Source organism: Eucalyptus grandis, chromosome 3, assembly GCF_016545825.1.
Source record: "Eucalyptus grandis isolate ANBG69807.140 chromosome 3, ASM1654582v1, whole genome shotgun sequence".
Classification (NCBI taxonomy): domain Eukaryota; kingdom Viridiplantae; phylum Streptophyta; class Magnoliopsida; order Myrtales; family Myrtaceae; genus Eucalyptus; species Eucalyptus grandis.
The window spans coordinates 56871491-56943579 of NC_052614.1; the positions used below are offsets into that span (position 1 = coordinate 56871491).

The 72089-nt window shown below is 37.9% G+C and overlaps 4 protein-coding genes and 2 pseudogenes across 4 annotated transcripts; 4 read left to right on the forward strand and 2 right to left on the reverse strand.

Moving 5' to 3' along the window:
* The first annotated feature begins 3913 nt into the window (after window positions 1-3913).
* Window positions 3914-4703, forward strand: LOC120291983 (wall-associated receptor kinase-like 8). The gene has a single exon (XM_039309820.1). The coding sequence runs from the start codon at window positions 4074-4076 to the stop codon at window positions 4701-4703; it is 630 nt and encodes a 209-aa protein (XP_039165754.1). The 5' UTR covers window positions 3914-4073.
* Window positions 4693-6497, forward strand: LOC120291330 (wall-associated receptor kinase-like 10). Its single transcript, XM_039308559.1, has 2 exons — window positions 4693-6306; window positions 6349-6497. The coding sequence occupies exons 1-2, from the start codon at window positions 5565-5567 to the stop codon at window positions 6390-6392; spliced, it is 786 nt and encodes a 261-aa protein (XP_039164493.1). The 5' UTR covers window positions 4693-5564; the 3' UTR covers window positions 6393-6497.
* A 46-nt stretch (window positions 6498-6543) lies between these two features.
* On the forward strand, window positions 6544-8795 carry LOC104440005 (wall-associated receptor kinase-like 22). Its single transcript, XM_039309821.1, has 3 exons — window positions 6544-6547; window positions 6636-6686; window positions 7328-8795. The coding sequence occupies exons 1-3, from the start codon at window positions 6544-6546 to the stop codon at window positions 8515-8517; spliced, it is 1245 nt and encodes a 414-aa protein (XP_039165755.1). The 3' UTR covers window positions 8518-8795.
* A 19609-nt stretch (window positions 8796-28404) lies between these two features.
* On the forward strand, window positions 28405-30371 carry LOC120291984 (annotated as a pseudogene).
* A 910-nt stretch (window positions 30372-31281) lies between these two features.
* On the reverse strand, window positions 31282-32082 carry LOC120291985 (kinesin-like protein KIN-14A). The gene is made up of 3 exons (XM_039309822.1): window positions 31838-32082; window positions 31460-31674; window positions 31282-31364 (listed from the first exon to the last, which is right to left on the reverse strand). Exons 1-3 carry the CDS (start codon window positions 32080-32082, stop codon window positions 31282-31284), a joined length of 543 nt encoding a protein of 180 aa, XP_039165756.1.
* A 657-nt stretch (window positions 32083-32739) lies between these two features.
* Window positions 32740-35855, reverse strand: LOC104424960 (annotated as a pseudogene).
* Between the last annotated feature and the right edge of the window lie 36234 nt (window positions 35856-72089).

Sequence of the window (72089 nt, forward strand, 5' to 3'; positions counted from 1 at the left end):
AAGGTCTCTCTTGTTCGCCCCTTGTTTATGTTGTATGAGGTGCTCTGTCACGCAATAGGTAACATATCATAATTCTACGTTGTGCCATCTGAGAGATCATATATTGGGCAGGCTTATTCTCTCGACTTTTTCTTCATGCTAGGATGCTTCTGCCTCTTAACCTGGTAGTGGTAGGAGGACCTGTTCATGTAAATGCTGGGCAGTATCATGAGATTTCGAGATGAAGACAAGCACGTGCTAAGCTTGAAAAGCAAACATCAAAGTTAGAAAAATGAATTGCCTTTTTTATGCGTGTTGATTTGGAAGCTCCTTCTGGACTTTGCCAATTATAAACATTAAATATAAAGCTTATTATTATTATTATTATTATTATTATTATTATTATTATTATTATTATTATTATTATTATTATTATTATTTGAAGCTATTCTGCTCGTGTTTGTTTCCTTAGCCACATGCTAGACTATCATTAAATGCTATTTTTAGGAAATTCTATTTTGTGGGAAATACTCTGACTGCATACTTCATCTTCGTTACAGCTTTTGCAGCTATAATAGCGTTTAATTCATTGGGGATAAACTTAATTGATATATTTTCTTAGCTCGTTCTCTGACATGGTGCCATTCCTCTCTCTTGTCTTGGTTTAGTTGGATCTACAGCCGTATCTTCATGAGTCGCGGCACCAGCATGCCATGAGAAGAGCCAGAGGAAGTGGAGGGCGGTTTCTTGATCCATGTAAAATCAATGCTTCAAATGATGCAACTAAAGAGAAGGGCACAAATTCTGCTCCTGCTCTATCTCCCAATCTGCCAGTTCATTAGGCTCTGTTTGGCACATGACTCCTCTGAAATCTGGAATTCATCTAGTAGTCACATGGCTGGAAGGTCGGTGGTGTCAATAGTTCAATGTGATTAAAGTTTTCAAGAAATCCGAACCGAACCAAATTATAGGGGTGGGCGGCTAAATCAAACCAAATCGCAATTTGAACTAAATACAACCCAAATGAAAACCTGATTCGATTTGGTTTAAATTTCTCTTTTTTTTTTCTTTTTTTTTAATGAGAAAAACTGTTGACAGGAATGCATTTTAGTCTATAAGCAAGCAATTACCATTAAAAATATTTTTCCCTAAAAAAATGAATATATGTAAAAGCTATGTATGTGCTTCTTCTTTTTTCTAGTTTCCTTTGAATTACTTTTCTTAGTGAGAAATTTTCATACATGATAGTAGTATATATACTAGACTGAATTTTGGTATGGAAATAGATAAGAGTTACATGTGAATCTTGCTCCACTAAATTTGACAGCCCGATTGACCTTTAGCAAATGTATTAGCCACTTGAAATACTTACTCATGTTGGTCCATGCTGCTTTTATATACCGTCCTTGGAATTCCATCATTTATGCATCACGTGATGTTTTTACTCATTTGTGGAATTTACAGTTCATCTTTATCATTTCATACACAGTGGACTAGTCCACTCTTAACTTTTCCAAAACCTAATGAATATGTGGCCCCTTCCTCCATTATTTGTGTACCTCCTCCACTTTTTTATGGGGCCATCAGCAGATAACTTACAAAATCCAAATGCATGAGGATGTGACTCAACTAATATCAAGATAAGGATCAAGACCAAATGAATCTTTATCTGACAAATCAATCAAATCAGTACTTTAAAAGTTCGATTATTTAATGATGGTGCTATGAAGGACTGACTCAACATTTACTCTTAATTCGTGCATAGACATGTACGAATCATGTGTCTGCATCAGTATAGCTGCACATCACTCGTCAACGAGAGAGCCAACCCCAAAAAACGCGTGAAGGACGAGGGGGATCCCCGGAAGTAAATGAATACAGAGGAAGGTTCGTAACTGCGTTGCATTGCTTGACCTTGACCTGCTCACGCTATCATCCACGGCCATTTAAATGTGTTATAAACTAAATTTTTATGTTGCATTTAAGAAATTTTCTTTTCGTCAATGTTTGCGATAGGAACGGTGCACAAATCGGTAGTAATTTTTATTATCTTTTTGATACAAAGTCTAGTTTCCTATGATATGCACGCAACTTGAGATTTTCTTTCGAAATATAGAAGACACATCGAAATAGGAGGTTCCTCCTTCATCTTCACTTCGATATTCTAGTATATTCTTTTTCATATTTTAATTAACTCAAGCCAATAAGTCATTGATACGTTACCGGTTAGTTAAAAGTAATTTACTTGACTATTTAGCTATAGTGATGAATGGTGACAATTGATTAAGTGACACTTTTCATCAATCAAATGCAATTTTGTATTTCATCAGCAGTCGCCGAGGGCTTCATGGCCATTGCCTAGTGGTCGGCGAGCCTCACTAGAGCCTCATTGGCCATTGTGGAGGAAAAAGCAAAAGAAGGAAGAAAACGAAAAGAAAAAGAAAAAGAAAAAGATTCAAAAAATTCAAAAAAAAATATATCATTAAAAATTGTCGATGTCAACGCCGGCCGCGTAAATTGTTTGGATGACCGAACTAAGACAATTACAAAATATTTGGAATTAAATTGGCAAAGACAAAATGTTTAAGATTCAATTGGTATAATTATAATAGGTTTAGAATTTTTTCAGTAATTTTCCCAAAAAATAGGCTCTCTTGTCTCTCTGTCCCCTCATCACTGAAAATAAAAATAAAATAATGCCAAGAGTTCAGAATAATTTATGCAGTATGATCCAAAGCATTAGCAAATTAATTAGAGTATTTTAAAGCAAAAATCATTTTAGTTTTCTTCAATCCAAGCGCATGGGACACAACGTCTTCCATTGTGGAAGCAAAAAAACATGCCACGTGATTCACGTTCATCTTCTACTTTTTTTCTGGAGGGCCAACAATATTCCCAAGTGCTGTTATGGATGGCTTGCGCAAATAAAGCATTGGGCTTGTTCCACGATGTACCTAACTCGAGAAAAATGAAAGTGATTTTTGCTTCAACAATGAGAGAGATACGACACTCCAACATCGCACCACGATTAAAGAAATTAGAAAGCAATCACTTTCGCTTTAATAAAAGTGAGCTTTGCTTTCACTATTCTAGATTGAAAAGATGCCAACACCCTTTTCATTAGTCGTAGGATAAATTAGTCCGATGATTTTGCCATTCAAAAAGAGATTTTTGTCGTGAAAAGCGGTTTTCCTTCTCAAAAAGGAGAGGGAAAAAAAAAGTTGGAACATGAGAGCTGGGTCATCGAAAGTTGTTTCATTTGAGACAACGATTTGATTTTTGTGTTCATCTATAGAGCAAAAATTATTAAACTAATACTTGCCCCAAAAAATTATTGAATGGATATAACTCTGAGTCCAGGCATTAAAAATTATCAAGTAGAATCTTTTTTTTTTTTCTTTGCTCAGTTTTAATGTGTTTAAAGGGATCTACAGCAAAAGATCTTGAAGAGTCACCCATCTCGATAATGTTCCCAGTGTTTCTCATGAAAAAAATGATGACTAAATTATCTAACAAACAATTGGAGAAGTCACAATTGGCTACTTTAATTAGTGTTCTCCTCCTATGAAGCTTTGACATTTCTGTTCTGAAGGAAAGGCGGACAAGAAGTCCAAAATCTTGTATATGGAATACAATCAAGTCCTAAATTCAATTAAGTCCCAAACCTTCTTCAAAAGTACAATTGAATCTTTTTGATGAACAATATCTAAAATTGTTTCATGTCACTCAAAAAGTGTTATAAATTGCACTTTTCAACATAATTTTAGGATGTAATTACATCTTTCAATAAAGGTAGAGGAATTAATTCAATCAATTGAAAAGTAAATTACTTAAATTGCATTGTTTGCTAAAGGTTTAGGACTTGATCAAAACAATTTAAAAGTTTAGGATTGAATTACATACATATAAGATTTCAGACATTTAAGAGTTGTAATGCAATTTTTTTTCCCTAAGGGAAACATCTCAGAGATATTAAGAAGTAACAGATGGAATAAAGTTATGCGTACGGTACATGAGAATTTTCCCTTTTTCCACTTCAACAAGAATATAAAGGGACTCCGCCCATACCTGCTTTCTCCAGTAATTTTTGGTCCATGCACTTACGAAACTTGAATATCATGTCGACCTCAGTGTTTCAAATTCTTCTGCTTCTGGTTTTCCTCAAGTTGCAAGCATCAGGTGCTGCACCTGGACTTGCGAAGCCTAACTGTCTTGAAACATGCGGGAACGTCCCCATTCCCTTCCCCTTCGGAATAGGAGCCGGGTGTTTCTTCGAGGAATGGTACCAGATCGTCTGCCAACAAAACAACATGGTTCCCATTCTGAAGAAGATTGGATTGCGAGTTCTCAACATTTCACTCCCTGATTTCGACGTGGATGGCATGATTAACGTTAGTCTTCCTGTAATTTACTCAAATGCAAGCTGCGGGGGTGACGGACGTGCTGCGGGGGTGAGCTTGGTAGGAAGTCAATTTGTCTTCTCCCAGACAAGGAATATCTTTACATTGGTCGGTTGCAACACCCTGGCCACAGTGAATATCACACAATCAGCTTTTGTCGGTTGCAGGTCGAGATGTGCTGGAACCAACACCAGCTTTAGCTGGAATAGTGCTTGTTCCGGGAGGGATGGCTGCTGCCAGACTATGCTCCCCCTTAACCTTCAAGGCTTTAGTGTGGATTTCAAAGAAAAAGGTGGACATCAGGGTGCAAGTATGCTTTCTTGAGGTCTGACTTTACAGGTTTATATGATTTGAAATTGAATAAGACGGTTCCAGTGGTGCTGGAATGGGGGATTGCGAACAATACTGACTATGGACGCAAGCTTATCCAGCAGTCGAAGATTCCTACTTATCCTTCCATATGTAGTACACAAAGTGTTGACAACGGTGAAATGCTATTTACACGGTGCTATTGCCTTTGGGGGCCTGGTGGTAACCCATATCTTATGGAAGGATGCAGAGGTAACACACTCCATGCTATCACGTTCCATTTTTATTTATTTTGTAGATAATACGGAATGTGCTATCACATTCCGTATTTAGGGGCATCATACAGTGAAGCGGTTTGTTCATTTCCAGATTTTTTTCTGAGAAGAACGCATTCATACTGTATAATGATTGCATACATGCATTTCTATCTTCTTTTTGTTAGTTTTTCTGCCCAAGATTACACAAAGTGAATGCACTTTCAAACAAAATCGATCAAATTATATTGATAGTAATTAACTGGAATTTCAGGGGAACAGGACAGTCCTTTAGTTACAAGCACAATAATTTAGCCATGGAATTAACAATTTATGTGGAAATGTGACCTAGCTTTGGTAATTTTACTCAAGTAGATTGGTTTCGCTATTAATATATTTGCTTCTGGTTTCACAACCATCAGGAGATGCACCTCAACTGCAAAGTAACTGTGCTGAAACATGCGGGAACGTCACCATTCCCTTCCCCTTCGGAATAAAAGCCGGGTGTTTCTTGGATGATTGGTACCAGATCGAATGCCAACAAAACAACAGGGTTCCCATTCTGAAGAAGATTGGATTCCGAGTTCTCAACATTTCACTCCCTGATGAAGACGTGAATGGCATGATCAACGTTAGTCTTCCTGTGATTTACTCAAATGCAAGCTGCGGGGGTGACGGACGTGGTGCAATGGCAAGCTTAAAAGGAAGTCCATTTGTCTTCTCCCAGACAAGGAACATCTTTACAGTAGTCGGTTGCAACACTCTACTGACAGCGAATGGTAAAGAATCAGCTGTTTTTGGATGCCGGTCGAAATGTGTCGGAGCCAACTTCACCAGTAGCAACTATGGTGCTTGTTCCGAGAGGGAAGGATGCTGCCAGAGTTCGCTCCCCTTGAAACTGCAGGGCTTTGGCGTGGATTTCGAAGAAGAAAGCGGAGATGAGGGGTGCAAGTACGCTTTCTTGGGGTCTCATTCAGGTGGTTATGATTTGAGATTGAGTGATACGGTTCCAGGGGTGTTGGAGTGGGGGATTGCAAACGATACCACGTACGCACTTGGCCTTCTCCAGCAAGGATACTATCACTCAAATGAATCTTTCACCTGTACAAGATTTAAAAGTTTGAGCATTGAAGGAGAAGGAATTATATATAGATATAGAAACTCCAGCATCGACAGTGGTGAAATACTATATGCGCAGTGCCGTTGCCGTAGGGGTATCATGGTAATGCCTATCTTTTTGGAGAATGCAAAGGTAACATATTTCATGCTATCACATTGGGAATTTAAGTGCACCATACAACGAAGTGGCTTGTTCATTCCCAGATATTCCTTTGAGAAGAATTCATACACGCTATTTAATGATTATATATATATATATATGTATATATATATATATATATATATATATATATATATTGGCCCAAGAATGTACAAAGTGATGCACTTCTAAACAAAATTGAACTTATTATATTGATAAAAATTTACTGGAAATAAAGGGGAACAGGACAGTCCTTTTGTTACAAGCACGATATTTTAGCCCTGGGATAAGCAATTTTATGAGAAAATGAGACCTATTAGCCTCCTTAATTTTACTCAGGAAGATGGGTTTTGCTGCTAATATATTTATGATATCATTTGTCATCAGATATTGCCGAATGTAAGTCAAGGTGTCGCGGGACTTGTGTGGACACAGGGATCTCCTTTCGCTGCGTCAGTGGTGGAAAGATCAAGTTCATTCTTATTGGTAAGCAGATCTTTCAACCTAGAATTTTAGACCGCTTCATGCTGGAGAATTGCTAGAAAAAGAACAGCATAGCATAAATTATGTTCAGAAAAGGTACATAAATAAGATTTACATTACCCTTCGTTCTAAAATGATTGTCCATTTGCTTGGTGATGATTATAGATAAGTTTTCATCAATAGTACCTATCAAAACAACCTCAAAACTTTCTTCGTGCACTAATACTTATATTTGATAGCTAAGACAGCACTTAGAACTTTTCTAATGTTGCCGCTTCACATCTATCAAAAGATAACCAAGGTTCCTACTTACTCTTGTCGTATTTGAATTGGAATTATTACAATCACAATCAAGATGAATGCTGGTAGGAATTTTTTCACTTTCATCAATGGTTTTCTAGTTTCCTAGTAAGGGAGGTCAGTTGTACAGTCCACTTTGTGTAAGAATATCACCTGATGGAACTTAGCAGGAGACAAATTAATTTAAGGTTGTTAAGAGAAATCCACATGAAAGGAGCTCGGGTTAATCACTCTTATATGATTTCCTCTTAATCAGATTCACTAACATATTTTATGATAAGACCTTATAGATAAAAGAAGGGTGCATTTTTTGGACTTTTGCCCCTTAATTTTTTGTAATGCAGGGGTTGGGGCAGGCCTTGGGGCACTACTTTTGTGTCTTGTTTTATGGGGGCTGTACAAATACATCAAGAAGAGAAAAGAAATCAAGCTTAAAGAGAATAATTTCAAACGTAATGGCGGTCTTTTGTTGGAAAGTGAGCTATCTTCTGAAGGCCATGTTGAGAAAAACAAATTGTTCAACTCCAAGGATCTAGAAAAGGCTACTAACAATTTCAATGAGGATAGGATACTTGGGCGAGGTGGACAGGGTACCATTTACAAGGGAATGTTAACAGATGGAAAAATAGTTGCTATTAAGAAATCAAAAGCAATAGACGAGGGCAAAGTCAAACAATTTATAAATGAAGTCTTCATTCTCTCACAGATCAACCATAGGAATATCGTTAAGTTATTGGGGTGTTGCTTGGAGACAGAAGTCCCACTTTTAGTATACGAGTTTATACCAAACGGGACTCTATACCAATATTTGCATGACCCAAAGGAAGAGTATCATGTATCATGGGACACACGCCTACGAATTGCAACTGAAATTGCAGGAGCCTTATTCTACTTGCATTCAGCAGCCTCAATTCCCATTTATCATCGAGACATCAAGTCCACTAATATCCTCTTGGATGAGAAATATCGGGCCAAAGTGGCAGATTTCGGTACTTCCAAGTCTGTTTCCCTCGATCAAACTCATGTAACTACGTTGGTGCAAGGGACTTTTGGCTACCTAGATCCTGAATATTTCCAATCAAGTCAATTTACAGACAAAAGCGATGTGTATAGCTTCGGAGTTGTTCTTGTTGAACTCTTAACAGGACAAAAGCCAATCTCGTCGCTAAGGGAACAAGAAGGCAGAAGCCTTGCGTCCTATTTCATAATTTCGATGGAAGAAAATCAGTTGTTCGACATTGTAGATGCTCAAGTTTTGAAAGAAGGTAAGAAGGAAGAGATTGCATCCGTTGCTAGCCTCGCAAAAAGATGCTTGAACTTGTATGGGAGGAACCGGCCTACAATGAAAGAAGTGGCAATGGAGTTAGAGGGGATGAGAAAGCTCCCAAATCCTTTGGGTATTCAGCAAAATCAAGAGGACCGGGAGGCAGTTGAATCTTATGCTGCTGCATGTAAGTCCAGCAAGTCAAACATCGACGCTGATGTCACTACATTTTCGGATGTGCAGCCATTCTTACCTAGTGAGACGTGGTGAAGATCTGTTTTGCCTCTCACACTTGTGAGTTATATTGCTGCGTTTGTCATGGAAATCAGTCTTCAAAGCAAAAAAAAAGAGAAGAAAGAAAGAAGGAAAGCTTGTTAATTTACTAATAGGAGGATTTTGGTTAGTTATGTATTGGTAATGAACTTATTCTCGATGTTTGGGATCAATAAACTGTTAAGTCATGCCAATCCCAAGTTTATTCTAGTTATGTAATTAGCATGATGCCGTGATTTCAGCTCATCTTGAGATCTTTGAATACTTGCTGTCAATTCGGTTGTTGCAAAACTTCATCAGTCATGCAGTGAACCAGCCTTTGAAATTCAATTAGATTTGTACTTGCTGAGAAGGAAAAACAAAAATGACGTTTCCCTTCAGGAAAAGAAGGTGAACTTGCATCCGCCTTCCCCGCCCAGCTCTTCCCTGAAGATCACACTGAATTGCTGATGGCATAGAGGGATTGTTGCCGGCTGCCGATGCTCTAGCTGCTTAGATACTCACCACGTGATGTATCAAACTCACCACTCGAACTACATATGACTAGTTGCAGAATTATCTCTCCCGATCCTAGCCAACCTTACTTGTCAATTTTCAATGGCAAAAACGAAACAGCAAAAAATCAATCGTGCATGGACCAACTCGTATATAAGAGATATTTACTCCTCATTTTAAGCATAGAAGATGTTGGGTGCTCTTTTTTCATATTTCCATTGATTTTGTCGCGATAGTAGTGTTTGATTAAATGCCCTTAAGGAACGTAAGTCATGTTGTTTGTAGAATAAAATTCATATGGATCATAAATTAGTTTTATGTCTTCATTATTGATGTTGACACCCGAATTTTGTAAATGTTTTAAATATCCATTTATTTTGCAAAAATATAAAAATTTAGAAAAAAAAAAAAAAAAAAGCAGAAATCATAAAAAGATGATGATGATGTTGATGATGATGATGATAAAGTAATAGTAATAAAAAATGCATGAGAGTGAGAAAAAATGATGAAAAGATAATGGAAAAGTCGAGTGGGCTGGTGTAGCATGGCCCGCTATTTTATTTCTTTTGGAGCCCACTCTCTTTTTTTCTTCCAGCCCACTCTTTTGGCCCATCCGAAATTAAATAAAAAGAAAGGCCCAGCCCATCATCCCTTTTCTCTCCTTTGTGCACGCGTGCCCACACACGAGGGAGGAGGGGGACCCAGCGGCAGTGGTGCCAGTCCAGTGACGCCAGCAGCGATGACGCCAGCAGAAGGAATATTCCAGCTGTCGTCACTCGTCAATGGAGTGGAAGAAGCAGCGAGAGGGGGCGTGCAAGGCAGAAAAATAGGAGAGAAGGGCTCAGTTCGTGGGGGGCTAGCCAGAGAAAAAAATTGGGATAAATATATTAGAATGGCCAAAAGTTATGTACAACATTTACTCTAATACCAAAAGTTTACGCCAATTCAATTAAATGTTAAATTGGAGGAAAAACGATTATTTTGATGCCAACCACGATGAATTCTGGCCAAATTGATTAAATGTCACTTATAATTAAAATTATAATATGACTTGACAAATTTTTTAAAAAATCCAATCCACGTGACATTTTCACGTGGCATGCTTGGTACTGAAGTAATCCTTTTTTTAACAAAGACTAATACTAAAGTAATCACTTTAAATAAAATTAGTTAGTAATTACTTTAAATAAAATTTATCAATCAAATGATCACTTTTAATAAAATTTGGTACTTAAATTATCATTATTTACAATTTTTGGATAACATCGTTTAGGGGTTATATGTTGACTAGGCATGTTAATGAGTCACATAAGACTGAAAAATTAGTAATATATAGTCATGTCGGATTTCTGATAATCCGGACCATAGTTGGCACTTAGATAATCATTTTTTCAAAAAAGTAGCACTTAAGTAATTCGAAAAAGAAAATTGACACCAAAATGAGCACCATACATAATTTTTAATGTTTTTAGTGTACTTACTCTAAGAAAAAGTAAACGCAAGGGAGCCATTCTTTTGGGGAAAAAGAAGAAAGCAAGAGAGAGGAAAGGTTAAGGAGAGGACATTTTTGGTTTTTCCCTAGAGTGACTAAAGTGAGGTCATTGGAGCTCATTTTAATGCCGATCAAAGGTCCATGCGGCGTTGTCCTTCATCATTTCAATTTTTTGTTTGGAAAATTTCAAAAATGGCCCAAAATGCCCTCATTTTCTCAAATAAGGATTTGAAGCAGATCTTATTTCAAATAAGAGCTTGAAATTCTATTACTTTTCTCAAATAAAGACTTGAAATGAATCTTTTTTTTTTTAAATAAAGGCTTCAAGTGGCTATGTTTATTTCAAATAATGACCTGATTTTTCGACAATCAACGATATTTTCCTCATTTACCATTTTCCCTTTTTTTCTTCCTTTTTTTTTTTTTTTTTTTTTTTTTTTTTTTTTTTGCTTGGTTCTTCTTCCTCTCTACCATCAACTAACCACTGGCGATGGCCATAGAGGGCTGGGCGAGGGTCATCCTTGCCCAATTCAACAAGGGGCCACCCATGCCAACCACAAGTAAGGGACAACCTCGCCTGGGTGAGGCAACCCTTGCCTTGGGGGAGGCTACCCTCACGGTCATCTACAAGGTTGACCCTCGCCGGCCACAAGTGAGGACTCCACAACCCTTGCTAGCGGTCGGGAAGGGTTTTCAAGCCTCACTAACCCCAAGTGAGGCCGATACTCACAAGATCTGGCGAGGGTGGCCGATGTGGGCTTGCAAGCCCTCACTCGTTGTCAATGAGTGCTTGTAGGCCCTCGACCCTTCCTTGCAGTTGACGAAGGTGGCTAAGCCCTCGCTAGCCCTTCCCAGCGACTAGCGAGGCTGATGTCAAAAATGAAAAAGAAAAAAGAAAAAAAATTGGCCAAAAATACTCTTAACCGATTGAAAATTTTAACTAGCTAGCGATCAGCAACATCAAGCCCTTATTTGAAACAACCATGGTTACTTAAGACTCTTATTTAAAACAACTAAAGACATTTCGGGTCCATATGTAAAATAATGTCAACTTCGGATCTTTATTTGAAAAAATGATAGCACTTTAGATCTTTTTGGAATTTTCCCTTTTTCTTCTACAATCGTGGAGTGGCTTTAGCCTGAACTCTCTGGCCATCGCCGATCGAGATCTTGACTCGTATGATATACCAATACCAAGTAAGATTCCCCTTTCCCGAACCCCAAAAAGAACCACCTGGGTTGATTCATTCTCTCGGCAAAATCTTGTTAAACCGAAGTGATTTCATGTTGAGCTATAATGCTTTGAACCCGGAATGCGAGTTTATTAATGAACACCAAATACTCGGATGTATTTCTTAAATGAAACACAGAATGTTTGAGAACCCCGAACTCGAATGGAGAATTTTAAGTGATTCGTGATAGACTGATATGGGATTAACATGAAAATGTGTTGATTCCAGCCTTTATGCATCATGTTCAGTCTGTAGGTTGCAATAAATTTCGCCCTACAATGCATGCTTCAAATCGCATATCAACCGTTTGATAAAATGCTTGACAGAATGCCGAATATTGATTCATCATTGAATCCCGAGATCTGTTCGTGTTCGTTTTCTGGGTTGGTTGAATCTGCTATGATATTCTTTTTTTCTCTTTGTCTGACTATGTGATTCTATGGGAACGATCGATCGCCGGCGAGCGAGCCGAGAGTCCCCCTTTGGCCGAAGCTCTCACTCCACATCGGCGAATCCCGCTGTCCAGGGCTATTCTAGTTAGGCCATTCTCTCCATATTCGTGTGTTTATGTTCGCTTGTTTTTCTGGTTTGCTGATTTTAGAACCCATGGTTCGCATAGTTTTTGTTTCGGTGAATTTGTTTTGGGTCGCCGGAGTAGACGGCCGGTGATGGGCCGACGACGGTGAGGGGTGGACGATAGGCCGGCGAGTGGTAGCCCGAGTGGACGACCATGGAGGGTAAGGGCTCGGCGGCGGCCTGAGGTTTGGTCGAGGTCCCCTGGTTCGGTGAAGAATGAATTTGCAGGCGGCCAAGGGGATGTTCTCGCTGAACATGGTCTGCGAAGAAGAATGAAGGTGCACGAGAAGAAGACAAAATAGGAAGAAGACAAAAGGAATAAAAATAGTTAAAAAAAGGAAAATCAATGAAAAATTAGTAAAATCTAAAAATAAAATTTAAAAAATCGTTTTATAATCCGATGCGGGTCGCATCCGGGCATACGGGTCGGATCAAGTAAATGCGGTCCGAACCCATTCCCAAATATAATAATAATAATAATTATTATTATTATTATTAAAAATTCTAAAAATTGTAGAAATCATTATAAATTTCAAAGAATTTGAAAATATTACAAATTTCCTGAAATTTTTATAAAATTAAAAACTCATAAAATCCCTAAAAATTTAATAAAGGTTTTTAAATTCGTAAAAAATGTATAAATCAGAAAATTCATTAAATAAACCAGAAAAATAATTAAAATAATTAAATAAATTTAATTAATTGAAAAAATAAACAATATAAAATTCAGATAAATCATAAAAATCATAAAAAAAAATTCAAAAAAAAATTCTAACCCAGAATCTTCATAAAATTTTAGAAAATTCAGAAGATCATAAAAAAATTTCAGAAAATTCAAAAAAATTAATTTAAAATATTTTAAAGTTCATAAAATTCAGGAAAATTCAGGAAATTTTCACCAAAAAAAAAATTAGAAAATTGGAAAACTGTTAAAAATTGAAAATCCAAAATTGGACGAGTCTTTAGGACTTTATAATAGGTTTATTTGTTTTGAATTGCTTCTCTTTTTAGAGACAATTTAGGACACTTATGTGTTTTCTTTGCAATTATACTTGGTTGCGCCTCTTTAATACCTTGTATGTATTTTCTTTGTTTTAGAATCGTTAGGATGAAACCTAGAATTCTCTGATAGATTGCTATGGTGTAAGTTAGCATTTAATCAAGTAAGATACTAGAATGGCGTTAATCTTAGAATTAGTGTAATCAAGTTCTCTGATTTAGAATCTTTGAATGCACAAATAGTCAAATATCCTCCTGTATTTTACTCAGTTGCTAGTTGATCAAAAAAGACTAGTGGTGGCTTCTAAGTCAAAATTTATATAGGATTGATTGATCAAAAAATGAATGTCCGATGTCGTACGAGATATAGACTATGATCGGTGAATCATTTGCAGTGTTAACAATCGATGGTCCACCCGTGACCATCATTTGTATGGACCATTCGATTAATCTCATAAGCAAGTATCTTAAACCTGATTTTACCCTCCTTGGGTCAGAAAGAGTCAAGTCGAGACAGCTTCAATTATAAATTGAGCATAAAATTGTGAAATTTAAATTATGGATTTTTTCGTAGTTCGAATTGTCCCAGACACTACTTTTTTCGACAACATATAATAGCTTCAGATACACTCCTTGGGTTGTCTAATTCTTGTATTTTCATCTCAAACTTCACAGTTATCAAATTCTTTGAGAAAGAACTTTTCTGTAAAGCTGATTTTATTTTTCACATGTGCATTAGATCTGTTCCCTGAAAAACATCAAAAACTGTGGTTTTTCAAAATTTTATCTACTTTTCTATTAAATTGATTATAGATTCTATGTTTATCTGATAATCACCTTCAAAACTTCAAGTGAGAAAGAGGGATCATGACCAATATTGGCTTCTCTTTTTCTGATAGTTTTTCTTTTTTAACTCTGGGCATATGTTTTTTTCTTTTTGAATACTTTATTTTTTCAAAAGATTGGTTTATAATGGAAAGTTTCATAAATGGTCTCACAGCTCATAGCATACTTCCCTGAAACCCAAATCTTCTCCCCAGAAAAGTTCAATATCCAATTAATTGGGCCCCTCTTCCAGCCAGCCGAGAAAATATTCAGTGGTTAGTGCGCGCCACGTCATCTGCTGACCTGGTGCGCACTAACCAATGAAATACCGCCACGTGTCCCCAAGCGGGACCCGCTGAAAAAGGAAGGCTCTGATTTTTGGTCGGCTCGGCTCGACTCCACCGCAAAAGAAAGTACGGTTAGCTTATTCCCCTGCTCAAATTTTTTTCGCTCTCCTCACTCGAATTTGCTGGGTTTTTCTCTCTTTCTCCTCTCTCGCCTTTCTCACTCTTCCCTTCCTCTCTCTTTCTCTCTCCGACGAACAGGACACGACCTCCCAGTCTCTCTGTGCCCTCCCTCTTTCCGACCGGCGAACCACCGCACGGGACCGTCGAGAGGACCTCGAGCAATCGACGAACCACTGCACGGAACTGGCGAGAGGACCGCGACCTCCCTCTCTCTCTCTCTGCCCTCCCTCTTGCCAACCGGCGAACCACCGGAGCAAATCAGACCTAGGTTTTTTTTTTTTTTTGGGGAGGATTTTTCTTTTTTTTTTTTTAAAGGCCGAGGGGTTGGGCTTCTTTGTTTGTGCTGGCCGGACGACGGAGAAGGTGATCATCGAAAGGAGAAGCACCGGAAGAGGAGACTGATGAGGACGAGGAAGTCATTTACAAAATTGAAGTTCCGGCGAACGGTGAGCTGCGAAGCTGATTCGGCATTCGGTTAGATGTTGTGTGTTTCGGATGGGTTTGGAACTGTTTCGCGAGTCGTGGGTGAGTTTTGGTTCGAGGGTTTAAGATGCTAGTGTCCGTCTTCGGATGGGTTAAAGTCTTTCGCGGACCATGTTGCTCGTAATGGCTATCGAGATGCTGTGTGTTCGATCTTTGAATAATTTGTGAGAAATGCCTGGATGTGAAGAGAGGACTCCGCTGAGTTGTTTTGAATAATTTGGTGAAGTGGTGATGATAGATATGTTGCTTGAACTAGTTTTCATTCTCGAGATCTATATTCAATTTGATATTTTATTTGCATGTAATAGATGCCCAGGCCCCCAATCCCTCCACTTAGTACATCAGATGCTTGTGCTTATGCTAGATCCTGAAAATGTTCTACTTGGATTGACATGCTCGGATTCTCTCGATATTTTAGGCAAAGAACACTGGTTGCAATTGGGACTCATGACTTGGATACGCTAGAAGGCCCCTTCAGCTATGAGGTGTGTGTTTAAACTAATTGCCTAAACTAGAATCTAAAAAGAAGAATTCTGCACATGTCCTACTATCCTCACTTGAAGCTAAGGCCCAATTAGAACTTAAATGGAAGATTTTCAGATTGTTGGCATAATGGATCTTGTCATGATAGAGTGTTATTCGGGCTGGAAGCTTGTGCTCACCTATTCTTTCCTTTTTTTCTCTCTATATATTTAAATGCCCGAAGGATTCCCTCTTGAAGCTTCTTTCTACCCCACACTTTGCCTCAGCATCTATTACGTGTTTTCGAGGAGTTGCAGCTAGCTAGACAAGCTTTGACCAGTTCAAGTTTTGTCATCCTCTGAGCTTGTCCCAGAGGATGGTATTACTATATATATATCCGAGATACTCTATTTTGATCCCAAAAATTCGTAGCATTATGTTTCGTTATCAGGAGTGCTCATCTACTAGATAAAGCATAGACGAAAACAAACATGACAAGGAATTGCACATTTGGTTTAGCTTAATATATATGAGTTATATATTTGCTACAGCTAAATGTTTCTTCTTAATAAGTACGAGTTATATATCTGCTACGACTAAATGTTTCTTAGAGCAAAGTATGATAAAATGTTACGAGTGTTGGAGAAATCCTCTTGAAGTATTTTCAAGGCGACAAAACGTTTCCATCGTCTAGTCCGGTTTGCGACTCTGCTATTTAAAGTCTGAAGACCTCCGGACAGCCAGACTCAAGACTCAAAGTCTATCCTCATTGACAGTCTCTAATCCGTTGAAGAAAGGTTACCCAGAACTGGATGTTTTGTTAAGGGCTTGACCTTATCAACTTGAGAAGATCACGTGGCTGGAATAGACACAACGGAATCCTTTGATTGATCGAGAATGACTCGAAAATTAAGAAATCGATGATTGCCTAAATATTCTTAGAAGGTTCTACTTATGGAAACTGAGATCCTGATTGTATGGGTGAACAGAATTGATGGGCTATCGACACGTTCTTTTAATAGCCCGAATGATCTTCCTAATTGATTCCGTCCAACGGGTAGATTGGAGGAATTCCTTTGGTAAGTGCCAAAGGGTATGATGGCATAAAGGAGTATATAAGGAAGACGTTCTAAGTTGTTGAGGTGTGCGCGATAGAAGAATTTCAAAGTCTGAAGCTCCTTGTTGTTTAGACAATTCCTTTGAGCGAATACTTGTATACAAAAGAGAGTCTATATTTGTGAGAAACCTTGAGGAGGTGTGATAGAATATCTACATTGTAGAATCAAGGAAAATCAGTGCTGTAACTTCTCTTTTGTTCATAGTGAAATCCAGCCGGTGGGCTGTCAGTGCGGAAGAGTGAACGTAGGCTTGGAATAAGCCGAACCACTATAAACCCTGTGTTCAATCTTCTCTCCTTACTCTCTTTACTTTGATCGTAAATCATTTTGTGAACTCCTTTCTATCGGATGCCTAGAATCGCTTCCGTATCTCGATAAATTGTTTGTGCACCTCTTCACCTCCCTCTAGGTGCTTATACTAGCTATCTCAATTGGTATCAGAGCTCGTGTACTCACTTTGTTTGAAGTGTTTTACTTCAGAGTAAAAGATCCATGGCTAGTATGTTGGCTCCAAGGCTGGTAGAAGGGCAAAGCAACACCAGACCGCCTTACTTTGATGGAAAGGACTACAACATATGGAAGAACAAGATGAAGGCGTTCTTAAGATCAAAGGATCCTCTGGAATGGGACGTTGTAGAAAAATGAATCATTCCTAAAGCTGCATCTGTCTCAGAAAGAGGAAAGGACACTGTTGAGTCCAGCGAAATGAGTCAGGAAGAGATAATGAAGATACAAGCTCTTGATGTAAAAGCAATTTACTCTTTATATTGTGCTTTATCACCTACTGAATATAACAGAATATCTTCTTGTGATACAGCCAAAGAAGTCTGAGATAGATTACACATTACCTATGAAGGAACCGATCGAGTGAAAGAGACAAGAATCAACATTCTTCTCGGTCAATACGAAGCCTTCAGAATGAAACCAGGAGAATTTATAACTGACATGTTTAGTCGTTTTATAGAAATCATGAATGGTCTTGAAAATCAAGGTCAACCAATTTATGATCCCATGAAAGTAAATAAGCTACTGCGTGGACTCTCTAAGGATTGGAATCACATTAAGACCTCAATCAAAGAGACTCAAAGAATCATGCCACTGTCTGTCGATGGGCTGGTTGGGACCCTTTAGTTTTATGAAGTGGAACGAATCAATGAAGATGAAGATCCCAAAGGTAAGAAATCAATTGCATTAAAATCTAATGATGATTCTGATGTAACAGATTCTGAAGACGGCATGGATGATGAAGAACTTGCTCTCATGATAAGAAGATTCGAAGCTGAATAGAAAAGGAAGAAGATTCAATTCAAGGAAACAAAGTTTTCAAAAGCAACAGACTAAGTCTCATGAAGATGATGAATCAAACAAAGATGTAGTCCGCTTTGAATGCAAGAAAATGGACACATCGTACTAACTGTCCTCTTCCGAGGAAGAAGAAAGGAAAAACTGAAAAGTATCGAAAGACTCTCAAAGTTGAAACCTGGAGTGATACGGAGTGTGAAGATAGTGATGATGATTATGCCAACATATGTCTAGTGACACAATTAGACTCGAATCAAACTCCGAGACCGATTCGATTCGTAAAGTGAATTCGAGGTAAGTAATTTCAAAATCCGTATTAAAGTTTCAAAATACATTGATGAATTATGTTTTAGTCTTAAGACTTCTCTTAAAAGAATTTCTAAACTCAAAAGGAAAATTCTGCTTTAAAATAACAAGAGAATGTTTTGAAAGAAAAAGTGAAATGCTTAGACCGGGATGTTTCTTCTCTCAAATAAAGTAAAGATAATCTTTTGAAAGAAAATACATTTTGAAAAATGATATTTCAAATATTTCCAAAAGATTTTCTCTAGGATCCGAAAACTGGAGAAAATACTTTCGTTCAAAGATCTTATTTCAATAAATCTGGTTTGGGAATGACTCACAAACTATTCCTTTAATCGATTTTCCTAAAGTAAAAGAAAGAATTAAGCAAAGACCCACAAGAAATACTTACAAAAATCATTTTGAAAGAAACTTTGTAAAACCAGAGGTCGCAATGCTCTTAGATGTTCAAAATGCAATAGTGCATCATTTTGAGAAAGAATGTCCTATGGCTTGGAGACCGGTCAATAAAGTCTGGGCAAAAACCGTATATCAGACTAACTCAAAAGGACCCAAGAAAATATGGGTACCAAAGAAAGCTTGAGTTTCTTTTTAAATGCATGTCACTATCAAGAAAAAGGTGAAATGGTATCTGGATAGTAGATGCTCGAGACACATGACAGGAGACTCAAATTACTTCATAAAGATTGTTCAAGTGAATGGTGGAAAAATATCATTTGGAGGAAGCAGCAAAGGAAAAATAGTAGGATTTGGAACTGTAAAGATTGGGAACCTCACAATAAGCAATGTTTCTTTAGTTGAAGGGCTCAATTACAATCTGTTCAGTATCAGTAAACTCTGTGATGCTGGTTTCAAAATCAACTTTCAAGAGGGTATTTGTTCAGGAACCAGTAAAGACTCTACTCAGTCTGTCATGGGTCGAAGACATGGAAATATCTACCTCGTAGACGTGAAACCAGATGAATCGCAATGTCTAATCTCAATCCAAGACGAAGCGAACTTATGGCACAAAAAGCTTGGGCATATCAATATGAAGCAGATAGCCAAAATCTCAGCAAAAAAGCTTGTTCGTGGTCTACCCAATTTATCATACCAAAAGTCTGATCTATGTACACCATGTATATTGGGAAAACAGGTAAGAAATTCCTTTAAGCCAATAAATCAAGTTTCCACTAACCGTGTATGCAGCTCTTGCATATGGATCTCTTTGGACCAACAAGAACGCAGAGCATTGGAGGTAAAAAATATTGCCTAGTAATTGTGGATGACTACTCACGATTTACTTGGGTATATTTCTTGGCAAGTAAGTCTGAAACTTTCTCTTACTTTGAAAAATTTGCTAGGAAGGTTCAAAATAAAAAGGGGCATGTTATTTCAAGTATAAAAACAGACCATGGAGGTGAATTTGAAAATCAAAATTTTGCTAAATTTTGTGACGAATTTGGTTTACAGCATTTGTTCTCTTCTCCATATACTCTCGAGCAAAATGGAGTTGTGGAAAGGAAGAATAAATCTCTTCAAGAAATGGCCAGAACTCTCTTAATTGAAAGCAATATTTCTTACGGTTTTGGGTCAAATGGGGTTTCAACATCATGTTATATTATCAATAGAGTTTTTCTAAGACCTATTCTAGAAAAAACCCCCTATGAATTATTCAAAGAAAAGAAGCCAATTGTTTCATATTTTCATGCATTTGGATGCAAATGTTTCATATTGAAAAATGCAAATGATCGAGTTGGTAAGTTTGAAGAAAAGTCAGATGAATGCATCTTCCTTGAATATTCAACCACAAGCAAAGCGTCAGAGTCTACAACAAGAAGACTCAAACTGTGGAAGAATCAATGAATGTCAAATTCCAAGATTCTATACATAATGAATCTATTCATACTCATTTTGAAGAGACTGAATCTGCTCCAGACTCTACAAAGTCTAATTCTCAAGAAGCAGCTTAGACTTTGAAGGACCATCAACAAGTGAATGTTGAAGATTTTAGTGAAGGAAGTGACCATCAATCTGATAAATTAACCAGCAACTGGAAACATAAGTCCAGTCATCCCAAAGATCTTATTATTGGTGACATCAATGAAGGAATCCGCACAAGATCCAAAAGGCGAGAAGAGTCTAGTGCTGTGACTCTTATTTCTGAAATAGAACCCAAGAGCATAGAAGAAGCTTTATTCGATGAAAGCTGGATTGAAGCTATGCAAGAAGAACTCAGACAATTCAGAGTTAATAATGTCTGGGAGCTGACTCCTAAACCGAAAGGTAAATCAATTGTTGGAGCTAAATGGGTTTTCAGGAACAAGATAGATAAGAAAGGAAAAGTCATAAGAAACAAGGCTAGACTCGTGGCCAAGGGATACACACAAGAAGAAGGGATCGATTATGACGAGACTTATGCACCGGTAGCAAGGTTAGAAGCAATTCATTTATTACTTGCATTTGCGTGTCATAAAAATTTCAGGTTATTTCAAATGAATGTCGAAAGTTCTTTCTTAAACGGTTTCATCCGTGAGGAAGTCTATGTGGAACAACCACCAGGGTTTAAAAACCCAAAGAAACCAGACTCAGTATTTAGACTCAAAAAGGCCTTGTATGGCTTAAAGCAAGCATCTCGAGCTTGGTACGACAGATTAAGTAAGTTTTCAATTCGAAATGGATTTGTTAAAAGTAAAGTAGACACTACCCTTTTTATTAAAAGAGAAAGCAAAAGCTTTTTACTTGTTCAAATATATATGGATGATATTATTTTTGGATCTTCTAATGAAAGCTTGTGCAAGAAATTCTCTAAGACTATGCAGGATGAATTTGAAATGAGCATGATGGGTGAGTTAACATTCTTTCTCGGGCTCCAAGTGAAACAACTAGAAGAAGGAACTTTCATTCATCAAGAAAAGTATGCAAATGATCTTGTCAAAAAGTTTGGACTAGACAATTGCAAAAAGGCCGACATACCAATGTCAAGTTCCTTGAAGATAGACAAAGATGAAGGAGGAAAGAAAGTCGACCAAAAGCTATATAGGAGTATCATCGAATCACTTCTTTATCTTTCTGCCTCTAGACCTGACATTTTGTTTAGTGTTTGCATTTGTGCCAGATTTCAATCAGACCCAAAAGAATCTTATTTGAATGCTGCGAAGCGTATTATCAAGTATATTTCATCAACATCAAGCTTTGGTCTCTGGTATCCAAAAATGGGAGACTTTACTCTTCTTGGATATTCAGACGCAGACCTTGCTGGATGCAGAGTCGATAGAAAGAGCACCTCGGGTACTTGTCAACTACTTGAAGGCGGGACCGGAGTGTCTTGGTTTTCAAGAAAGCAAAGTACGTAGCTCTCTCTAGGTTGAAGCATAGTATATAGCTCTCGGAAGTTGTTGTTCACAAATTCTATGGATAAAACAACAGTTAAGAGACTTTGGAATTGAAGACTCATGCACAGAGATTAATTGCGACAACACCAGCGTTATCAACCTCACCAAAAATCCAATTCTCCACTCAAGAGCAAAGCACAGAGAGATTCGACATCACTTTATTAGAGACCATGTTCAAAATAGAGATGTTTCAATTCAATTTGTTGACTCAAAGAACCAACTGGCAGATATATTCACAAAGCCTTTTGAGAAAAATCAATTTGAGTCTATCCGTATCAGACTCAACATTTTGAGGTATGAGGAAATCAAAGTCTAAAGACTTTCAGACTCATACATACAAGACTTTAAGTTAGTCTTGGTACGACCGTCAAACTATAAGTTAGTCTCTCTTTCTCTCTCTCGAATCTTATCTTGAAGAGGTACGATCGTCAAATTGTGTTAAATTGTTGCTATATCTAATCGACGAAATTACTGCATCGTTTCATTTTCAAAAAGGAAGTTATTTTTGAAATGACTATTTTCGCGGAAAAAGACTGTTATTTTGAAAAGGCATCTTTTTTATTTTCCTTTGTGACGTTTCGATTATCTCTCCTTTTTACCAATCGTGTATTGTTGATTGCTCTTCACTACACTCTTAAAAACCCTAGAAAGCATCGATCCTCCATTCCTATTTTCTTCCCTCGTTTATTCTTCGAAAAAGTTGTCATCTTTCGTGGGAAAGTCAAGCAAGGAATCTTCCAAAAACTAAGAAAGATGTCGTCTTCAAGAAAGTCTTCGAGAATCGCAAGCAAGGGACCACGACGAATGAGTGAGGGGCCTACGCACTTCGATCTCACTGAAGAAGATGTGGCTCCAGAATAGCAATCGAGTCCACAACATTCTCAGTAGCGTCACTCTCCTCCATCTAGCCCTCAAGGCGTTGATCATCAACAAGAGGAAGAAATCATCGAGGATGCAGACCCTGTAAGAGTTCAAAAGCCCGCTTCTATTTATAAGCTATATCGTGCCTTAAAAGCAACGCGTACTCCCTTGAAATATGTGGATGATTTTATTAAAGAGAAAGGGTATGGAAATGAATACATCTTTCTGCGAAGAATGGAAAGTTTGGGAATTGCTCGTAAAGGGCTGGCTGAGGAAACTCTTGTGAATATCCTGAGTGATCCTCATGATTGGGGACCGAATCCTATAGATGAGAATGATGATGACAATTGTACAGTCAATTTCAACCGAGAATGGGTATTGCGGTTGAAAGTCGAGGAAAAAAGAGATTTGTTCAAATCGAAGGAATAAAAGGATTTGTACTCGAAATTGCTGAAGCGTGGGGTAATAAACCCTCGGAGTGTGGATTTTGATTTTCTGGATGCTGTAAATGTGAACTTAAGGGAAAATTTCGGTTATCTTCAACTTGAAAAGTTCTGCTCCGACACTACAGAGGCCTATGCTGAACTAACCGCATATTTCTATTCAAACCTTAGCTGTTTAGATGAGAATAGATTTTCCTTCAGTGTCAAAGATCAAGACTATGTTGTGGATATGGATATGCTGGCAGATGTGTTGGGAGTCGAGAGGGGAAGATATCAACCGATCAAAGTTTCTATTGCTGGTGCTACATTGGAACTTGTCAGGACAGAGAACGAGAGGAAAAGATTTCCTACTTAAGGATGAGTGCATTCAACATCTTGCTTCATAAGATTGTGATCAATTGCCTTCGACCAAAATCAACTTCCAAAACTGATGTTTCAAGTTTAGAGGCAAAGCTGATGTATACCATTCTCACTAGGAAAAGGTTTTCTCTCCCTCACACTGTTATGTTTCACATGTATAGAGCGATGATGAAGGACAGAGGTCAACTTCTTTACCCAAGTCTTGTGACGAAGTTATTCAGACATCTGAATATTTAGCCTCCGCAAATATTTTATGTTCGATCATGCGATCATATGGTGGTAGGACTGAAAATGGTGACCAAGATGCGTCTGAAGGAATTGAACAAGGCATTGGAGAAATTCAAGGAGAAGACTCCACTTAAAGCTCATCAAACCTCTTCTTCATCAAATTGGAAAGGAAAGGAGCCCTTGGTTGCTTCAAAACCGAAAAGAAGAGCTTTTATTGTTGAAGATGAAGATGATGATGAAAATCTCACCATCTCTCGCAATGGCTTTGAAGAACTTAAGTCGTCTGTTCCGGGGAAAGAATCGAAACAAATGGCGAAAGAAGCAGAGGAGAAGGAAGAAGAAGAAAGAGAAGCTGAGAAAGAAAGAGTTGAGACAGAAGAAGAAAGAAGAGAAGAAGGAGAACTTGACGAACACTCTTCTCCACCAGAAAGCATGGAAACGGGGAGATCAAAAGAAAAGAGGGAAGTCCTCATATCCGATGCAAGTGAAGGAGTCAGTCACTCACCTACTGAGACCCAGAGGACGTTTATGCCTCTCAATTTCTAGAAGAAGGTCATGAAATTTCATCGCCAAACCTGCGAGATTATGTTGATCTACCATCGTCTGCATTTACTCCATCAGATCAAGCTGAAGCAAGTACTCAGACTGATAATGCAGCAGATTTTCGCAGAATCATGGATATTCTCTTGGAGATGCGAGGTCAAATTTATGCCTTGGGATGCGAGGTTCAAAATTTGCAAACTGCGGGTCAAGTTTCTTCATGTTCATTAAATGATAAAATCCAAGCCCTCACTGTTCAGACTCAGGCCAATGCCAAGGGTGAGGAGATCGCACAGCTGAAAGAAGACTTGAAAAGGCTGGAAGGCATCGTTCAGTCTATGGGAGATTTCCAGCTTGTCCACGTTCCCAAGCAATCTTGACTTTATTCCATTTTCATCTCAACCTTTTTAATGCTGACAAAAAGGGGGAGAGATGCAAGATTTAAACAATTTAACTTTTAATCATGTGGTTGGTGTGTTGAACTGGTTGTTAGATTTTGTGGATTGTTTTGATCTGTTTGACTTTGTTTTTGTGTCTGGATGAGAACTAAACTAGACTTGGACTTGACTGCTTTTATTAACTACCATTGGTATCTTATGGATGGCTTTATCACTTATTAGACTAACCTATTTTCTGTGGTTGCGGATTCTAGTGTTATTCATTTAGCCATTTATCTCTATAAGATATGCATATGTGTTTGAGAAATGTTTTGCAGATCAAAGTTGTCCAAATCTGCAGGAAAGTTTTGTCACCATCAAAAAGGGAGAAATTGTTGGAGAAATCCTCTTGAAGTATTTTGAAGTTGACAAAACGTTTCCATCAGTCTAGTCCGAAGGTTTGCGAATCTGCTATTTAAAGTCCGAAGACCTCCTGGACAGCCGGACTCAAGACTCAAAGTCTATCCTCATTGATCTCTAATCCGTTGAAGAAAGGTTACCCAGAACTGGATGTTTTGTTAAGGGCTTGACCTTATCAACTTGAGAAGATCACGTGGCTGGAATAGACACAACGGAATCCTTTGATTGATCGAGAATGACTCGAAAATTAAGAAATCGATGATTGCCTAAATATTCTTGGAAGGTTCTACTTATGGAAACTGAGATCCTGATTGTATGGGTGAACAGAATTGATGGGCTATCGACACGTTCTTTTAATAGCCCGAATGATCTTCCTAATTGATTCCGTCCAACGGGTAGATTGGAGGAATTCATTTGGTAAGTGCCAAAGGGTATGATGACATAAAGGAGTATATAAGGAAGACGTTCTAAGTTGTTGAGGTGTGCGCGATAGAAGAATTTCAAAGTCGAAGCTCCTTGTTGTTTAGACAATTTTTTGAGCGAATACTTGTATACAAAAGAGAGTCTATATTTGTGAGAAACCTTGAGGAGGTGTGATAGAACATCTACACTGTAGAATTAAGGAAAATCAGTGCTGTAACTTCTCTTTTGTTCATAGTGAAATCTAGCCGGTGGGCTATCAGTGCGGAAGAGTGGACGTAGACTTGGAATAAGCCGAACCACTATAAACCCTGTGTTAAATCTTCTCTCCTTAAATCTTCTCTCCTTACTCTCTTTACTTTGATCGTAAATCATTTTGTGAACTCCTTTCTATTGGATGCCTAGAATCGCTTTTATCTCGATAAATTGTTTGTGCACCTATTCACCCCCCTCTAGGTGCTTATACTAGCTATCTCAACGAGAAGTGCAGCGTATCACCGACTCATGTTCCTTTTCCTTTGGTCTCAGGCTTTGCTGCCTTCCAGTATAAGTTTCATCCCCTTGAAGCAGGTAGTTTCATGATAAAGATTGTATTTTTCTGTTCATGCATGTGCCATGAGGTGATCTGTGGAGAAGATCTATGTATTTGTAAGGATTTTGTTAACTGTTCTCTAGGGGCAATTCTTAAGTAGTTGATTAAGAAATTTTTATGGTTTTCAATTGGATGCACAGATTGTTCTTGTGGTATTTGTAATTTTTTCTTTGGAAAGTGAATCATATTAAATAAGTATGCTTAACAAGTGCCCTTTTGTTAACAGTGCTCTAAGGAGACTTACTAAGTAACTAAAAGGAAATTTTGTAGTTTCCAATGCATTAGCATGTTTTTTCTAATTACTATTTTGCAAAGTGAATTATTCCAAATTAAGTATGCTTAACATGTCAATGCCACTTTTGAGTTCATGAGATTGCTTTCATTTATGTATTTGTTTTGTTTTCTCTACCAAGCGTGATTGATGTGTTGGCTGATCGCGCCTTAGTTTCTGTTACGATATTAGGTGAAGAACTTGAGCTGATGAACTAATGGAATTTTATAAGGTGGGTCCTCAATAGCTGCTCCTTTTAATGGTCTTTTTATAACTGTCATATTTGTTTTGTTACATATATCTTATGCTTGGAACTTGCTTATTCAAAGGTGTGCTAGTTGATATCTTCCCGTAAATGAAGAATTATGTAATAGTTCCTCCTTTTTGCCATGTTGTTTTACCTGTTTTTCGCTACTTTGTTGCAGTCAGATTTGAAATTGAAGAAGTTCTTGCACATAATAGAGAACTACTTTGTGTTCCCTGTTATCTATGATTCAAAGAGGTATCTTGGTTTCTTCATACACTCTTTTTTGTAATGTGAGTTCCATGTATAAATATGAAGTGTGTATATTGATGTTAAGGAAAATAATAAATAACCACTTAAATGTAATGATGTGTTGACTTAGTTTTGATTCAACCATTGCCACTTAAGTCATTAATATTGCAACCTTGAGTTATTTGGGGTTGATTGATGCATCGGGTTCAATTTGCAAGAGAAAATAATCTAGGCCTTCAAGCATCTTCTGCCACATTAAGCCACTAAGTGCTTGGTCTCGTTTATGAGTTGAAGTGAGATCAATTGTTCTGTTTAGGTGTCACTAGTGTTCTCAAAAGCACCGGAGTTACAGGCGGGCACCCAATGTGGCGACTCCAAAAGCACCTCAAGTAAGGCTGGTCATTCTCTCGGGCATTCCCTCAAGGAAAAGATGAAATTAGGTCATGTTCTTTGACCCTTTTTGTTCCTTTCTCTAAACAAAACTGAGAAAGGAGGTATATTATTTTAGTAAAAGGGTGAAGTTTTTAGAAAAGCAGTTGTCGACTCTACATTAGCATAGTCGGAGACTTCCAGAGCCTAGTCTTATGCTTATAACATTACTTTTAAGAGAGCCAGGGAAAAAGGTGAAAATGTGTCGTCTTTTATACATCTTTGCTTTTCTTTGAACATTGTCTTTCCTATGTACACCTTTACACTGAACTTAGCAGTCCATTCTTATTTCATCTCTCTCCACCGGTTGCTAGGTACCATATCGGGAAAAGAACTTTTGCATGCGGTGTCACAAAATTTGATATGGGAAAGCAAGCGCCTAATGTCAATAAGAAAGATGCTATAATGTAGTACAAAAATTAATTTTTTCCGGAATATCATTTCATGACTTAAGATCTACCTTGCTAATACATTCTTTGGGTTCATTTAAAGAAAAGGTTAAAAAATTTCTTGCTAAAGGATTCATCCCAAACTTTTAATGTAACATGTCCCTTATTTTAGGCTAGGGCCTTGCTTGACAACAGTGGATGATATTTTCTTTTATGACGTCCTGAATAATTAGAAATGATACAATTGCTTCATAAATTCTTGATTAGCTGTGGACTGATGTTTATTGGTAATGTATTAATTAGGCAACAACCAATTATGGTTGACCATGAAGCTGTTTATCCCGTTTGAACGAGGGTCGCTTTTAAAAAGATTGGTTTCAAATTTTTTTGCACATGGGGTTCTAATCTAGCTCATTCGGGTCTTATGATATTTGGTTACTCCAATTGCGGATAGATTACACTGTTTTCATGCTATTTAATTATACTCCAGACTGATTTCACAAGCCCAAATGAAAGTCAGTTTAATGGTTGACATGAAAGAAATTCTCTCCAACTTCATTTCTGCTGCCTTTAGTGATAATGTATCGGTATGAGAGTGCAATAGGAGTCTCATGTGTTCTGGTGGGAATTTCTCCTATCCATCATGCTCACAAGAGGAAGCATAAAAGGAATGCAGTTTGTCAAGCCGGTCATTTTATATGCAGAAACTTGGTTAGATCATTGATGTTGTTAGAATGTTTTGGTTGCTTAGGAAAATCTACATTGTATTATTAAGTGTAAGTCTAGTTATTAGTTTTTCAAATGCAATAATTCTCCATATTGCGATATATTTCATTTTTTCTATCAGTTCATTTATATCTTCCATTCTAATTGTTTTGGCCGAATTTTAATCTGTAGCTCCCTCCTCATACAAATCATATTCGACCGTCGATGATCAAGGTTGAAAAGGACCCAAAGCTTTTAGATATCAGGACTGTTGATGCGCTCGAAATAGTACAAACAAGGTACAACCAACATATTTTGCCAGCAGGCTATCATTGTTTTAATTAATTCTCTTGAGGTTCTTATGGTACCTCGACCCTAGCACCGTGATCACGGTGTTATCGTGGGTTTGTTGCCCCCTTGGCTATGCTATTGATTTGTTGATCATTGTGTTAAGATTTTCCTTTGGAGTTAGCTGGTTAAAAGACCCTTACATAAACAGACTGAAAAGTTAGTGGCTTTCTTGTTCTTTCAGCAGTTTAATTTGAACATGCGACATGTTTTTCTTGTGAATTACTAAATCCAATTGCTTTTTGTTTGGAGCTTTTTCTGCCATCAAATTTTACCTTTTTGGAAGAACTGATTAGACCTTGGTCCTCATTGATGCAGTAATAAACCAAAGCTTGCATATCTTTCAAAGATTTTGATTGCACTTTTAAGCTATGGCGGGGTCCTAATGAATTTCTTTTGGACATGGTGGAGAAAGCTCTGGGAGATGCAAATAGTGTCTTCTCTAGTAAACGAGCAGCTCTAAGAGGTAGTATTCTTACGAACATTTGACTGTTGAAATATTGTCTATTCTTAAAACAGTCCATAAAGAGATTTTTCTCAATTTTTTTTTTCTGTACTTGGATGTGCTTCTTTTATTTTTCTTGATTCGAAATATGCATAAGTAAAAAACACATCTCTATTCATCTTTGCTGCTTTTACTTCCCTTGGTGCGTATTTCCTTCAATTGCTATTTGATGTGTAAACATTTTCCCTCGTGTTTTCCTTTTGTTCTTTTGCAGTATGAACAGTTTCAGTGAATCATGGTGAGGATGGTTTCACTGCGGCCAGAATGATCTTATCTGGGATTCCTCTGGACGAAACATACCTACAAAATCGTATGTCCATCCTGATGAATGATGAAAAGAAGAGTTTGAAAGGAAGAAAGATTCCTATTCCAGATTCTTACTATCTAATGGGGATAGCCGATCCCACAGGAATTCTTAAAAGTGATGAAGTTTGTACAATTGGTGGATTATGAAGTATAAGAACATCCTTTCTCGCCTCTCGAACTATCCGCTCATCAACTTTGCTGGAGATAAAAGAACCCATTGCTTACCGGAGGCCATTGTTGGTGTGAAAATCCATGATGACCTTACTGTGATCCTTCACTGATGAAGGGGAATAAGAGCATCCTCGATTTCAGACACTTCCTTGACCGTGCTTACCAGCCACGGATAAAAGGTTCAATACCAGACAAGGAGCAAGGGGTACAGCTGAAACTGAATCAATCGGCTTCAGTGCCAACTTTGGGGCAATCGATGAAAATTAATAAAGACGACCAGAAACACCAGGTGAAGAAACCGAAGCTAGTGATATTATCGCGCAGTGGGTCCAGGGCGTTAGTTAACGAAGACTGCTTGGTTAAAATGGCAGAGGATATGGGGTTCAGAGTAGAAGTTTCGCGGCCTAAGCAAATGACTGAACTGGCGAAGATGTATCGCTTGCTTAATAAGAGCGAGGTTATGGTTGGTGTACACGGGGCTGCTTTGACCCACTTCCTTTTCCTGAAGCCTGGTTCTGTGCTCATCCAAGTCATTCCTTTAGGGACGGATTCACCAGCTGAGACATGCTTTGGTAAACCTGCTAGAGAGCTTGGTCTCAAGTATATTGGCTACAAGATTTCGCCTAGGGAGAGCTCATTGTATAATGAATACGATAAAGATGATCCAGTCTTTACGAATCCAAAGGGTGTGACTAGGAAGGGATGGCAATACACTAAGGATATCTATCTCGACAGACAGAATGTGAGCTTGGACATAAGGAGATTCCACAAGCGGCTGCTTCAAGCCTATGACTATTCCTTCAAAATAATAAACGGGCAAATTATCTACAATCAAACAACCGACTTGTTTAAGCTTTGCTAACTACTTCCTTCTCTTCACCTTCCTTAAATAATTGTCGATATTTCTTTCCATTGACTGAATGGTTGAAACTTGAATAAAGTACACTCATCTGTGAATCAGTTTTTCAGGTTCATCATAAACTTGTAAAGAAGGCATTTTTTAACAATTTGGTGAACTGGATGACTTGTTAATGATGCTCCTCTTAACCTTCACGTCTGTTTTCCTGACAGTAGCACTTTGGGTAAATCTAAGGCAATGGCCATCTGCTTGTTTGCATCTTCAACTAAATTAAGCTGAACTTCAAAGATGGGCATGGGATCCTGTTTCGGAAAATGAAACATGGAAGTTGTTGCTATAGTTGTGTGTGTGTTTTTTTAACTGACTAGCCCCTCAGTTACATTGGAGGTTTTTAACTGAATAAGTAAACTATGTATGATCCATATCACGCAAGGTGTTGCTGGATAAACTGAGGAATCTCGGTTTCAGGGCCTGTGAAGCTATTATAATCAACTATACTAAAAACAAGAACACTTGATTCTATGTTACCACATTGGCGTCATGTTATATGAATGTCATGCTATAATCTTTGATTTTTAGCTAGCTATACAATAGAAGAGCAGCTGGTTTATTAGCAGAGGCACCTGTCATTTCCTCCATTTCTGTTAAAAGATGCCGATAGTTTTGATGACTTAAGTCAGAGATTCAGAGAACAATGGGCAAGAGCAGTTTGAAAACATTGCCATAGAAATTTCGGGCATTATTTGAAGTACATAAGCAGTGTGTTAAACCAAAAAATTGCTATTGCGTTTGTTGGCTAACTCTTCAGTCTTTCCCTCGTCAATTCTCAGTGTCTCATCTATCATGTCAAAACTACAGTCAGCTTCAAGTCAAAGCATCACTTCGCTGGTCATTGAACACTAAATTTCGCCATCTATAGCCACAGCCAACACTTTGCTATCGTAGATAATGGGTGGACTGGAGGAGGCGTCTTGGCATTCCTTGTGTCTTTTACATCTTATTGAAGAAACAAAAACAAATAATCAGATGATGGACATAATAAGATGAAATATATACTGTGAATTAAATTTAATTATGCTGATTCTGCTTATTGGAATTAGTGGACTTGCCACCCAGAGAAGACCAGCGAGACTGGTCTGAACCAGCACCTGTTAGTGATTGTCTCCTAGGTGTCCGTGTGTTGGCTGCAATTGCCAATACTCCATTTTGTGTCCGTGTGTTGGCTGCAATTACCAATACGCCATTTTTAATGCAAGTAGTAGAGCCTCTGACAGGTGAACGAGCTTCTGTCACATTTCTTTGGTTCCTGCAGTTGCATAGAAACCAAGTCTTAATGGCAAGATAATGATGTGAGCAAATTCTCATATTACCTGTCATTTTGGAATTTTTCAGTTGCATTTGTGTATTTCATACCATACTAAATTTGTCCAATTCAGTGTTAAGACTAGAGAGTTAAATATTTCACTGACCTCCTTTCAAATCCATTGATGAGCTTCCTCCCTATGGTGTGCAGCGATTTCCTTATGTGAGGTTCCTTGCCATTCATGCTTTGAACAAGCAAGTTGGGCGTTCGAGGATCAGTACAAAGAGTGCGCTCTCCTTGCATAACAATGTGGATCTCATTTTTGCCAAATCGACAGATCCAGCCCCCTAGAATTGTAATGTTGATTATTGTCAGAAAGGCATCTGAAGCATAGAGATTACCTAAGTACATTTACCTGCTCTTCGAGTTGCATGACCTCACTGGTCTCTTTGTTCATGCGTGCAGCACCAAAGTTCAACCGTTGAAACTCTCCGGGCAAACTTCAAGGTACTCATTGATTCCCCAAATGAATCTCTCTCAGGGTTCACATGAGCCAGCATCAATGTCTTCGCATTTCCTCCTAAAATAAAATGCATAAAAGCATTGTCACCATTACCCAAGGATCATAATCAGAGTATGGATCATAATCAGAGTATCTCAATTCTATGAAATGCTCACTCTGGGAATTAGTAATTTTATCCTAAAATGAAGCTTCAATGACACCTGACAAAGTTCGAAACTTCAAATAGGTACCTAGGGAATCTTGCAGCAGAAGCGTAAGTTTGCTATTGCGGTAAGGAACATGGGAGTTTTTCTGGGCCAAAGCTGTGATAACATCTCCCAGACAAGACAGACCGGTTAATGTACTGTGCCTCCTTCAGTCTCTCTCCTGTGACTTCAGATTTATCTACTCGTTCACTTCCTGCAAGATCAACCAAATGCAGGCAACTGCGGAGGATGGATCCAGATACATCTTTCCCTTGAACATGTACTGTCAGCACACTGCAAGGATGCATCCCATGGACATCAGTATCATTCTCTTGAATAATCTATCTATTGGAAACTCCATCAAAATTTATTCCAAAAAGAATGGGAAGGAAACTCTGCCTGTCCAAAAACTGACCTGTGAGACTGGCTACTTCTATTGTTCAGTGCTGTAGAACTGACGACACGATTCACATCACCGAGTTTCATTAGGTTGACCACATCAGCTGTGGACTTGACAGAATGCATGGTAGCATCTGGAAGGCTCAAGCCACCGTCACTGGTACAGCTTTCCCTTGAACATGTACTGTCAGCACACTGCAAGGATGCATCCCATGGACATCAGTATCACTCTCTTGAATAATCTATCTATTGGAAACTCCATCAAAATTTATTCCAAAAAGAATGGGAAGGAAACTCTGCCTGTCCAAAAACTGACTTGTGAGACCGGCTACTTCTATTGTTCAGTGCTGTAGAACTGACGACACGATTCACATCACCGAGTTTCATTAGGTTGACCACATCAGCTGTGGACTTGACAGAATGCATGGTAGCATCTGGAAGGCTCAAGCCACCGTCACTGGTACAGCTTCGAATCTCCACTTTGTGCATAGTCAAGGAACCCAAATTTACATGTCAGAAACTTAAGCTTTCTTCAGTATTTTTATCTACTTATTTGACATCAAATGTATCTATATTAGACAGAATAATCCATTTCAAAGGATATCTTGAGGATGCTGAATCCTCAGCAAGGAGATCACGCACTTGCTCATTATATATTTCAACCATCTGAACATGAATATCATAAGTTATAATGTCCTTCCTTCTGTTAGACAACTCAAAGAGATCGTTGACAGCCAAGTGATTAATCCCCATGTCCTTTGTCAGTTCGGCAGATGGACCACTCTGCAATTCCAAAAGGCAATAAGTAGTTATTCCTCACATCGACGTAAGCAATCTTAAGCATCTGCTTAGATTGAATTATGTTCATGCTTTGCAGGTAGATATACGAAATTAACAGTACATCCATCTAACAGCAAGGAAAATGCACACTTTTTATTTTACACAAATTATCTAGGAGCCTAGGAGGTGATCTGGCACAAAGGTTGGATCTACTAAAGCTACACTTAAGTTCTTACCATTGTATGTGTTTTACCCGATCCAGTTTGACCATAAGCAAAGATGCAGACATTGTAACCATCCATAACTGATCTAATCAAAGTTGAGTATCCATGTACACATCATCTGCAAAGAGGGCCGCATGGCGAAAAACAATTTACGTTGTTATTTAGGAGCTGAACATCAACTTGCAGGACAATCACTTGGCCAACAATATACCCTTAGACAGTAAGATGAAGTGTAACAATACCTTGAGTAGCAAGTGGACTGAAAACCCGATTAAACTGAAACACTTTCCTTCCATTTTATGGGGTTTTGAAGGGTCAACAATCACAAGTGAACCATCTTCTCCAATAAAATCTAATTTTTGGCTTCCGCATTAAAAATGTGTCTAATTCTGCAGTATACTCGTATATTTCCTGTAAAGATTTTTGTCAAATTAAACTCGTAACATTGGAAATAAAACAACGAAAGCTCCTTTACTTAAAAGCAACTGACCCATGAACAAGCATATACTTCTGCGGATAAATGCATACTGCTCAAAAAATTAATAATGCGATCCAATTCATAAACAAATAACTCTCCTTGAAAAAAAAAGCTGACCTTTTAAATCCTCAACCATGTTGTAAAGGTTTCGATTTTCCTTCACCACTTTATGATATCCAAGGGCAGCAGTAGACATCTCCTGGACTTGATTGCCTGATCCATTGGAAAAGCAAAAACACATATTAATGCTCAGGAAGGATGTCACACGTAGCTTTTATTCTCCTTAATAAAATGCAAAAGCAAAAAAAAAGATCGTAACAAGATCCCATAGATTCATTCTTCAAGTTCAAATTTGAGATTTATTGCCAAATCTTAGGGAGCATATTAATGACAATGGCCTCAATCTGAGATAATAACAGTCAGCGGAGGAGCTGTAATAAATAAAGTATATAGACGACACTCATCTAAAATGGTTGACATTCAATGCAAAAGGACAAGGAACATGCAGCTCCATGTCCTCAGCCTCGCCTGTGCTCAGAAAAAAAGAACTAATTAGACTACTCCTTTTTAGTCTACTTTTCCTACCTAGCTGTTTTAGATCTCTCTGAAACTGGAACCGCAGATCTTCAAACTCCCTTTTTGTCTTCACCAACAAAGTTTTAAGATCCTGCAAGATGCAAATATTAGACTTTCTCGTCCTTTACAATTGTTGACGGCAACATGAAATCACGTTAACTTAAAGACCTTGCTTTATTAGTCTATCCTGCAAGCAAGTTTAAATGAAAATTGAAAATATCTATTATAGTCCCAACCACCCTTACTAAAATCTTTTTATCAAACAAAATCTTTCAATTCATTTTGCAAAAATCGGCAAAAGAAGTTTGCAAGCTTTTCTTTCCTAAAGATTTTCTGCATCATATAGAGAGGCACTCACCAAAAGTTCTATCTCTTGCATCTCAAATACAATTCGATGATCGCAGTTACCCTCTTTCGAACAGGTTCTGCAGCACTATGAACAAGAAGAGTGCAGAGGCATCAGATTACAAATTCTCCACGGTGATAATAGCTACTTAATTGCAAGCAGAAAGATATTCAGGTAACCATATGTACTAAGTACTAATTTCTAGCTTCTATAATCAAGTGATAGTTGACCATTGAGCAGTTTAATTTTTTTCTTTTCAGAGTACATAATAGATAGAGAATGCGATACCCATTCCAATAAGGACAAAACCCACACCTGATCGTGCCAATTGACCAAAAAGTCATCATAAAGCATCAACTAATGTGATAACAAGAGCATCTTAAGGGAACATAATATATATAAATTTCTTGCACAAATTATCTCATGCCAATGGGCAACACTATATGACAAAGGCAGGAAAAAGGATATCGGTAACTGCAGCTTAACTGCAGGGGAGTAAGTTCACAAAGATGACATACCTTGGATCCTCGAGTGGACAAATCCTCCAGGGGTGAGGATGTTGAAAGCAACCTGCCTCTTTCTTTTAGTAAATCTCCAAAGACTAAATCCAGCTGAAATTGGATGTTGAAACAATTCATGTCATTTGTGATTATGATAGGAAACAAAAACCATCAGTATCAAAAAGTAAAAAACTTAACAAACTCAAAGTTTCTCATCCCTATATCAATTATATTGGGCAGTAGATTTGAGTACAAAATGTTTCCCTGATGGTTGAACATGACATTTAGTTCAGCAAAGAAGATTTGCTGCTTATTTTATTTGTAGGAAAAAAATGGAAATGCCACTCCTGTGACGTTTAATGCACTGTATTTCTTGCATGGATGCAAAGGAAGCACTGGAAAACAACAACATATTTACCCCTCTGGTTAGTCTTACAACTATAATTTTAATCTCATACACATCAAACGGGCACAAAAAGCGTGTGCAAAATTTCTACAGGCGATATTTGCTCTATCTATGCGATAGAAGAAAGCAATGCCTTCCCACTCAATCTACGAGCTGTGCGATTTGTACTTGTTGGAATGTATTAGGAAATCTTCTAGAATTTCTCCCTGATTATATTACGTGATATTATGTAATTTGTTTTTTATTCTGTTAGCTATAAATTAGATATTGATAGATATTAGAGGCAACTTAGGATCTTTATCTAAATAGGTTTCTTACCTAATTTAGGTTCTCTGTTCATGTATTTATACTCATTGTAATCTCTCTATGAGAAATAAGAAAACAGATTCTTTTCTTCATGGTATTAGAGCCCAAAGGTCCTTCATCTATTCACCTCGAGTAATTTTTTTTTTTTTCGTTCGATCACTATGTCGGACGAATCATCAACCACCCAATCTAACCCTCCATCACTTCTTACAAAGTCCACCGAAGCTCATCCCATTCAGATCACTTCCATAAAGTTGAATGGTGATAATTTTTTCCGGTGGTCTCAATCTGTTCGAATGTATATACAGGGTAGAGGAAAAATTGGCTATATGACTGGAGATAATGTAGAACCAGCGACAGATGACCCCACTTGGGCTGTCTGGGATGCAGAGAATTCAGCGATTATGACGTGGCTAACCAACTCCATGGAAGAAGATGTTGGTGCAAATTATTTGGGCTATTATACCGCAAAGGAACTCTGGGATGTGGTGTGTGAGATGTATTCAGATTTGGGTAATCAATCTCAAATCTACGAGTTAACCTTGAAGCTGGGGGAAGATGCGACAAGGAGAGGAAACTGTCACAAAATACTTTCACTCCTTGAAACGTTTGTGGCAGGAATTGGATGTATTCAATGATCATGAGTGGACGTGTATTGAAGATGGTAATCGATACAGGAAAATTGTAGAAGCAGAACGTATTTATGCTTTCTTAGCAGGGCTTAGAGATGAGTTTGATGAAGTACAGGGTAGAATACTTGGGAAGCAGCCTCTTCCACCTATTGGAGAGGTCTTCTCAGAGGTTCGGAGAGAAGAAAGTAGATGGGGAATAATGCTGGGCAAGTCAGCTACCGGCGGAAAGGATGGATCATTGGAAGGTTCAGCATTAACTATATTTGAAGACAAGAAGGGCCATGTTCCTACAACAATAGTTTCCGAGGCAAAGGTAAGCAAGATCCTCATTAACTTGCGAAGATTAGATGGGAAACCTCGTATTTGGTGTGATTTTTGCAACAAACCCCGTCATACACGGGAGACTTGTTGGAGGATTCATGGCCGTCCAGCTTCTACAACTAGTGAAGCAAGGAGACCAACTTCATTCAGTTATGATAATAAGTCTTCTCAACGTATGCCTCCTACGGCTAATGAGGCCCTTGCATTCTCTTTCAGCAAAGAACAACTAAACCATCTTCTGCAACTACTTGAGTGGGTCCGTGTCGGGTAATCCTACTGCTTCGATTGCCCACCAAGGTAGAAATCTAAATGCCCTCTCTTGTTGTTCACAATCTGTACCTTGGATCATTGATTCAAGGGCATCCGGTCATATGACTAATCTTCCATATTTGTTCAAATCCTATATTCCTTGTCACGGCAACCAAAAAATTCGGATTGCCGATGGGAGTTTTTCATCTATTGCGAGGCAAAGTTAGTTCCACTTTACTGAGTCTATTAAACTTCATAATGTACTTCATGTTCCTAAGTTAGCATGCAGCCTCTTGTCTGTTAGTAAACTTTCTAAAGAGTTTAATTGCCGCGTTGTCTTTTTTGCTTCCCATTGTGAGTTTCAGGATTAGATCTCGGGGAAGATGATTGGCAATGCTAGGATGAGGGATGGTCTCTACTATTTTGAAGAGTTTGTCTCTAATAAAAAAGCTCAGGCGTATGGAACTTTCAATTCTTCCCCTGTTCAAGAACAAATAATGGTTTGGCATCATAGTTTAGGCCATCCTAGCTTTGGATATTTGAAACATTTGTTTTCTCATTTGTTCAAAGATGTGGATGTTTCTTCACTACATTGTGACAATTGTCTTTTTCTAAAAGTCATCGTACTCATTATAATCCAAAATAGTATCGTGCATCATCTCCTTTTACTTAATCCATAGTGATGTTTGGGGTCCTTCACCCATGCCAACAAAAACCGGAAAATGATGGTTTGTGACCTTTATAGATGATCATACCCATTTATGTTGGACATACTTGATGAGCGCCAAATCTGAAGTTGAGTCATTGTTCAAAATTTTTTATCAAATGGTTATGACTCAATTCCGTACTACTATTAGTATTCTTCGTACTGATAATGGTACTGAATATTATAACCAATTTTTGGGGAGTTTTTTGACAGAAAAAGGCATCCTTCACCAGTCGACTTGCCGAACTACACCCCAACAGAATGGCATTGCTGAATGCAAAAATCGCCATCTCCTTGAAGTATCACGTGCCCTCTGTTTTTCAATGCACGTGCCTAAATACTTATGGGGGGAAGCTGTACTAACAGCACCTTATCTAATTAATAGGTTGCCTACTTGGGTATTAAATTACACTACTCCCTTAAATTGTTTCAAAAAAATGTACCCCACAGCTCGTATTTTTTCTGATATTCCTCTAAGGGTGTTTGGTTGCACTACATTTGTCCATCTCCCAATTCAGTGTCGATCTAAATTAGATCCTCGGGCTGAAAAGTGTGTGTTTATAGGGTATGCACTTAATCAAAGAGGTTACAAGTGTTACAATCCACATACTGGTAAAACTCATATCACTATGGATGTAACCTTTATCGAGTCACAACCGTTTTTTTCTAACAAATCTCTTCAGGGGGAGAATGGCGAAGTTAGTGAAGAGATTAACTCTCCTGTCCTTCCTACTCCTTTGTTTGAATCTTCGAAAACACCTCTGCCAAATCTTGATGTGTCAAGGATAGGGGGAGAAAAAGTTCAAGATCACAATGTGATCAATAAGCCCGAGCTTCAGGTTTATACTAGAAGGAAAACTCTTCAAAATATTGCAGATCGAAACTTTGTCTGGAGCCTCATCCGTCTGCAGCCCCGAGAGATGATCTCTTGCCTTTGTCATTAGGTGATCATAGTAGTACTCTTTTTCCCTCCATTCCTATCTTAAATTCTAATGCTAATGCTTCTAATCTTGATATGCCTATAGCTCTTAGAAAAGGAGTTAGATCATGTACTAAGCATCCTATATCAAAACATGTGTCATTCCAAAAGTTGTCTCATCATCATAGAGCATTTGTGTCAAATCTGTCTCACATATCTATTCCTAGAAATATCCATGGAGCTTTGAAGGATCCAAAGTGGAAGATGGCTGTTGAGGATGAAATGCTTGCACTTAAGAAGAATGGCACATGGGAGTTGGTTGATGCACTAGAAGAAAAAAAGATTGTTGGCTGTAAATGGGTATTTACTATAAAATGTAAACCCGATGGAAGTGTTGAGCGATATAAAGCAAGGTTGGTGGCAAAGGGGTTCACTCAAACTTATGGAGTAGACTATCAGGAGACTTTTACCCTAGTTGCCAAGATAAATTCTGTTAGAATTTTACTATCTTTGGCTGCTGCATTTGATTGGCCCTTACATCAGTTAGACGTGAAGAATGCATTCTTGAATGGTGACTTGGAGGAAGAAGTGTTTATGAGTTTACCACCAGGTTTTGCAGAAACTGAAGGCAAAGTTTGCAGATTAAAAAAGTCGCTGTATGGACTTAAACAATCTCCAAGAGCATGGTTTGAACGATTCGGGAAGGTGGTTAAAAGATTTGGCTATCACCAAAGTCAAGGAGATCACACTCTATTCTATAAACACTCAAAGGAAGGTAAGCGTGCAATTCTAATCATCTATGTTGATGATATAATATTAACTGGTGATGACAAAGTTGAGTTGGAAAGCTTGCGAGGGAAGTTGGCTGAGGAGTTTGAAGTTAAGGATTTTGGTGTCTTGAAATATTTTCTTGGAATAGAATTTGCGAGATCCAAAAAGGGCATTTTTATAAACCAATGCAAATATGTTCTTGATCTGCTCAAAGAGATAGGTCTATTAGGATGTAAAGCGGCAAAGACCCCCGTGGAACCAAATATGAAGCTTGAACTTGCCAAGGCTGAAGAAGTAATAGACCGAGAAAGGTATCAAAGGCTTGTTGGTCGACGTATTTACTTATCTCATACTCGACCTGATATATCGTTTCTGTAAGTATGGTGAGTCGGTTCATGCACTCACCGGGGCCAAGGCATTTTGAAGCGGTATATAAAATTTTACGCTACTTGAAGGGAAGTCCTGGTAAGGGTCTAATGTTTGAAAAACATGGACATCTGGAAATTGAGGTGTTCACGTGCAGATTGGGCTGGAAGCAATATGGATAGGAGATCTACTTCAGGCTACTTGCACGTTTGTTGGTGGTAATTTAGTCACTTGGAAGAGTAAAAAAGCAGAGTGTGGTGGCAAGAAGTAGTGCTGAAGCTGAATTTCGATCGGTAGCACATGGTGTATGCAAAGTTATGTGGATTAAAGGTATCTTAGATGAACTACAAATTCCAAGTTCCATACCAATGAAAGTATATTGCGACAATAAGGCAGCAATCGCAATTGCTCATAATCCCATGTTACATGAACGGACAAAGCATGTGGAAGTTGATAAACACTTCATCAAAGAAAAACTTGATAGCGGACTAATTTGTATGCTGTATATTTCAAGTGATGATCAGGCTACGACATTCGACCAAGGGATTACATAGAAGGCAATTCATTCGTCTAGTGAACAAGCTGTCTATGGAAGACATCTTCAAGCCAGCTTGAGGGGGAGTGTTGGAATGTATTAGGAAATCTTCTAGAATTTCTCCCTGATTATATTACGTGATTATATTACGTGATATTATGTAATTTGTTTTTTATTCTGTTAGCTGTAAATTAGATATTGATAGATATTAGAGACAACTTAGGATCTTTATCTAAATAGGTTTCTTACCTAATTTAGGTTCTCTGTTCATGTATTTATACTCATTGTAATCTCTCTATGAGAAATAAGAAAACAAATTCTTTTCTTCAGTACTCTTTCTACCTTCTAGTGCATTTGTGAAGAAATACTTAATAGACGTGAGGCATATAGGCAATGAGCAACCAATGCTGCTATGGAAGAAAATCAAACTTCTTACCCCGGGGTGCTTGCCTTGAGGTTGCTCCTCCAAATGATGTGAGATTATTTTCATGAAGAGCTTGACTGAATCCTATGACAGAAGAAAACAGCATAGAAGAAATATTAGGAACCAAGCTTGCACTTTCGTAGTGATTTTGTCAAAGTCTGACTTCTTACCTGTGTACCATTAGCAATGGTGGCAAAAAGGTTCCTGTCAACGTTTTCCTTCACCTCAACCATAGTCAGTGAATAAATTGACTATTGATCCTATGATACCGAATGAAGCACCGAAAGATTGTCAGTGGGGGAAAAAAGTGAAGGCAATTGAGGACTAAAGTGACATGTAGATTCCATGTTCAACCAGCAACGTAACTAGTCAACCGGTACGGTCTTCCAAGGACAACAGGACATATACTTATTTTAGGCTCTGCAGTTTTGATCAAGTCATGTAAGAATACCTATTATTGTAGTTGCAGAATATCTCTAGTGAGGTGTTTCCATGCACATTAAAATCATTTATTCATCAAAAAATTAAATTTCAATTGCCCATATTCCCATTAATATTTATCTTCTTTTTGCCATAAACGAAACAACAAATTATTCCATCAAAGAGAGCTTAGGCATTATAGTGCTTAGCCTACATAGAAGAAATGAAGGTTATCCTCAAAGACATGTGAAGTAAATTACCCTTCAAATCTTCCACTTTCGTGCTCCCTCGCTATTCGCGCATTCAGAAACCAGCCCATGAGAGGGGAGGAAGAAGGAAACTCACCGATCGAGAGAGAAACGCACGGACCCTGCCCAGGTCCACAGCAAGTGGGAATCCTTCTCCAGCCCGTGCCTCTCTTTCTTCTCCATGCCGTCGACCACGCCCAGGTCCGCCAAGATCTCCCTCGCGACCGAGCAGCCCAGCGTTAGGGACAACGCCCGGTCAGCGGCGGGGAGCCTAGTGCCGCTTGGGAATGAGACCGAGGCCGCCTCCCTCCTGCCAGAGGCCGATGGCTTCACAGCGGAGGCCGGCGGGAATCCTTCTCTAGCCCGCACCTCTCCTTCTTCTCCGCGCTGTTCAAGATCTCCCTCGTGACGGAGCGGGCCAGCGTTACGGACAGTGCCCGGTTAGCGGTGGGGAGCCTAGTGTCGCTCGGGAACGAGACCGAGGCTGCTTCCTTCCTGCCGAAGGCCGATGGCTTCATGGCGGAGGCCGGCGGGGCGGGAGGACGAGTAGATGCCGGAGGCCGAGGGATGCCGAGGGCGGATGAGGCTTTGGGGGGGAGCGGAGCGGACACAAACCTTCGCTTGATCTCGAGGGAACAGTCGGAGGTGGAGGGTCGGGACCCGACTGCGATTGGTGAGGCTCCGACGTGCCAGAAGCAGATTTTGGGGGAGGAAGGTGAAGCTGAAGCCAGAGGCGGACACAAACCTCGTACCCAATCTCCGCGGGAACAATCGGAGGTGGAGGGGGTCGGGACCCGGCGTGGCGTGAGGCTTCGACGTGCCGAAAGCGAGATGACCGATGAGGCTTTTGAGGAGGCGAGCCGGAGACGAAGGCGGAAGCGGTCTCGATCATTCTGTGTTTGTTCTCCCGCGAGGAGAGAGAAAGTGAGAGAGAGAAAAAATTGCAAAAGATTCAATTGAGGAGAGAGAATGGTCTTTTGGGCGGGAGCTTGCGTGACTTGTCTTTTCTTACGTCGTGAGCCAAGCCGAGCCGACCGAGTCCTTTCATTTTCAGCGGATCCCACATGACAGGTGTCGGTATCTAAATGGTATGTGCGTGCCACGTCATTTGATGACGTGGCGCGCACGAACCACTGAATATTTTCTCCTTGTAGCCAGGCCTCCCTTACACCCAAATCCACTCGCCTAGCGTGGAAATGACAATGAAAAGGAATTGGCAAAGCGTGGCCGACCAACAGGCATAATTAGGAATCGAAATCTCAAATTGGAATATACTTCTCCTTTAAAGAAGAGGTGTCTGCATTTGGTTCGAGTGTATCTCATCCTCGAGTGGCGCCCTCCTCAGCTCTACGACCTTGTCCAATGACAGCACCCTTCTCAGCCTCTCCACATCCCCTGTAGCACCGCCGCCACCAATGCCCCCACCTGGCTGTTGTTCCACACATGATACATCACTGATCTCGTGCATGGAGTCAGTGAAGAGAGCGGTGATCGAGGGAAGGCGCACTCAGTGTTTGTAGTTTGTTTGAAAAAAACTAAAGGTGTCTTGTATCACATTAAAAAAATATGTGGACTAAATTTGGCATTAATTCTCAATTTTTTATTTTATTTATATTTATTAAAATTCAATTTATAATTATAAAACAACCTATGAAACGGTGACTATAATAGATTAATGATTTTTTTATTATTTAATTTTTAATTTATTATTTTTGCTTAATGATTATTAGGCACTCTTACAACTAAAGCTAAGGGTCAAAGAGACCTTTCTTTTGTAAGTCTTGAATATTTGCATCTTCTGTTGCGATCCTAAGACTAATGTGGAATTTGGACGTGATCCCGGCGAAGAGGGATAGAACTATGGAGACTGACCGAGTATGGGCAAAAGGAAGCAAAGGGAGTGAGACCTGATGTGCTTCAAACCTAAGACGGGATCCTACGAAAAGAGGCAAAGCAAGGGGTGTAGCTTCAAGTTCAAGAAACAGCGAAGATATGAGGTCAGGTAGGCACGCAGCTTCTAGTTTAGGAAAGGGCAAGGCATCGAATGGGAAGGAGAATAACTTCAAGTTCACAAAGCAGCGGGATTTTGAATATGGAAAGGGGCAAAAGTTCACCGTCAGGAAAGGGCACGGCTTGGAGTTCAAAAAGGGGAACGACTTTGAGTTTAGGAAGGGGCAGAGGCTCTACCTTAAAGGTCCAAGTTCAAGAAGGGAGGCACAATTTTGCCGGACAAAGGTTGTTCAAGTTCGGCCAAGGCTGAGCCTCAAACACGAACAAGCATCAAAGCAAGTGGAAGATTTAAGCTACTATGACATATTTAATAGATATGCATGTTCTTCAATCTCTGTGCAGGCAATGCACGTTTACTATTACTTTGTAATTGATATGTATTATGGGGTCATTATGTAATTACGTTATTTTATGTTCTTGGACTGTAATTAACTGATTTTATAAATACATATCTTGCAATCCTAATTGGGGTCAAACCACCATGAACACTCTTTTATAATTCTCTCTACTCTCTGTGACTCTTCAAACTCTACCTTTCGAAGGAGACTCCAGGCCAATATTTCTAGGTAAAAATTTTCTTCGGCTTTTCCTACCTAAAACCAACAAGTGGTCATGGATGTGGATCATCTGCTCCTTCCATGAGCTAATATGTTGTCTTAATTCTGTTACAGGTGTTTCCGGTTCTTCTTTTCTGGCCTCTTCCCTAGTTTTATTCTCATTCTGTTAAGCTGTTTATCTAATGATTGCAAGAACAAATTACTTTAATTATCTTATTTTCTTGCTACATTTAGTTCTTCTAAAACAGCAGGTTTACTCCATTCTTCTTTTTGGCCATTCACCATTTATGGTATTGCTTTAATGTTCTCTCCTAATTTTGATCCAACTATGGGAGAATGATTAATATTTGGAGTTCTCCATATGCCATAATGTAAGTTGTATAGTGATTTTCTATGTTATTTATACTTCCTTCTTTTACTCTACGTAGAAACCAATGGAAGAATTTCGGATTTACTTTATTTTATTTTATTTCAACATCCCTTTTGAAAATAATTGAAAAGTTGCATCATTTCCAATTACTAACATCATTTTCCTAACTACCTTAATTGCATAATCTGTATATTAAATGGTCCTCTTTTTCTTATATAAAAGTACATCTATTTGTGGTATATTCCAATTATCTAAACTTTTCTCAACATATGTTATCATCAATTTCTCATAATTCTTAAACTTATTTTGCATATATTTCCTAAGACTAGAACCTATGTATGGAATAAATATAACTACCTTCAAAGAAATTACTAATATCAGTCTTGTCGTGTATTATCTATTCAAGGATTTATAACCTTTTCTTGTCCTAACATAACTTTTAACCTCCTAATAGTTACTTTCATGGGTTATGGGACTTGGTGATAATCAAATGTGACAAGACTAAAGCTAGTTGTTGTTTGTTTATGACTCGTTATATTTAACACTCTAAATTCCCTAAAATTATATAATGGCGGACAAAAAGTAAGGAATGGATATTAGTCCTTTCCAAGAAAATATCATTTTGATAGGAATTCTATAAATATTTAGAGCTGTGCAGAATAAAAAAGTGATAACAAGATTAAGTGTTTTGATAATGGCTAACAATTGGCCGAATTTATCCCAATTGCAAAAGTTTGGTGCTTTTATTTGTCCCTCATTTATTGACAAAAGGTGGTGCAATATGGTATGACCCTAACTATTCTTTGAATTTGCAAACTCATGTCATGATCTACTGAAGGCCCCACCAAGAGCTTCAAAGCCTTCGCGTTATTATGCTTCCTCCACAATGATGAATGGCGTCATCGTTTTCAGCCCTATCACGCGTTGCGCTTGGTCTTGCTCAAACCAGCTTCGTGAAATATCAGATCGGCCTTTCCACAGCTGCCATATTAAGAGGATAAAGACCTCCACCATGAATCGAACGAGAATCAATGGATAATCTTTTAGCAAGGGCATCAAGGAAACTGTATCTCCTTTAACCTCCTATTCATACAGTCTCCTCTTCATTTTCGATCTGGATATATACCCAAGCTTCATTACAAGACTAATATATCTTGCTATAAGATGGCAGTGAAAGTCAACTCCTGATTCCGAAATTAAATATCAGCTCCCTTGGACCTAAAAAATTCATCAAATTTGTTGAACACTAAAAGTTATTATTGATTAATGAGTTGTCGTTGGTTAGTCCGTGACTCTTGGAGCTGCAAGTTAGTAATCTTCTTTCAAATTCTGCACGAACCACTTCATAGAAGCGTAGGACTAGAATGTGAAATAATTTCAATAGTACAATTAGAGTGGAGGAAGAATTTGCTATCTGAGGAAGTCAACCCAGACTTGGATTAAATTACCTGCAGAACTCATGCATTGTCATTGTTTATATGATTTATCATAAACACATCGTTGATACAAGGAAACAAGCCTATCATTTTTCTTCGTAAGTCACAGACCAAATCTCGTCCCTCTCCGTCTAGGACTTGTTGCGACCTCTAGGCGTGGAGGTTAATAAATTGCCAAGTCTAGGCTTAATTCAGGTTCTCCCAAGCTTACTAATTCGCGACTTATGATCCGAGTTTTTAACCAGCAAGTCATTTTCATTTAGGATTCGTCACTATTCGATTTATAATGAGTCGATTAGAAACTCAAGTAAAAAATTGGAAGAAATATTTTACTTCTACGCAACCAGAGAAATTAGGATCAATAACTTAATTATACTAATTAATCAACTAGCACTTTTAGTATATTTTTTATTTAAACATCAAGTAAAGCATTTATGTAGCATTTTATACCAATCGTGAGTCCTAGGATTTAATTCCTGACCAAGCTAAGAAAATATCTATTCATGCATCATAATGGCGTAATTGGAATTAAGAAAATATGCAAACAACAATCCAAATTTGATTACATTGATTTAAAACAATCTCTTTTTTTGTTTTCTTTTAAAGATTTTCACATATCTTAAGGAAAAACCACTCAAAGGCTATTTTAAAGCTTTTTCTGATTTCTTCGGAAAAAAATTTCTGGGATTTTTTAAAATTCTTTTAATTTTTTTTATTTTTAAAATATTAAAAAATAATATGTTATATTATATAAAAAGGGGATCCAGGTCGGGTCTCCGCATCTGGTCCGGTCCGAGACCGACCCGGACTCGCCAGCCCAGGTCTCAGGACTCGGGCCCTCCACCGAGCTGGGCTCAGCACGTTGGACCCATTTCGGCCTGAAGAAAAATATTAAAAGGCAAGCAGAAGTAGCCCAACCCGAGAATTAAGCTAATTCAGCCCAAGCGTCATCTCTTATACTAGGCCCACTACTACGCCGAACAAAAGCCGATTCATTAAATCCACACAAACCTCCCCAACCCCACCTCATTCCCTATTTCAGCCAGCTCAAGAACACTCTAAACCTACACGAGCCCAGCATGCTGCTCTTGGTTTTGCGTGCTCGGGGATGACCAGAGATGAGCAGCCCTGAGCTGGTTCGTCCCCAGCCGCGCCCCGGCCGCTATACCGGCGCCGCCGCTCCGTCGATCGCTCACGCCGACCCGCGAGACCAACTCGCCACCCCACTTTGGCGATTAGCCACGAAAGTCGTTGATCCCCAGAGAACTCGTCCTCGGTCATCAACGCATAAGCGCCATCGAAGCAACACGCATAGGAGTATGCCAAAGAAACGGCCATGACAGCCCCGATCAACGAGATAAGGTCTCGCCCAGGACAAACTCAGTAACTGAAGATCAAAATAATGATACGTGAGCTTAGGGTAAGGCAAAAACAGCAGCTATTCTTACGGAACCGTCTCGAGGACATTTTATCGAACACTTAATATACGCAAACTGAGGGGCGAGGAGCGAGGAAGACTGAGCCCGAGCCCGAGCTTGAGCCGGGATTCCGAATGAACTACATACCAGTCCCCCAAAACCGCAGCGCGCGCACAAATGAGGCTAGAACTCGCGCGAACTGGACAACGTCATCCCGGTCCGGCGAGCCCGAAACAGAGCACAACAAGGGGGTACGGGCGTTCGGATGAAGGAGCCCTACCCGGCTCAGCAGCGTCGGACGGTGAGCGAGTTCGATAGATCGGGCTACCCTCGTCCGCCTCGCACGTCTCCGAGCCGGGATCCTCGGGAAATCGACGCCCGAAAGAAAGGCGAATGAAACCGAACCAAAACCAACCCTGAGCTCGGCTCGGGAGACGGGTAACGTCGGTGGGTCGTCGGCCGGGTTTCGAGTGTGTTTTGTCGACGGAGAGCCCTCGCTCACTTCAGAATCTCGCTCGGCTGTCTCCGGTCACGACCTCCCTCTCGCTCGGATCTCTCCTCCATGCCTCCCCCCTTCCTTTTCCCTTTCTTCTTCTTATTGAAGGGCCAAAATGGAAGACGAGTTCTCAGGAGCACGCTATACGCTCAGGATACATTCAGACAAATTTAGGCGTCGGCTGATTCATTTAGAAAGTCGACTGACTTTGTTTTTATTTCCTCAGCGTTTCTTAATAAAAAAAATATTTGAATACACCGAGACATAAACGTTCATTAAAAGTAGATATTACAGACAATGTTAGGAATTTTTAGGTGCTATTTATTTGTTTGTTCCGCTAGGCATACCTTTCACCTGTAGGTATGTAGCTGAAACGTGTGGACTCGTAAGAACTAACAAAAACAATAAATAATTCCATAAAAGAAAAATAATACATCAGTTCCCGGTAGCATTTCGAAGTGAACTTGCCCTTCCTTTTCAAATACGAGACAATGCTATTGATATTTATTGGACCTTAGCAAATTTTATTAATAAAAGAAGAACGAAGTTTTAAATGGAAGAGGTATGCATTCGTTGGACACCAATTTTCCTCAAATAATATAAATTAATGGTATACAGATACGTGTTGATTGTGAATAACAAAAAAAACTTCTCTTTTCAAAATAATGAATTATGTTAGCTGTTGAAATGTGGCTCAAAATTTGACTTTGTTTTGATTTGGATGTGAATCGAGATTAAAGTCTAAGACATCTTAAGCAAGCCAAAAGGTTTAGAATGCATGAAAATACATTTTAGATGTCTTAAATCAAGTGATTGACATCCAAATTAAATGGTGAGGCAAGACGAGGCTACTATAGATACGAATTGCGGATTTTGGATGTCTAGAGGTTCGTGTGACGTCTCAAATTTTTGTCTAACTATATTAGCAAGCCATGTAGGAATTTAATTTTTCAAAAACCAAATTTAGTGAGTGAATTAGGGACGAAAACATTAGCATATGCCTTGTACGGTTTATGTATGCGCCCAAAGTTGCACCTTAGGACATAATTAGTCTTTTAATACACCTATATATATTATATATGTGGCCCGCCCTATTATTATTTTTGCATGGGATATAATTTCTATAATTTCCCTAAATTATGTTGCCGCCCTATAGCCCAACATCTCCCTCTCATTTGCTTCCATTTTCCTCTAAGGATTTAAGGTCTAGAGATCAAGAGAAGCAAAGATAAGGAGAAGTGGCTTTCTTCTACTCTTCTTGATCTTTTTTAGGCTCGATTTTTGCTAGAATATGAGCTATTTTGTGTTACTTCTTGCTTGCATGTCCTTATTAGTTTGAGTAGATGTAGAGAATGTGATATAATAGCTTAGATATGATGTGATTTCGAGATTTTATGAAAGTGAAGCATTGCATGTCATTTTCAAGGCCTATATAGTCTTGCATGTGAGTTTCGTGTGTTCGTTTGGCCCTCACGTATGAAGTGGTTGATTATAATTGAAGATGGATATTGCATGTGGCTTAGGACTTCTGGTTTTGGTGTGTTTTGAGCAAATGGACTCATATGGTGCATGTTTTACATGAGTTCGTTACTGTCGTTTGGATTTCCAGAATTGAAATTACTAGACCTTATCTATTTTTTAATTTTGTGAAGCTTGTTGTGGTTCGAATTTGATGAGAATTTCTCATGAAAGGTGTGCAAGTATCTTGATGTATAACATACTTTAATTTTAGATTTTTCTGAGGTGGTATGGCTGGTGCGAAAGCCCAGTTATTTACCATGTCTGATCTGCCCAATGCAGTAGAAATAGTAAGCTGATTGTCTTTCTAAATTTTCGTAAAATTTTTCCTTTCGATTTTGGACAATTTCAAAACTTTTTGACATGTTTAGGGTTGTTAGATGAGTATATCTTTAAGATCGGTTGCTCTATTCCAGTGAACCAGATTCTTCTCTATTTCATGCAATTTACTGCTCTTTATACAAATTTTTTTGGACTTAGTTTCCTAACAAAAAATGTTTGTTAAGGTCTTCTCTGTAACATATTAAAATTTTAGAAATTTTTGAGTTCATTTACTGTGGTTTTGTTTTTGATTCCTTTGACTATGCAAATCTGTTCGTTTCTGCCTTGGATCGGAAATGCACTAAATTCTTTAGGAAGGTGATGGAATCTTTACATGATGACCTACTGATGACAGTAACGGCATTTGATAGACTTTCAAATGATGCATTTTGATTGCCATGTGGTACCATTTACTTGTGGAAATTGGGTTAAAAACATAAGAGGACAGAATCTGGAATTTTGGGTTATATGTGGCTAAGTGTGCCACGAAGGTAGTGAATCGTGCGTGGTGGCATAGTGCCCATTTTAGTGTCAAGTGTGCTTAACAGGATGTATTTTATAGTGTGCGAATGCTATGTCACTATATGAGTGTGCTATACCTACGATACATGAGATGGATTGTGATGTTTGATGCCCAAGGTTGGCGAATCTTGGATGCCCGATGATGCCCAGAGTGGATGTTGGAAGTGAATGCCTTAACTAACAACCAAGATGCCCCGATTGTAGTAGGGATGTCCAAGCTGGTGACAAACCGTGGAAGTCTTGATGATCAACTCAAAACCCGATGATGGGCCGGAGTGGATGTCAGAGGCAAATGCCTTGCGTAACAACTAAGATTCCTCAAAGTAGGGATACCTGTAGTATGAGAACCGTGGATGCTTGGTTAGTGAGCTAGAGATCATTATGTGAGCTGCTACACGGACTGGTTGAGTAGTGAAACGGGGATGGACCCCAGTGATATTGTGCATGATAAATGTGAAGTATGACGCCCCCATTGCATAGTAGTGTGACCCATGCGATCGTATATGACACGTGTTGCATTAAATGCTCACTAGTACTACTTGTGTGACTGGAAATGGTCTGTAGTATGTTGTGTGCTCATACTTGTGTGCTTACTTACTTGAATATTATCCTAGAAATCGAGTGTCAATTAGATCGAGTGATTATAAGCTTGTTGTTTCTCTTGCTAAGCATCAACTCACTCCTGTTGGTATTTTTCAAATTGATAGCTATGTCAGTCGCTCCTCGCATCTCCCATCTCTCGTTATGGAGCGCCTGTTGCATTAGAGGGCAAGCACCACAAGTATATGGAATCGGACTTTCCAGGCACAATGCTTGTTCGATACACGACTGTCTCGCTAGTGGACATAGGATAGCTTGATCTAATTTCCTACTGCTTTGTTGCTATATTCGTGCTAGTGGACGGACACCTGTTATGACCGATTCCATCCCCTAATGCTCCTGGTGCAAGTGGTGATGGGAGGGGTGTGGAGGATTAGGAGCTGGAGTAGGATGGAGTGTGGAGGAATCATGCTTGTATTTTGACACAATCATAACTTTTTGGCGTGAGAGCTAATGTAATCGGGACGGTTGGATGGAGAGACGTATGTGCAAACGAGGAGCTTGCTATAGCAGGTTTTAGGGAAACAGGCATTTTTTTTTTTTTTAAATTTCTCCCAGCTTAGGCTTTTCCTTTTGATGTATAATCCGCCACCTTATGTATATATAAGTATGGTAAATAATGGAAGCATGATTCCCTTTACTATTGGTGTTTTTAGAGGCATGTGTATAGTTCATGTTATAAATGCTAACCTTTAGAAAAGATTTTCACTTGCGTGATAACTTAAAGTAAACAAAGAACAAGGTTTAGTAAGTGGCGGACTGAGATGCCACAGTTCGCCCATGGACACAATGAGCAGGAGTGAGCAACTTTGAATGTCTGACCAAGCTATGGCTAGATATCTAAACTGGACTGAATTTTCCCGAGAAGATTTTAGATGGCTGAAAGCGATATTTATACTAAATGCGGGTTTTGACCTAATTTTGTTCTAAAATCAAGCCTGACTTCAGAGAGAGCTCAGGGAATCGTCAAGGAATGTGAGTGAGTAAACCCTTCGTATCTCTTTGATTTGATTATGTGAGACTTTTTTTTAATATAATTGGGAACTGTAATACATTTGATAGTTATATGTTTCGAATGAATGTAATTTCCTCTTGTTGATCATAGTAAAACATCTTCTCAATCTCTCCCTATGGAGTAGGCACATTAAGTCAAACAATATAAATCCTCCGTGTCAAATTTATTTTCTACAATGGTTTCTTGCTTAATTGGGGACAGAAGAACAACCAAAGTGCTAAAACTTGACACGGAATGACACTTAAGTGACAAAACTTCAGAAATGTACACTTATGTGCCAGTTTTGGAGTAAAGTGGAATACTTAAATGCCACTCTGGCCAAAATCTAGTCAAATGATAGATGTGGCAATTTTCCGGCGAGTTGGGTGCAAAATAGTGTCATTTTGCACGCTATCGTGGCGAGAAAATGCAAAAACGACGTCGTTTTGTGTTGGATGTGTAAATAATTCATATAAAAATTAATTAAATTTAATTTAAACTTAATTTTATTTAAAATATTCTAAAAAATAAAAACTTAAAATAAAAAACTTAAAATTAAAAAAATTTAAAATTTAAAAAGAAAAAGGGGGCGAAGGGGGTGGCTGAGGTGGCAACTTTTAGTTTTTAAATTTTAAGTTTTTAAGTTTTAAGTTTTAAGTTTTTTTATTTTAAGTTTTTTTATTTTAAGTTTTTTATTTTTTAGAATATTTTAAATAAAATTAAGTTTAAATTTAATTTAATTAATTTTTATATTAATTATTTACACATCAAACACAAAACGACGTCGTTTTTTGCATTTTCTCGCCATGTCAGCTTTGCAAACGACACCGTTTTGCACCAAACTCGCCGGAAAATTACAATGTCACCATTTGGCCGGATTTTGGCAGAGTGGCACTCAAGTGTTTCACTTTACTCCAAACTGGCACTTCAATGTAATTTCCGAAGTTTTGGCACTTAAGTGTCCCTCCGTGCCAAGTTTTAGCACTCCAGGTCTCCCAAACTCCTTAATTGTGCTTGTTTCATGCTTCCACCATATTTGAGTAATAAACTCATATCAAAGTTTTACGTTGTTGATGACAAGCAACGCTTGTCATTTCGCTAATTAGAAAAATGGCCAAAAACAGCTCATTTGAATCAAATTTAGAAAATTTAGAAAAATGACAATCATTGTATGAACAAAATCTCATCGAAACCGACTTCTTCAGCAAGTGTATCGCACAAATATTAGGCATCTTGTTCACTCTTGAATGCCAATCCAACTGTCGGTACGCACACCCATGACCTAGATATTTAAAATGGCCAAATCAGCTCATTTGAATCAAATTTCGAAAATGTATCAATGCAAAATGAGAGCCAAATTGAAAACATTCCACATAGTTGTTATAGACGATAAAAATGATGTAGTGTTCACTCCTAGTTTTAATCCAACCACGGGAGGATGTCTGGATCTTTGGGGTTTTCCACATACCATTATATAAGTTATTTAAATAATTTTCTACGTGATTTACACTTCCGTGTTTTAATATATATATATATATATATATATATATATATATAGATATATGTATGTATGTATGTATGTATGTATGTATAATTTAAGATTTAATTTCTTTTTTTTTTCTACGTATCATTCTTCTTGGCAAACCTCTCTTTCTTTTGTAGTGTATTTTTCTGCAGAGCCATTTTCTTTGGTTTTCATTTTCTTCCGAAAAGAAATCTTCTTTTAAGGTTTTGCGGTCTATTTTAAAGGAAGTGCTAATAAGTTTATTTGAAAATTGAAAACATGAGCAAGGTACATTTGCCAGGATGAATACGTAGATGATTCTTCTAGAAATGTAGGATCAATCCTATAAGTAAAACATGGCACTTGTTCTTCTGTTTTTCTAATTCCATTGCAAACTATTCACTAGTCTCTTTTTTTTCTGGGATAAGTGAGTGTGACGATCAAGAAGGTGCTTCATACGAAATTCTTGTCCGAATTATTTCTTTATTTAACTCTCCTATGTTCAATGTCATCGATCTACTTTTATTGAACATAATTTCTATGTCTCAACCTTCACATTTTCTAGAAAAAAATACCATAAAAAATTTTTAAAATATGTTCATCGTATCTCCAACACTCTTGCACTTCTTTTGGATCTTTAAAAATGCCAAATTTATACTCACTTGACACATGTACTCTCCGTCATAATTCTATCAAAGATCATCCTAAAAAAATCCTACTGCTTTTGTAGACGGTAGAATGCGAGAGAAGTTGCTGTGGCACCGTGAAAACAACGACGTTGGCATGGTGGTTGACGTGGACTACAAGGGTGCCATTTTGCGCTCCCTCGGTTGCTGAAGTCAATTTGGGGCAAATTTCTAGGGGTTCATGGTTTGTGTTTAGCCCGGATATATCCAAATCGAGCTTCGATTCAACTTGAGCGACTGATTACAGGTTCACATTGTTCCAAATCCGTGGTTGTTTCTACTGTCTGGCGTTTTTCTGATTCTAGGTTTTGCCCCATTTTCTTGCTCTTTAATTATGTCATTACCAGAGTTTGTGCATTTTTGCCTCGTCAAGATTCCTGTGAAGAGTTTTTTGCTTCATGTACTTTGTAACCCCTAAAAATTACGTTTCTTACTCCTGCAACATGAGGTTCTTTATTTTACATGCTCATCGGAAGAAATGGTTTATATTTTGTATTACTCAATTTTATCAACTCCTTAATTTTCTCATATCTGTGGTGCATCTACATCTTGCCAGTATTCTGTACTGTGATCAGGATTAGATACCGCTGAGATTTGATAATTCAATGCAAATATAGTAGTTGAATGTACCACTGGGAACCTGGGACTGAGATACTGCTAGTGTGAACTTGGTGCTCTCATCGTTGTTTAGTGCTCTGAAAGGCTACTCTACTTAGATTTAATTGGCTTATTGGATTTGTTCACCGGAATCATTTTGCCGAGCGCATTGTTCTTGTTGCGCCACACGTGCTTTTGAATGCCGGGGCAAGAAGATAACAATGACCCCTGAGCTATAGAGAAGTAGATGTCTGTCTTGGCTTTCTCTTTAGTTATTCGAGCTAGTTACGAGTCACTTTGTTATTTCCATAATTTTCTGTTGCATTATGCAATAGTTAAGTTTCAAGATTCTAATGATCATATGTTGGCTAGTAGAAGGAGGTTCTATCATTGGAGGTGATGGTTTGTCAATCTTCTACAACAAATTAGGGATTGATGAATTGGTACATTGTCATTTGAAATGGTCATTTGTAATGGCCAATTGTATAGGACCAGTTCACTATCATATGTTGTTCACTATGGATGACTAGCTTAGCATTACGTGCTGTGTATTGGCCAGTAGAGTGTTAGACAAGGATATGGTTACTTTGCTATATGCCATGTATTGTTGAATTTAATTTGTTGTAATGTGTTTGAAGGCCTCTGTTTCACATAATTTCTAGTGTTTCCATTAATCAACCTGTTTTGCTATATGTTGTGCTTTGCTTAATTTGAAGTTCCTGTCTAAAAGCATGCACTATTGGAATTTGAATTGCTTGCTTGTATCGGGCAAGTTGATGATTGTGGTTTTTCTCAAATGGATTGTTCTGAAATCCTCATTCCATGGCAGAGAAGCGATTTTGGATTGATCAATGAGAAGAAAGTGTTGGCAAATAGTATTGGAAATGTGGAATTTAGTTGAAAGTATCTAAGGAGAAATTCCACTTTCTCAAAATGTAGCTAGAAAGGAGTAGGCGACAGGACAACAAGATGCAAGTGGAAGTGTCTCCACTGGAAGCAAAGGTAAAGATCTATTTTGGAAGCAGAAGGAAATTGAACTATTTGAGAGGAATAGCTGTATTGAAAGGATTGATGTGCCCAACTCTAATGTTGAAGTTGGACCCCAAAAAAAAAATAAAAAAATAAATAAACAACATTCATTTAGATTGACAATAATGTTGGATTGGGGATGGTTGTGTTGTTTGTCTATCTTTTTTGCTTCTTGGTAGTGTTAGTGGAGGGTAGATGCGAGGCAAGACCAACATTATGATGCAAAAAAAGTGAAACAATGTTAAACTGTATCAGCAAAATCCAAGTTCAACCATGTTCAATGTATTAAAAAAATCCATGTTCAACTGTGTTGTCTGTAGAGAAAGGTGTCATGTTCCCTATAATGCATATTTATTTCAGATTCCTATAGTGAAACTATCATATTATCATGTCGCACATTGAAAAGGTAAAGGATTTAGGTCCTTAAAACTTTTAATAACTATGGTCATCCTAACTGGAAGTGAATGGATTTGCTTGGAGATGAAGAAAATAATAAATAGAGCCACCACGCACCCACAAACAGAGCAACTATGGCCAATTATTTGCTTCCAATGAGGTCTAAAAACCTCTCTTCACTTAGAACTCGGATGATTACAATAGGAAAAACCAAGTGGACAAATTAGTATATGGTTCAGAAAATAGGAAAAAGAGGAAATTACAACCAACTTAAAAGATTACAATAGAAAAACACCAACTGCACATTAGCTACCAAGATGCTGTATGGTTCAAACAATAGAAAAAAGAGGAAATTTACAACCAACTCAAATGATCACAACACATCCATCACAGAAGAGCCATCACAACCATATGTCATTGTTCTATTAGTCTTTGTAGTGGCTGCTGTACCAAGTCCTTCCTTCCTATCCTTGTGCTTCAAAGAAATTAAAAGAAGATCAGCATACTCCATCTTGGAATCATCAGTAAGAGCATTTAACAAGAATCGATACTCCCAAATACTTGCAAACCAATATCATGTTGGAACTGAGTAACTTTACAAAGTGAATTCCTCGGAAAAAGCTTCACTAGATAATTGTGATTTTAAAAAAAGTATTTGGGAATTCTTAGAGTCCAAAAGCATGTGTTTTTTTTTTTTTTTTACTTTTAAATTTTTAACCGAGCCACCCAGTAATATACAATTCTATCCAAAATTAGTCAGAAGGCTTATATTGGTAAAATATTAAAAGTATTAGGAAAAAAGCTACAAAAAACCCTGAACTTTGCCCAAAGTGACACATTTACCCCAAACTTTTTTTTTGTGACGTGAAAAACCCCAAACTTTTCAAATCGTGACACATTTACCCCATTAAGAGCATTTTTGTCTTTTTATTCTATTTTCTCCTTCTTTTTTTTCTTTTTTTCTTCTTATTCCCTCCGCCGACCATGGCAAAGCCAATGGAGAGAAGCCGGCGTCCAGCAAGGGTCGCCCTCGGCGTCAGGTGAGGGAGGCCCTCGCTAGCATTGGGCAAGGGCGGACCTTGTTGGCGTCGGGCGAGGGTCGTCCTCACCAGATGCAGGCGAGGGCCACCCGACGCGCCGGCGAGGGCGGGGACACCCTCGCCCGACCTCACCCGGCGTCGGGCGAGGACAGCCCTTGCTAGATTTGGCGAGGGTGCCATCGCCGGACGCAAGTGAGGGCTGCTCGACACCAGCGAGGGCCGCCCTAGCCCGACGTCGGCGAGGGTGACCCTTGCCGATGCCGGCTTCCCTCCGCCGGCCAGCCAACGAGGGAAGAGAGAAGGAAAAAAAATTTAAAAAATTTAAAAACATGGAAAGACCAAAATTCCCTATAATTTTGGGGTAAATGTGTCACATAAACAAAAGTCCAGAGTTTTTAGTGTCACAAAAAAAAAAAAAAGTTTGGGGTAGATGTGTCCTTTGTTGGCAAAGTTCAGGATTTTTCACATCACAAAAAAAAAATTGGGTTAAATGTGTCACTTTGGGCAAAATTCAAGATTTTTCGTGGCTTTTTCCCAAAGTACTATGACTAAATTTTTCGAGATTGAAAAATTTATAATTGAATTGGAATCCATATATATATATATATATATATATATATATATATATATATTATAATCATCCCATTGTAAAGTCAAAGCCTCCAAAAACCGTTCGCGGAAGTTGAGGGGTTTTCTTTTCCCCTCTATTTTCTTTTTATTGGGGGGCCAAAATGGAAGTAAGAGTTGTTAAGAGCTCCTTATATGGGAGTGGATTGGATTCCAATCTTGGGCTTGCAGAGTGCAAGATGCACAGGCCCCAATAGTATGTTGAAGCACTTCACACTCAAATAACTCTTTCTATATAATTAATTTAATCCTAAATCTTTTGACAATTTGTTAAAATAGTCCATCCAGCAAAATTTTGCCAAAAATAATTGGCATGGTCATCAAGCATCTTACACGACATAGCCAACGCCCGATTGACATTGATGTGAATAATTTGTGCAATTTTTTACTATTATATCTAATTTGTTTTCCTTTTTTTTTTCCATATATCTTCTTTTATGTCTTCTATTTTTAAATGAGGTCATGGACATCTAGTGAGGGCGTCATTGCCTTCACCCAAGCCCTTGCCAAGATCCAAGCGACTTCATTTACGGTTGGTTGGCGAGCTTGCGCACACAAAGTTAGAGGAAAGATGAAAGAAAAGAAGAAAACATTTCAAAAAAAGTTCAAAAAATTGCAAAACTTTACCATGTTAGTGCCAATCGTCCTACTCACTAACTCTATCATGTAGGATGAATGGCGTTAACTAAACCACCATGTTTGCAATTTTTACAAAAATTTGCTGAAATGACTAAATTGGCAAATCGTCAAAAAGTATATGACTAAATTAGGCATAATCTTTTGATAAAAAAAAAATTGGCATAATTGAAAAGTTTAAGAATGAATTGGCTGCTATAAGATAGGTTCGAGATTTTTTCGGACAATTATTTTGAAAAAATTTGGTAGAGTTTTGGCACAGTTTTTTTTTTTTTTTTTTTTTGTGTGTTTTGGCACAGTTTGAGTGTCCCCTCTTTCTCCATGTCATTTCTATATATACTCTCAGTATTTCCATTAACCATCATTGCAGCTCATGCATGATCCCCACTCTAATTGCTCCACATTTCCATGATTTCCTCTACTTCCACGATTTAAGTTACTCCTAAGGTAATCGCGTGTATGCAATAATTGCCCATTCATTCAAGATTCAATCTATTCTATAATTGTTCCAGTATTTAACTCAAATAGGGCGAGCTGCCCTTTCCATACGATAGTCAAAATGCCCAGCAACACACCTCAAATCAAAGTCATGTCACGCCACCTCTAGGTGAAGTTAAACTAGATAAGCTTCAAATCGAAGTTGGGCCTTTTGTAACTGGACTCTTTATACTTCACTGATAGTTGAAATCTCTCCTCAATATTTGAGCCATAAATGTTCACCACTAACTAGAGCTAAAGAATAATGTTGTGAAAATCTCTAAAAGGGTAGTACTGAAAAAGTAAGAGTACCAATGAGAGTTATATGATAAGAACTATGATTTTCATCTCTCATTTTACTAGTACTTTTTCTTACTGCATTTCAATCATGCCTTGCCATGCATCCCATGATTGATAAGCTACTTTTGACCTTTAAAGTGACCAGATCGACAAAGACCAAATTAGTCTTGGTCATCTTCACTTTTTGCTAGTAAGGTTCACACATTATTACTTCATAATGAAAATTGTTAAGAACTAGCATTTTCATTTCTTTGCTTTTACTAATACTTTATCTTACTGCATTTCATATCATATTTCCACCACTGAAGTTGTTTCATGATGTCGATGTTGCGCATCATGCATTCTGATAGAGCTACCTTTGATCTTAAAGTGAACCGGCCAATAAAGACCAAGATTAGTCTTGGTCCTCTTCACTTTTTTGTTGGTGAAGGTTCACACATTATTCCTTCATATTGAAAAATGTTGACAACTATCATTTTCATTTCTTTGGTTTAGTAACATTTTATCTTACTACATTTCATATCATATTTCCATTGATGAAATTGTTTCATTATTCTGATGGCGTGCATCACACAATTGATGAAGCTACTTCTGATCTTTAAAGTGAGCTGGCCGATAAAGACCAAGTTTGTCTTGGTCATCTTCACTTTTTTGCTAGTAAGGGTTCATACATTATTTGTTCATATTGAAAAATTTTAACAACTATCATTTTCATTTGCCTACTTTACTAACATTTCATCTCATTGCACTTCATATTATATTTCCACAGATGCAATCATTTCATCATTTTGTCGGCATGCATCACATGATTGATAAAGCTACTTTTGACCTTTAAAATGAGCCAACCGACAAAGACCAAGTTAGTCTTGGTCGTCTTCACTTTTTTGCTGGTGAAGGTTCACACATTATTCCTTCATATTGAAAAATCTTGACAACTATCATTTTCATTTCTCTGCTTTAGTAACACTTTATCTTACTACATTTCATATCATATTTCCATTGATGAAATTGTTTCATCATTCTGATGGCGTGCATCACACAATTGATGAAGCTACTTCTGATCTTTAAAGTGAGCTGGCCGATAAAGACCAAGTTTGTCTTGGTTGTCTTCACTTTTTTGCTAGTAAGGGTTCACACATTATTTGTTCATATTGAAAAATTTTAACAACTATCATTTTCATTTGCCTACTTTACTAACATTTCATCTCATTGCACTTCATATTATATTTCCACAGCTGCAATTGTTTCATCATTTTGTTGGCGTGCATCACATGATTGATAAAGCTACTTTTGACCTTTAAAATGAGCCAACCGACAAAGACCAAGTTAGTCTTGGTCGTCTTCACTTTTTTGCTGGCACATTATTGGTTCATATTGAAAACCTCCACTCAATTCCAACCCCACAGTCACAGATTCAGACCCATCTTTTTCTTTAGAGATAGGGAGACTTTCTTCATGGGTCTCACTCAATCTCTATCTATTGTGTACAGTGGGTGCACAGTGTTGCCTCGTGCGTAAAAGATAAGAAAAATAGAAATTTGCGCCCCCTAATATAGACATAATTACAAATCCCATCCGCCCAACTTATTCTTTGCATCCTAACCCTCACATCTTACATTTGTCTGTCATAGTTACCACTAGCAATACTTTCACCAGGTCAAGACATCTGTAGATAAGAGCAACTAAGATAAAGTAATAAATAGAGCGAGTGACTAAGAGAGTGCTAACGATATCATAACAGTGACAATATAAATTGATAGCGATTATAAGTTCGCTAGATTATAAAGTCATTGTTATCATGCAACTAAACACTATTTACACATCTCTCTTCCTCAGCCATATAGTGTCTTGTCACTACCCTCTAGTGATGCCAAGCAATTGTCGGATCCATGAGATAACCACCACTACTAGCAGCTAGGTTGGACCAATCGCTCATCCCCTATCTCTTGTCTCGGATCCATGTGCTTGTGGCTAACAAATCCATTAAAATCCTTTATAATATTGAGGGTTTTTTTTTCTTTTGATAAAGTATATGATTTTTTTCCACTGTTGAACGAAATGTCAATTGCTACTTCATTTATTATTATTATTATTATTATTATTATTATTATTATTATTATTATTATTATTATTATTATTATTATTATTATTATTATTTTGTGAATAATGCCAGCTTGTACATGTGACAGTGGACAGCACGGAAAAATAAGAAGGGAACAAAAGTACCCTTCCCATATTTTTGACAATTTTAAGCTCAAGACTTGGCTGTATAGAGCTGCGTTTCTAAAGCACGAGAAGCAATTTGCCTATAAAGTCAAGGTGGGGACAAATGCTCTTACCCAGATAGGTGCAATTAAGGGATGGAACCTAAATGACTAAAGAGCGGTGAGATACTCTACCAAGTCATTCCTAAAATCAATAGATTTTCTCCAAATGAAAAGAGAAACATTCATTAGAGAGAGATAATAGTTAACAAAAAAAAATGAAAGAAAATATATCAACACAATGAAACAAAAAGAAAGCGCATAAACCTTAAGCATCAACAAATTAATAAAGGTTTGGATGATTTGTGGAGTGATACATGTGAGGTAGTCTGTTGGTTATTGATTTAGTAGCAGGATTCAAACATAAAGAAAAGATACGTTGACAAAAATTTTATTTGGTCCAGTGTCAATATAAAAAATAATTTACCCTTCATTGTATAATTAACATGTTGAAAAGCTATCTCAAAACACACATGTCACATATTGAATGTTAAATCCATTAAAAAATTACATTGGTATTAAAATAATAATAATCTTTAGTGAATTAGGCAGATGCTCATTCAACATTGATATATAAAAAATATGAATGGAAATGAGAATGACGTGAACTCAAAGTTTTGAGATACAAGCTTCATCTTAAGAAAGAAAAGAACTTTTTGTGTATGAGAGATCATTCTATACATGAAGTAGAACGTAGTAAAATTTAATGTGATTGCACAATTTATTCAATTTTAAAAAGAAGAGGAAAAATGCAAAATACTTAATAGCCATACTATTTAATAAAAACACCATCTAAATTACTATTGAAAATACAAAGAAATGTGTCTATTAGAACTTAGTATCTTGAGAAGAGGTGTCTGCATTTATTTTATTTTAAAAACATATTCATCTCTACGGTGCTTGTTCCTTATATTTGTCAAGTTATATTTGGTGGTTGGTGCTTCTAAAGGATGAGATGAAAAGAGAACAATTGAGAAAGAATCTTTGTTACAATGCTAACAATTTATTCATGCTTATCTTTAATTGTGTTTCTTTTGCAATTAGCAAAGAGTACTAAAAATTGCTGTTTTTTTGACGAAAGTCTTTCTTGCACACCCCTTGTTTATGTTGTCTGAGGTGCTCTGTCACGCAATAGATAAAATATCTGAATTCTGCATTATGCCATCTGAGAGATCTTATTTTGGGCAGGCTTATTCTTTTGTCAGTATTCCTCATGCTAGGATGCTTCTACCTCTTAACCTGGTAGAGGCAGAAGGGCCCGTTCATGTAAATGCTAGGCAGTATCACGAGATTTTGAGACGAAGACAAGCATGTGCTAAGCTTGAAAAGCAAACATCAAAGTTAGAAAAGTGAATTGTCTTTTTTATGCATGTTGATTTGGAAGCCCCTTCCGGACTTTGCCAGTTATAAAAATTAATTTAAAAAAATTATTTGAAGGTGTTCCGCTTGTGTTTGCTTCCATAGCTACATGCTATACTGTCATTAGATGCTATTTTTAGGAAATTCTATTTCGTGGGAAATAGTCTGACTACATGCTTCATCTTCGTTACAGCTTTTGCAGCTATCTCAGCATTTAATTCACTGGGGATAAACTTAATTGATATCTTTTCTTTGCTCGTTCTCTGACATGGTTGTCATTCCTCTCTCTTGTCTTGGTTTAGTTGGATCTATAGCTGTATCTTCATGAGTCGCAGCACCAGCATGCCATGAGAAGAGCCACAGGAAGTCGAGGGCAGTTTCTTGATCCAAGTAAAATCAATGCTTCGAATGATGCAGCTGAGGAGAAGGGCACAAATTCTGCTCCTGCTCTATCTCCCAATCTGCCAGTTCATTGGGCTCTATTTGGCACCTGACTCCTCTGAAATCTGGAATTCATCTAGTAGTCACATGGCTGGAAGGTCGGTGGTGTCAATAGTTAATGTGATTCAAGTTTTCAAGAAATCCGAACCGAACCAAATTATAGGGGTGAGCGGCTAAATCAAACCAAATCGCAATCTGAACTGAATACGACCCAAAAGAAAACCTGATTCGATTTGGTTTAGTTTTCTCTTCTTCTTTATTTTCTTTTTGTTTTAATGAGAAAAACTATTGACAGGAATGCATTTTAGTCTATAAGCGAGCAATTACCATTAAAAATATTTTTTTCTCTCAAAAAAATGAATATATGTAAAAGCTGTGTGTGCTTCTTCTTTTTTCTAGTTTCCTCTGGCTCATGAATTACTTTTCTTAACGAGAAATTTTCATACATGATAGTAGTATATATACTAGACTGAATTTTGAGATGGAAATAAATATGAGTTACACGTGAATCTTGCTCCACTAAATCTAACAGCCCGATTGACCTTTAGCAAATGTATTGGCCACTTGAAATATTTGCTCATGTTGGTCCATGCTGCTTTTATTTACCGTCCTTGGAATTCCATTATTTATGCATCACATGATGTTTGTACTCATTTGTGGAATTTATAGTTCATCTTTATCATTTCGTACACAGTGGACTAGTCCACTCTTAACTTTTCCAAAACCTAATGAATATGTGGCCCCTTCCTTCATTATTTGTGTACCTCCTCCACTTTTTTATGGGGCCATCAGCAGATAACTTACAAAATCCAAATGCTTGAGATGTAACTCGACTAATATCAAGATAAGGATCAAGACCAAATGAATTTTTGTTCGACAGATCGATCAAATCAGTACTTTAAAAGCTTGATTGTTTAATGATGGTGCTATGAATTGATTGTTTAATGATGGTGCTATGAAGGACTGACTCAACAATTACTCTTAATTCGTGCATAGACATGTACGAATCATGTACTGCATCAGTATAGCCGCACATCACTCGTCAACGAGAGAGCCAACCCCAGAAAACGCGTGAAGGACGAGGGGGACCCCTGGAAGTAAATGAATAAAGAGGAAGGTTCGTAACTGCGTTGCATTGCTTGACCTTGACCTGCTCATGCTATCATCCACGGCCATTTAAATGTGTCATAAACTAAATTTTTATGTTGCATTTAAGAAATTTTCTTTTCGTCAATGTTTGCGATAGGAACGGTGCACAAATCGGTAGTAATTTTTATTATCTTTTTTATACCTATAAAAAGTCTAGTTTCCTACGATATGCACGCGACTTGAGATTTTCTTTCGAAATATAAAAGACACGGCGAAATAGGAGTTTCCTCCTTCATCTTCACTTCGATATTCTACTATTTTCTTTTTCATATTTTAATTAACTCAAGCCAAAAAGTCATTGATACGTTACGGGTTAGTTAAAAGTAATATACTTGACTATTTAGCTATAGTGATGGATGGTGACAATTGATTAAGTGACGCTTTTTATCAATCAAATGTGATTTTCTATTTCAAAATGCTGGTATAAGCCTAATTTAAAGTTGTTGGATTTAAATCTATCCATGGCAAATCTAACAAACTGGCCATTGCAAAAACAAACCAAAACTTTTTATCTAGTTTTAGCTCGACCACAAAGTGATCAAACTTCTGCAAAACAATTTTTTCAAGATGGATCGAGGGTGAATGTGTGTTTAAAAGGCATGTCAGTTTTTGAGACCAAAATGTGAGATAGAAAATGTTACTTCAACCTAAATGCCAGGGAAACTAAAGCATGTGAAAGGTAAAGTGTGAAGATTAAAATTGAAGGAAACCAAAAGGGAAGTTCTGAAATCAAAGGAAAATTAGAGCGGTGACCATTGAAATTAAACTTAAAGTGCAAGCACCGTAAAAGAAATCACTAAGAAACTTCACTGAAATTGAGATATCCTCAAAGTTACAAACACATTGATGCTAAATTGCAAACATTGAAATGAAAGCTACACCATTATTTACAATGCATATGAAGAATAACAACCTTTAAAACTAAAAATGAAATTGATTAGTTCAATATAGAAAATGCTTCAAAGGAAAATTTAGCAGAGTTTTGGCAGAGCTTGAGCGACCCCTCTGTCTGGGATTACCTTCGACGGTTATCGAAATTCATGTGTGAGCCTCCTCTTAGCCGCTTTATATTTCTAAGATTTGCGCTATTTCCACGATTTTAGCAACTCCTAAGGCAATCGTGTGTCTTGTAATAAATTGCACTTTCATTCGTGATTTAATCTAATTATGTAACCATTCCAGCTCTTAATTCAAATGGGTCCAGGTACCCTTTTTTCCTTAATATGATCGAAATGATAGCCTATACACCTCACTTCTTTGTGAGGTCAAAAAATTTCCAGACGAAGTTAAACCGGATAAGCTCCATATCGAAGTTGGGCTTAATATGACTTGACTCCTCATAATTAGCTCTGCTCTCCTAACTCATATAGATAATTGAATCACTCTTTGATGTCTCGGCCATAAATTATCACCGACAGAAGCTAAACAATAATGTTGTAAAAATTTCTAAAAGAGGCATTGCTGAAAAATTAAGAGCACCAATGAGAGTAGTGATAGTATATTGAGAACTATCAATTTCATTTCTCTACTTTACTAATAGTGTATCTTACTACATTTCATGTCATATTTTCACCAACAAAATTGTTTCATCACACGATTGATAAAGTTACTTTTAATCTTTAAAGTAAGCCGACCAATAAAGACCAAATTAGTCTTGGCTGTCTTCACTTCTGGTGAGGGTTCACACATCATTAGTTTGTATTGAAAACTTCCACTCAATTCTAGCCCCACAGACCCTCTAACTTTTTCTTTAGAGAGAGAACTTTTTTTCAGTCTCACTCAATCTCAATCCATTATGTACAGTAAGTGCATAGTGGGTGCACAGTATTGTTACGCGCATAAAAGATTGGAAAAAATTAGAAATTTGAACCCCCTTATATGGACATAATTACAGATCCCATCCCCTGTATTTCCCAAGTTTCTCTTTACATCCTGAGACTAAGATCTTTGCATTTAAATTTTCTACGTGTATTGGAATGCGCGGTGATCTTGTTGGGATTATAGGGGGTGGTTGGTTCAGTCTTTGCTTTCTACCTGAAGACATTATATAATTTCTATGGACTGTGGTGAATTTTCTTTTCATTTATTTGTTGTGTTTGCGTTTAAAAAAGCTTTGGAATGCCAAGTGATTCTCTATAGAGCCTAATATGTAGTACATTGCAGAAAAGGAAAAGACTAATGAGAGCATATACTGGAAACCAGAGTTTTGTTTGTTCGATGAAAAGAGGTGTTGGTTCCCTCGCAATTCATTCTACGTCTCACAAAGTCAATGGCCAAATTAAGAACAATTCCAAAATTGAGGATTACAATACCACGCGACTCGCTTTTCTTTATTTGCCGTTGATACGCATGACCTTTTACATCCATAAAAAAAGAAAAAAATAATTAATTAATTAACATTAAAAGGGAAACGCACGATCTTTTAGTTTAGAGGAAGCAACGACATGGCGTGTTGATTGGAAGGAAACAGCGCAGGCGCTTGGCAGTGAATGTCTTTATTTCCCAGGGAGTCTTTAAAAAGTTCCCTATCTTGTTAAAAAGTCTTGGACAGCTTCACCGGTACTTGCTAATGCAAAACTTTAGGTGGGAAGGAGCTTTGCTAGCATAATAATTTTTTAATTACTTTTTATGAGAATAATAACTTACTATGAGTCTCAAATTCTTGAAGGAGTGGGTCTCATAATAATTTATAATTATTTGTTATTTGGTTCTTTTATACTCTTAAGTACAAAATGCAATTAAGTCCTTAATCTTTCAATTGGCTCTATAAGTCTAAAACCTTCTTCGCAAAGTGCGATCAAATATTTCAACAAATAGTACCTAAAATTGCCCACGCATCACTCGAAAAATTAGCATCATCCTTAAATTGCACTTTTCAACCTAATTTTAGGATTTAATTGTAATTCTTCTTTTTTATAAATGTTGTGTACTTAATTGAACAATGATTATGACTCAAATGCACTTGTTGCTAAAGGCTATGGACTTGATTAAACCACTTGAATGGGTTATAATTCAATTGCATTACATACATAAGATTTAGTATTTGCGGTGCGACTTTACCCCTCAAGGAAGCATCCTCAAAGATACTAGAAAGTGATGGAACTGGACTAAAGTTACGCGTATAGTACATGAATATTCTTCCATTTTTCCGCTTAAATAGCAATATTAAGGGACTCAGCCCATATCCCCTTCTCCGTAGATTTAGGTCCTAGCATATACGGAACGTGAAAATCATGTCCAAGTCGGTGTTTCAAATTCTTTTGCTTCTGGTTTCCCTCACGGTACAAGCATCAGGAGTTGCACCTCGACTTACAAGGATTGGCTGCAAAAAAAGATGTGGGATCATCACCATTCCATTCCCCTTCGGAATAGGAGTCGGTTGTTTCTTGAATGACTGTTACGAGATCAACTGCCAGAAAAACAACACGGTCATCCTAAATAAGATTGGATTGCGAGTTCTTAACATTTCTCTCCCTGATTACCTTGGATCCGTGAACGGCATGATTAGCGTCCGTCTTCCTTTAGTTTTACTTAAATGCAAGCTACGGGGGTGACGGACGTGAGCAGATGAACTTGAAAGGAAGTCAATTTGTCTTCTCTTCGACAAAGGAACGTCTTGATATCGGTGGGTTGCAACACCCTGGCGACACTAAGTACTACAGAATGAGCTGCTGTCGGTTGCAGGTTGAAATATGCTGGAACCGACGCCAACATTAGCCGCTCTTGTGCTTGTTCTGGAGGGATGATTGCTGCCGGACTACACTCCCCTTTTACCTTCAGGGCCTTAGTGTGGATTTCAAAGAAAAAGGTGGACAACAGGGGTGCAAGCACACTTTCTTGAAGACTGACTTACAGGTTTATATGATTTGAAATTGAATGAGACCGTTCCAGTGGTGCTGGAACGGGGGTTGCAAACAACACTGACTATGGACGTGACTTAGTAACAGGATCACATACTAAGTCGGGTTATCATGACTCCAGCATGGTCAAAGAGCCAATCCATGTCACGGGATTTGCGGACAAGGGTGATAACTCTTAACACTAAGAAAAAAAATTCGAGATTTAAATGGGCGACTCGTATTACGCAATTGTAATCGGAGTGGTATCCATCTCAATATCAAATCTAATGTAATTAACAGGGTCCTCAACAAAGGATCCTGAAAACTGATCTATTTTGATAATGCTCCATTCTTTCTCAAAACAAAATGACGACAAACTTATGTCCCCAGCAACGGGAAAAATGACACTCGGCTGCTTAGATTGATGCATTCTACCCATCAAGTTTTGATATTCCTATCCTCAAGGAAGCATCCCCAGAGACGCTAGGAAGCAACAGAACTGGAAAAGTCATGCGTACAATACGTGAAAATTAAGGGACCCACCCCAGAGCCCCTTTCTCCATAGGTTTACCAAACGTGAAAATCATGTCCTTCGTTGTGGGGGAGACTCCTCATGATGACAATGTGCAACTTTTTGTGACTCAAGGTTCTTTAGATATTGGCCAAAAATTTTCTTTGGGTAAAAATACTAAGCAAGACCTAATATTTATATATATTTTAAAAAATAGGGAGAGAATTACACAAAAAAGAAGAAGTCCTAAACTTATTGCAATTGTGTCAATTTAGTCCATTCACCAAATTTTGACCTGCCTTAGCACCGATGTGGATAATTTTTTATAATATTTTTCTATTTTTAAATTTTTATTTATCCTTTATTTTTCTCTTCTTTCTTCTTTTGCTTCTTTTCCCATGGTGGTCGGCGAGGCTCACTAGCCACTAAGCGAGTACCACAGGCTAGGCAACTTTGCCTAGATTCAGGCGAGGGCTACAATCCTCGTCAGCGGTCGGCAAGGGCTTCGTGGCCCTTGCCTAGTAGGTAGCGAGCCTCACTTTGAGCCATTGTGAACGAAAAAAAGCAAATGAAGGAAGAAAATGAAAAGAAAAAATTAATAAAAAATTCAAAAAAACATCATTAAAAATTGATCACATCAAGTCTTACAAAATTGGCTAGATGGACCAAGTGATATAATTACAAAAGGTTTAGAATTAAATTGACAAAAAAAAAAATTAGGATTGAACTGACACAATTGTGATAGGTTTAGCATTTTTTTTTTTTTGTAATTTTCCCAAAAAAATAGGCTCTCTTGTCTCTCTATCCCCTCATCACTGAATATATATATATATATATATATATATATATATATATATATATATATATATATATAAAAAAAAAAAAAAACGGTGCCAGAAGTTCGAATAATTTACATAGTATGATCCAAAGCATTAGCAAATTGATTAGAGTATTTTAAAACAAAAATCATGTTTAGTTTTCTTCAATCCAAGAGCATGGGACGCAATGTCTTCCATTATGAAAGGAAAAAAACATGCCACATGATTCACGTTCATCTTCTACTTTTTCCTGGAGGGTCAACAATATTCCCAGGTGCTGTTATGGATGGCTTGCGCAAATAAAGCATTGGGGTTGTTCCACGATGTACAGCACTCGAGAAAAATGAAAGTGATTTTTGCTTCAACAATGAGAGAGATTACGACACTCCAACATCGCACCACGATTAAAGAAATTAGAAAGCAATCACTTTTGCTTTAATAAAAGTGAGCTTTGCTTTCACTTTTCTAGATTGAAAAGATGCCAAAGAATCGTGGTTTTCGTAGGATAAATTAATCCGATGATTTTGCCATTCAAAAAGCGATTTTTGTTCTAAAAAGCAGTTTTCCTTCCTAAAAAGGAGAGAAAAAAAAAGTTCGAACATGAGAGCGGGATCATCAAAAGTTTCATATGAGACAATGATTTGATTTTTGTGCTCATCTTGATAGAGCAAAAATTATTAAACTAATATTCTTACCCAACAAAATTATTGAATGGATATAACTCTGCTTCAGGTGTTAAAAATTATCGAGTAGAATCTTTCTTCTTCTTTTTCTCTTTGGCTCAGTTTTAGTGTGTTTAATGGGATCTACAAAGAAAGATCTTGAAGAGTCATCCATTTCCGGTGTTTCTCATGAAAAAAATGATGACTAAATTATCTTCCAAACAACTGGGGAAGTCACACTTGGCTACTTAAATTAGCGCTCTCTACCTATGAAGCTTTCGCATTTCTGTGCTCAAGGAATGGTGGACGAGAAGTCCAAAATCTTGTATATGGAATACAATCAAGTCCTAAATTCAGTCAATTCAATTAAGTCCCAAACCTTCTTCAAAAGTACAATTGATTCTTTTCGATGAACAATATCTAAAATTGTCCCATGTCACTCAAAAAGTGTTTATGAATTGCACTTTTCAACATAATTTTAGGATTTAATTGCATTTTTCAATAAAGGTAGATGACTTCATTTAATCAATTGAAAAGTTCAGTACTCCAATTGCATTGTTTGCTAAAAGTTTAGGATTTGATCGAAACAATTGAAAAGTTTATGACTAAATTGTATCCATATGAGATTTCGGACATTTAGGACTTGTAATGCAATTTTTTATCCCTAAAGGAAACATCTCGGAGATATTAGGAAGTAACAGATGGAATAAAATTATGCGTACGGCACATGAAATTTTTTTTCCCTTTTTCTACTTCAATAACAATATTAAGGGACTCCACCCATACCTGCTTTCTCCATAAATTTAGGTCCATGCACTTACGAAACTTGAAAATCATGTCGACCTCAGTGTTTCAAATTCTTCTGCTTCTGGTTTCCCTCATGTTACAAGCATCAGGTGCTGCACCTGGACTTGCGAAGCCTAACTGTGCTGAAACATGCGGGAACGTCACCATTTCCTTCCCCTTCGGAATAGGAGCCGGGTGTTTCTTGGATGAATGGTACCAGATCGTCTGCCAACAAAACAACACGGTTCCCATTCTGAAGAAGATTGGATTGCGAGTTCTCAACATTTCACTCCCTGATCGATACGTGGATGGCATGATTAACATTAGCCTTCCTGTAATTTACTCAAATGCAAGCTGCGGGGGTGACGGACGTGGAGCGGGTGTAAGCTTGAAAGGAAGTCAATTTGTCTTCTCCCAGACAAGGAATGTATTTACATTGGTCGGTTGCAACACCCTGGCCACAGTGGATACCACAAAATCAGCTGTTGTCGGTTGCAGGTCGAGATGTTCTGGAACCAACACCAGCATTAGCTGGAATGGTGATTGTTCCGGGAGGGATGGCTGCTGCCAGTCTATGCTCCCCCGTAACCTTCAGGGCTTTAGTGTGGATTTCAAAGAAGAAGGTGGACATCAGGGTTGCAAGTACGCTTTCTTGAGGTCTGACTTTGCAGGCTTATATGATTTGATATTTAATGAGACGGTTCCAGTGGTGCTGGAATGGGGGATTGCGAACAATACTGA

Coding starts and splice junctions, on each gene's coding strand:
- LOC120291330 (XM_039308559.1), top strand. CDS start 5,565: ATGATCAACGTTAGTCTTCCTGTGATTTACTCAAATGCAAGCTGCGGG. Junction 6,307..6,348: donor ATACACGCTATTTAATGATT/ATATATATATAT, acceptor ATATATATATAT/ATATATATATTGGCCCAAGA.
- LOC120291983 (XM_039309820.1), top strand. CDS start 4,074: ATGCACTTACGAAACTTGAATATCATGTCGACCTCAGTGTTTCAAATT.
- LOC104440005 (XM_039309821.1), top strand. Junction 6,687..7,327: donor GATCAAGTTCATTCTTATTG/GTAAGCAGATCT, acceptor TTTGTAATGCAG/GGGTTGGGGCAGGCCTTGGG.
- LOC120291985 (XM_039309822.1), bottom strand. CDS start 32,082: ATGTACTTAGGTAATCTCTATGCTTCAGATGCCTTTCTGACAATAATC. Junction 31,675..31,837: donor ATCAATGGATTTGAAAGGAG/GTCAGTGAAATA, acceptor ATGCAACTGCAG/GAACCAAAGAAATGTGACAG. Junction 31,365..31,459: donor TGGCAAGTCCACTAATTCCA/ATAAGCAGAATC, acceptor TTCTTCAATAAG/ATGTAAAAGACACAAGGAAT.